At 34.4% G+C, this 64,288-nt stretch overlaps 4 protein-coding genes, 1 non-coding gene and 1 pseudogene across 7 annotated transcripts; 5 read left to right on the top strand and 1 right to left on the bottom strand.

Annotated features, from left to right (window-relative positions):
- Nucleotides 1–3,647: 3,647 nt before the first annotated feature.
- On the bottom strand, nt 3,648–7,948 carry LOC147385589 (transcription factor AS1 pseudogene; annotated as a pseudogene). Its single transcript, XR_015172079.1, has 2 exons — nt 7,390–7,948; nt 3,648–5,074 (listed from the first exon to the last, which is right to left on the bottom strand). The product of XR_015172079.1 is annotated as a transcription factor AS1 pseudogene (transcript).
- Nucleotides 7,949–16,538: 8,590 nt separating this feature from the next.
- Nucleotides 16,539–23,307, top strand: LOC147385588 (triosephosphate isomerase, cytosolic). Its single transcript, XM_086423206.1, has 9 exons — nt 16,539–16,696; nt 16,924–16,999; nt 17,092–17,215; nt 17,635–17,719; nt 17,877–18,009; nt 18,903–18,997; nt 22,172–22,250; nt 22,776–22,858; nt 22,945–23,307. Exons 1-9 carry the CDS (start codon nt 16,658–16,660, stop codon nt 22,993–22,995), a joined length of 765 nt encoding a protein of 254 aa, XP_086279332.1. The 5' UTR covers nt 16,539–16,657; the 3' UTR covers nt 22,996–23,307.
- A 7,383-nt stretch (nt 23,308–30,690) lies between these two features.
- On the top strand, nt 30,691–34,117 carry PK1B (protein kinase 1B). 2 transcript variants are annotated; one of them, XM_086422494.1, is made up of 7 exons: nt 30,691–30,915; nt 31,039–31,317; nt 31,886–32,220; nt 32,637–32,772; nt 32,870–33,012; nt 33,107–33,230; nt 33,401–34,117. In XM_086422494.1, the coding sequence occupies exons 2-7, from the start codon at nt 31,266–31,268 to the stop codon at nt 33,850–33,852; spliced, it is 1,242 nt and encodes a 413-aa protein (XP_086278620.1). In that variant the 5' UTR covers nt 30,691–30,915; nt 31,039–31,265; the 3' UTR covers nt 33,853–34,117. The 2 variants fall into 2 exon arrangements, with proteins under 2 accessions (XP_086278620.1, XP_086278619.1); XM_086422493.1 differs by having other exon boundaries at nt 30,691–31,317.
- A 14,105-nt stretch (nt 34,118–48,222) lies between these two features.
- On the top strand, nt 48,223–50,010 carry LOC147385586 (16 kDa phloem protein 1-like). Its single transcript, XM_086423762.1, has 5 exons — nt 48,223–48,671; nt 48,778–48,837; nt 48,964–49,108; nt 49,459–49,597; nt 49,845–50,010. The coding sequence occupies exons 1-5, from the start codon at nt 48,605–48,607 to the stop codon at nt 49,929–49,931; spliced, it is 498 nt and encodes a 165-aa protein (XP_086279888.1). The 5' UTR covers nt 48,223–48,604; the 3' UTR covers nt 49,932–50,010.
- Nucleotides 50,011–50,726: 716 nt separating this feature from the next.
- TRNAK-UUU (transfer RNA lysine (anticodon UUU)) lies at nt 50,727–50,797 on the top strand. Its single transcript has one exon. It is a non-coding gene; the product is annotated as a tRNA-Lys (tRNA).
- An 11,098-nt stretch (nt 50,798–61,895) lies between these two features.
- LOC147385584 (uncharacterized) lies at nt 61,896–63,738 on the top strand. Its single transcript, XM_086422036.1, has one exon. It carries the CDS (start codon nt 62,570–62,572, stop codon nt 63,476–63,478), a length of 909 nt encoding a protein of 302 aa, XP_086278162.1. The 5' UTR covers nt 61,896–62,569; the 3' UTR covers nt 63,479–63,738.
- The last annotated feature ends 550 nt before the right edge of the window (nt 63,739–64,288 follow it).

Genomic DNA, 64,288 nt, shown 5'->3' with positions numbered 1-64,288 from the left:
AGTTTTACCACACACTTTAACAAACGCGTTTTGTCTTACATGGGTTAGAAGTTTCGGAATGGGCTGATATTTGGTGAGGATGATCTCTATGGTGAGGAGATCATCCTCACCAAAAATCAGCTCATTCCAAAACTTCTAACCCCATCAAAAAGGATTTACAAAAAAATGGACGGTCCACGATTTTTCAACTTGTAAACATGGGGCTAAACATTTCGGAATGGGCTGATTTTTGGGGAGGATGATCTTCTAATCATAGAGATTTATATATGGGAAATGTTCAGCACCCTAAGTTTTACCACACACTTTAACAAACGTTTTTTGTCCTACATGGGTTAGAAGTGTTGGAATGGGCTGATTTTTGGTGAGGATGATCTCTATGATTAGAAGATCATCCTCCCCAAAAATCAGCCCATTCCGAAATGTTTAGCCCCATGTTTACACGTTGAAAAATCGTGGACCGTCCAATTTTTGTAAATCAATTTTGATGGGGTTAGAAGTTTTGGAATGAGCTGATTTTTGGTGAGGATGATCTCCTCACCATAGAGATCATCCTCACCAAAAATCAGCTCATTCCGAAACTTCTAACTCATGTAAGACAAAACGCGTTTGTTAAAGTGTGTGGTAAAACTAAGGGTGGCGAACGGGACCCTATATATATATATCTGTCTTTCATTTCGTCCTTTGCAACCATGCTAATGGATCCGAAACTGTCATTGAATGAATTGTCGAAATCTGACTCACACCTAGAAATTCTATCCAAAATATCATCGATTTTGAATCTAAAACTTGATAGTCAGGGGCGGAGCTAGTAAGAAGCTGGTGGGGGCAATTGCCCCCACAAAACTTTGAGACTCCCTCATATTTTCAACCTCCGATTTATACGAACCCCCTCCCCGCTCTTTTTTGTTGTTCACATTGGCTCTTGAGCAGGCCTTCTCATATACTAAGTAGAAATTACCTAAAACTAAAAACCTTTGAATTTCTTCTTACAACCATTCATCTTCAAATTCTTCAACTATACAACTAATCATAGTTTGCCCTCACTACAAGAAAATCTTGGCTTCGCCCCATTGATAGTTATTCTAATCAAGTGGCTAACAATCAGCAAAACAAAATAATTCATAGAGACAAAAATCCAGATTTTCTACTTCAAATTATAAATGGATAGATCTAAATTAAGAACCATACATATTCTCGAAGAGAATAAAGCTAAAGTAAGAGTAATAAAATTACTTTTCAATCACTTTGGCGGTGGCACCATGGGTCCGAACCCTACTGTCAATTCCCAACCCTTTGGTGATCCTTTTGTAATCTCCATCACAACCTCCAACTCCATTGCTCTCTTCCTCCTTTTTTGTGGTACAAACTTGGACTGTCACTCGGAATTATCTTACATCAATGCCAACCTCCTCGGCAAATGTTGGATCCCCAAATCATCAAGGGTTGTGGAGAATTCATCGCCATTTGAAGTAGGGATCAATGGTGGTGGCTCCTCCAATGCTACAGAAACTTTGTTAGGACCTTTTTGTCCATCAATAATGTTGGGCTCCAAAAATGGTATGTTAAGATTGTATGGACAATGCAACCACAGTTGAGTACCAAAACTTAAACAGAATGAATGTTAAAAATGTCAGAATAAACGTTAAATACATCATCTGCAAAGATAATCTAAATATGTATTTATTGAACTTTAATGTGTGTCCTAACAAGACCCATTTATTTAAAATCAAAAATTTTTTTTTTTTTTTCCTTGTAAGTTAGATTAATATATATTTAATCATAAATTTTTTTTAACAAACAATAATTATATAAATGATTAAAAATTAATTATTTTATAAAATAAAACACCATCAATCAACTCAAAACTCAGCTACCTGTGAGATGACCTGTAAATTTATAGGTCAAAAACATTCTTGGAAAAGACCAGGATGTCAATCAAGTGGACCCCTACAATATATTTCTAGAACAACGATTTGGGTCTTCCAACTCAACAGTTTGTTGGTAATACTATGTCAAATGTCGTTGAGCACTAGATTTTCCTTTCTCGTCCACAAGATCAGACCTAGATTTGAGGATCTCCTGCAATAATTTAACACGTACCATTTTTTTTCGATTCTTCTTAAAAAAAATAGATATTAAAATTTGTTCGGATTTGCTGTTATGTGATTAGGCTGTTAAGCTGTTAAATGAATGAGAAACAGCCACGGCATTTAAAGATATTTGTAATTACAGTTTATACTTTAACCCAAAGTAAAAATAAAAATAAAAAACCTAAACCTTGGGCTGTTAATGGGTCAGGCCCAGCATGGGTCAAGATAATTTTTATAGGCCCAGGTTGATTTTTGGCCTTGTAATACAACTCAAAATAATACTGAACTGACTTCAAAGATTGACCTCATTTCACACGTTGCTGTGGTGGAAGTGTATACGAACCATAGATGCTTTTCAATTTTCATAGAGATACATGTGAAAAGATTTGTGTTTAAGTGCACACCTCCACATCAGAAGAAGTATGAAATGAGGTCAATCTTGAGGTCACTACAGCACGACTATACCATTTAAGTTGAGTTGTACAGGGGTTAAGAAGGCCGCGTTAACACCCCTACTAAAAGTCTAAACCTAAGCCTAAATCAAGCCAAGGACTGCATAACAGATTGGGTTACATGGATTCAAGGACCACCCAAAAAAAAAATATGACACTTTTGAATCTTTTATTCTTCTTCAAATTATTTAAAAATAATAATTGATAAACGAGTATCCCTGTAGACAGCAGACCGAGCCATATATGGGCTTTGCCCATTCCATTGACCACGATCTTGTCCAAGGATTAGTCCCGGGGAATGCACATCTCAAGCACCAGGTAAGTGAGGGTGCTACAATGTTGACAACTATTATCATAAATGAGAATTTTTCTTCTCTTTTGATAGATAAGTTGGACTTGAATCGATGACCCCAAAGTTACATTCTACCATAACCAGCTGAAAAATGAATCCGATTCTTTGAAATTGCTTACTGTGTAACTGAAACATTATACAACCCATAATGGTAGCTGGGATAGAAGATCCTGATCTTGCCTGTCAGGTATTTTCCTGGCTTGATCTGAATTGGGATTGATTGCTCCTTGCCTTGTTAAGGGGGACCTATGATTGCACTCACATTGATCAAGTAAAAATTCCGACAAAATAAGGCCTTAAGATAGGGAAATGGCATAATGAACTTTTATTGCACTCCCATCTCACTTTGGTGCTGAAGTTGTGCAGGGATGGATATCTCAAGACTTGGATTCAATATGATTCAAACTTGAATTTGCTCTCTCAAATCTCAATTGAACTTACGTGCTGATATTTTCTGCTTCCAAAACAGAAAAAACCCTAATGTGCAAAGTGGAAAACCAATGTAAACGGAAGATTATAACATTGCAGTGATCTGGGTCCTCTTAAGTGATTGTATCTAATAAGATCTTTTAAGTACATGCATCAGCATTGGTTTCATAATCTCATAAACAAAAAACCAAAATCAAAATCAAAATCTCTTTTCATTCCCCCACCAACAGAACATATTCTTCCTGGAAATCCGTAGATGTAAAATCAGAGGCCCTAATTCAAGCAAAAATAATCCATTCTATAGCAGTTGGCAAGCAGATGCAGTAGCAGGAATCAGGATTGAATAATCATCCCTTCTTATATAACTGATGAGGGTAAGAAATCAGTCCATAGGGAAATAATTTACATTAGGCCTTTTAAAGGCAAATTCAGAACAATGCACCATCTCTCGAATCTGTCCACCATAGGAGAAAAATCAATACCCTAATAATAATAATAATAATAAGCTACTTCGGGAGAGAATGCACACGAGCATCAAAAGATCTGAATAAAGAAAACGAGAGAATGAGGTTCGAAAGCAATACGAGCCCAAATGATCCAAGTAAATGAACAGATGTGCTACCTTTCCAGCCATACAAGAACTGATTCTTCTCCTCACCTATTGTTGGGTTCAGTGGGCCTGGACCGGCATCCCATCTGCTCAAGAAATTTTGTGAGGCGCATGTGTTTTGTAGCCCACTGCTCTGCCAGCTTCTGCTCCTTGGCTTCGGCATCCCTCCTCAGACCTGCTATTTGTTCCCTATACTCTGCCTCAGTTCTCTCTAGCATCACCTTCTGTTCTTCCCTAAGTGCTCTAACCTTTGATTCAATCTCCTCCATTTTCTCCCTCCTTCGACATGCCTTTTCAGATTCCAGCTGTAGCTCCACCCTCCTAAGCCTCCATATCGCTTCCTTCTTATGTGCTGCCCAAGCTTGGTGCATCTCTTCCAATTCTCTGCAGCACTCCAAGAGCTCTGAAACCATTACGTTGTCTCCACCTGTAGAAACCACTCCATGCTGCGGTCCTCTTTCGGGCTGCAGCCATGAAATGGTCGGTGGTGGAGTAACTGTTGGTGAAAGAGTCAGAGCAACGGATGGAGATGAGGATGGCCTTAAAGTAGGTGTCCCATTCGAACTTGTGGACAGCCATGGGGGAAGCATAGTTGTTGGAGGAGGAATGAGTGGATCAGAATGAAGAAAACCACCATTGGACGTGGCCATGAGGAATTGGGGAGTCGGACGCTCTTTCACTAGCTTCTCTGCAAAAGTCTCAAGGATACGATCGTACTTCCCCTCTTCAATTGGGTCAGGGGCCTTGTTGTTCTCCTTCTGCTCCCTTTGCTGCTTCTCCTTGAACACTTCCCACCACTTGCCTAGTCTCTTTGCAGTGCGGCCTGGGACCTCAGCTGCAATCTTCTTCCACTTATTGCCGTGCTTGGCCTGAAGGCAGATGACAAGACGTTGTTCCTCCTCGGTGAGGGATCCTTTCTTGATGCCTGGTTTGAGGTAATTCTTCCACCTTTCTAAACAGGACTTGGCATCCCTATCAAGGGGTGTGTTCATACGCTGAGACACAAGGTTCCACTCCCTTGGACCATATTGCTTCACATAAGCACGTAAAAGGGAGTCCTCTTCAGCTCTCCAACGCTGCCTCTCCTTCATTTCCAGTAGCAGACATTAAGGTCCATTGAATTGGATTCTTCATAATGTATCTGAACAGAGGTGGAAACTAAAGTATCAATCTGCCTGATGTTGACAAGTGAATATTACTTCCTAAGAATCAATATAAACCAGCATAGTACTTTTCAAATGAAGTTTGGGCAAGGGGAAGAACTCCACACACACACACACACACACACACAAAAAAAGGAATCAAAATTTGTACTTATCTGGGCATTTCTATGAAAATGATCGAGGAATTATATACCTCCATAGAAGACCTTACACACTTCTAAGGGGAAATATGCAGAAGAAAAGAAAAGAAAAATGCAGAATAAGAAATTCAGTAGTTCATGAACAATGTCACCCCCCCCCCTCCAATACTCTTGAGTAATATACATCGCATTCGGATCATGCCCCACCCAACCAGCTAAACAATGAAGAGAATCAAATAACATAAATCAAGATAGCATCTCTCTCAAGCAAAAATAAGTTCTTTAAAATAGGACAGAAGCCAACATCAGTAAGGTACAAATGATCTGAAAAATAGCTACTCAGTTGACATATACGGGCCATGTGTTCATGCAAGTGATGTTGGTTGTCAAGTGTTTGCGTGCGACCAACTAATTTATGTGTCTGCACAGAACATATATAGTTTCTATAGACCACGCTAAGCAAATCAGTCTATAAGCTGGACTCGGTCAAATGGGCTACTAAGTGCTTATCTTTCATTTCTTTTCGAATTCTGATTGCAATGGTCGCTCCCGCTCATCGATCTCAAAAATAACTGAAGCCACTCAATCAAGAACGATGAGATGATTTAACCCAATTGCAACACTCAAAATCAGATAATAGCTTTTACACTGGAATGTAGGATTAAGCCAAGATCAATTAAACTAATTAATTCAAGTATTGTACTTGAAAATTTCACATTTTTAATAAGGGTGAGAAATACAAGGAATTGGAAATTCTCTCACTAGACAGACAGAAAAGCTTAATTTGAGCTCATAAAGTACAGGCTTAAAAGAAATAATCTAGTTGAAACCAATGCATCAAGCACTTAAAATTTACAGTTTTGAGTAAAATGCCACAGAACATATCTTCTTCTTCATCTTCGTAAAAAGGGCTTAAAAAAAAAAGTCCGTGCACATTTCAAACGATTCACAAGTGTACAGAAGCATATACTTCCATAATGAGTAACATTTCAGAATTGTTCTTTATTTTGTAGATCAAACGGAAACCCAATGAGTAAGAAATTCATCAATTTTTTTAAAGAAAAAAAGCAAGGGTATTCTTGTTACACTCATACTTAATTAAAGAAAATGCAGAACAGATGATATATATTATTAGCAACCCAACACAAGGACCCAGAACGCAATTCTTTATTTCCAGCTAAGAACGAGACAAAAAAAAAAACAAACAAACTATATTTCCTAGTAGATTTTTCATTTTCTTTACAAAAATCTATATACAATCCAATAACGAATCCACCCACAGTTCAAATAGAGAAGTGAACACTTCGAGGGACAACTATGTTTCAAGATATGACAAAATCCAACTCTAAGCATTCAACAACTTTCCACTCTTTTCTGAGATTGAGCTTCTCGTTGATTTCCAAAATTCCAAAATGGTATATATCAGTCAGAAATTGAACTCCAAGATGGTGATGGTCGACATAAATAGGATGATATACTCCATTCAGATAGAAAAAAAAAATCAATCTTTTCGTTTGACTATTTTAGAAACAGAGTATCCCAATAATCCATTTAAAAAGTGACATAATGCAGTTTCAGATAGAATTAGTCCCAAATTGATCGAAGCACATTGTTTATTTGGCAGAAGAACAATTCAGAAAGATATTTTATGCAATTTAATATCAAACACTCAGATCGTTGGCACGTTGTCGATGTATCAAGAAGCATTTCCTTATTTTTGCTAAAGTTATAGCTCATTGATCTGTAAAAGATTAGGTTTTTATTCGTTTTTGAAAAAATTCGAGTATAGTTTCGATATTTAACCCTGAAACACAAGTTTTTATCTTAAAAAATATTTTTTTAGAAGACGAACTGTTAAAGACACTTGAACGAACCTCACACTCCGCAAAAAAAAAAAAAAATTAGGAACAAATATAGAGAAGAAATTTAGTGAGCGAGCGAAATAGCGTGTAAACAGTAAACATCCTCCAATAAGCATACAAATCTGTGTCAAACCCAAATGTATCCTTCAAACACTGATTGAAACATAAACAAAACCCTAATTCCTTTATATAAAAAAAAAGAATCCGACTTCTTCAACAAATCACAAACAGTACCTAAGACTACTGGTAATACTAAAGGATCGTTTGGGAAATCGAAGAAAAAACGCTTACATGGTTCTTTAGACCGAGCTTCTCTTACGACGCATATCCAATTCATTTATACTTCAAACATCGATAGAACGAACAGAGAAGGAAACAGAATCAAAACCGTTGCGAATTGAAACCCTAGAAATAGAGAGATCCCAGGGTAAAGAGAGAGAGAGAGAGAAGAAGAAGAAGATATTATTAAAAGAAGTAAAACATGAAGAAGAGACTCAGAGAGAGAGGTTTCAAGAATTTTCAATCCTTTCTTATCTTTAAGAGAGAAAAAGATCTGACAGAGTTGAAAAAAGAGAGCACGCGAGAGGGGAAGAAAAAGGCAATCTGAGATTCAAGGTCTGTGCTTACGTATATAAGGAATTTGCTATCGTAAGCCTGGTGTGGTGTGGTGGTGCCACGAGAAAAAACTAAGCACTTAGACACGACAGAGCAAAGCAGAAAACCCCATCAATAATAATGGCGTACGATCCATTTCAGCGCTTAAAATGCGCTGCTTTCCTTCATTTCTTCCATGTTTTCGTTTTTTTATTTTATTTTTTTCTCTGTCTCAGAGTTTCGCGGGCGTAAGGGTTATTCAAATGTACGACATTTTAATTCAAGAAAGGTATAATTAACACACGGCGTAGGTTAAAGGATCTTATAAATCGTAACTTTTTTTTTTTTTTTTTTTAAATGATATATTTGATTCGCCTTTTTTCAGGTTAGACTTTCCATTGCCGTTTTTTTTTTCCTTTGTTATGAAGACGTGACAAGAGATGAAAAAGAGAAGAGGTTCCTGATTACTGAACTTCTGATGTTCTCTTTAAGAGACGAATATAAACTACTAATGTCTAGCATCTAACAATGCTGTATTTATTACATTGATGCCATTGACTTTGTTTACTTTATCCATCTTGTCCATCAAATTTCTTCCATTTTTTTCTGATTTGTCAACAATGGTGTTGTGGGTAAGTGACATTTTAAACACTGCAACATTGTGATCAAAATGGTAGATGTCTTATAAGACGGTTTAAGTCTATCTTTTGAGCTCATATCATACTTCAATTTTAGATGATTGGATTTGATATCAAGTCATGCTAATTGATCTCTTACAACTTTCATTTCCCTTGCTTAAGCCTTCTCCCTATTAAAATTTTAATCATAAACGGGCCCACATATAGATGTTTCACATTGGGTCTGATCCCATTTTCAATAATTGCAGCGATTACGATTCTAAGCATACAAACAATAAAAGTCCATTTTCCAGATAGAGCAATGGTTACGTCCTCACAATGGGGCATGGTAATAAAAATAAAATAAAAAATCAATATTTTTTTTCTTTTTGTTTTTGAGAGATTTACCCAAGGAACGTATGATGGGAAGATTGTCTTCACAAAAATAAATCAGTTCATTAAAAAACTTTTAATCCACATAAGATAATGTTTTACTACAAAACAGGATCCTCATCCCAATCTCTATAAAAGGGGCACAACAATACTAAGAAAATGTACGAAATTATTCATAATAAAACTTTATTTAAATTTAATTTGTAGATTGACTTTTGTATCTGAGGATCTGTAGTGTAGGTACACCCAAGAGAAATCACAAGAGCAAAGGTGCATCAACAAGGTGAATGCATATCTCAAGGTGGGCCCGTAAATTGCATCTACATTTTCCCTTACTATTTTAAGCTCGTATTCCCACTTGGTAACAATATGGTCATGAGCATGGACCACAATATCGACTTGAGCATCACTCATTCATGGCACTTTCTTGAGATATTCCCAAACATATTCTTAAAGGCCATTTTCACAAGTTACCCATCAACTTTTAAATTCAGAAGAACTACATAAATTAAAGACAGTCCGATTATTTCACCCCCATTACACGATGGTTGAAACTAAGAGAAATTTATAGATTTGATTTTATCCGATGATTGGTGCTATCATTATAAGTGTGAGATGATATGTGTTATATTAGTTCTTTGCATCCCTCCTATATAATTTGCGTAATTTTAAACTTGGTTAAATAAATAAAAGAGAAACATTTTCTTTATTAACTTGGTAAAGATTTTAAACTTTACTAAGAGTCGTTTTGCTCAAATAGATTATCTCATTAGTAATCCAATATCGTAATCCTCTAAATTTCATAACAAAAATTCAGATAAAGAAATTTCTTTTGAATTGAATCAAATGTTTTGAAAATGGACATCTATCGAACATGTACATGACTCCCAAACTTAAAATTGAAATTCAACGATAAAAATGTATATATTTTTTTAAATTTTGTTTAAATATATAAAATTTTATAAAATACAACATGAAACACCGGATCAATGTGTGTGGATGCCACAAGGTGAAGGTGAACCTAATGACTACCTAAGTAAGGTTAGTTGGACTATAGCCTTTACTTGGTTACGAAGAGCTTCCAAATAGTATGAGAGAGAGAGAGAGACGTACGGTAGTGGTGGGATCTCCTCCCGCCATCATTAGCAGAAGCCAGAAGGGTTTTAGGTAGGTCCCACTCATGGGGGGCACTGTAAACTGTAGTCCGCATTTATCGGCACAGGGAGACGAGTCGATGGGGACTTGACTACTGGCCTCGGTGTCAGCGATATGTTATGTCGCATTCCTGACGTGGTGATCCGCACCACCCCACCCTTTATTTCTGGGGCAAAAGTACAAAACCCCCTCCTTCACTCTCTTACCACCCCTGACAACTACTCTGTTTACCTACACACCATACATTTTTACCTCACTTAGACTTAGACCCCTCCCTCACTCCCCCCACAACTCATTGGTCGCTACTGAGGTATCATAGATTCAATACCATCCATTGAATACTATGAGACGACCATCACGTCCATTGGATTCAGTTTCATGTGGGGCCAGCCAAATTTTATGCTATTGGAAAACTCTATCAACAACAAATGTTGATTGATATGATTTAGGATTTAGGATTTAAGATTCAGATATTAATATCATTCTTCGTAATATATAAAATTCGATAACTCGATCTAAGTGCAATCTAAATGCAACGACAAAAGATCCAAGCCAACTTTTAACTCGGATTCATAAAGTGAGATAGCTTAACCTATCCAATATAACATTAAGACTCAAGCATATGCTCATTCCTTAATTTGAAGTTTATCCTGAAATTGAAGTTTGAAATATTATTTTATATAAGTGCACACATGTTAATTTTCTATTAGAAGATTACTCACTCTCGAATTTGAAATTTGCTCTGGTGAAGTTGGAAGTAATACCTCATTTGATATTTTATTAGTCAAAACACTTATTACCATCAAATTTGATGATACGATTTGCAAAAAATGATCTTAAAACTCGTTTAATTAATGTTTTACATGCATCACGTGATATACAAAGAGAGATTTACCTGACAGATCTAACTGTTGTACTTTTGTTACAAAAACTCCCTTGGAGTTTTGACAATTTGAAGGGAATCTTATTTTATGAAGTTTGTTACCTTTCAAACTTTGGAGTCGGATCCACACCATAATAGTCAAATTGATGTGTTAATTTGTTACTTAACATACCTTGGAATGGATCCTAACCGTATCAAATTTTGGTATACAAAAACATGATCTATGTCACATGATTATAAAAGAAAAAAATTCTAAGAATTTTGAATAATAATTAAAAAATTAAAATTTTCCCATTGAATTTTAGTTTTAAATTTGGTATCCATTCATTTTCAATCCCTTTGATCAAGTTCAACAAGGATTTTTTATTTTTTCTTTTGAATGTAAGTTTTTTCTTGAAATCTATAAATCTATTTTGTTGAATTGTTAATTTGATAATCCACGTAAGCCCAACAACCTTTAGTACGGTTTGAAATCTTACTAAATTAGTCATGCTAACCTGATTTTATAAAGTCGGGTATGTGCGATAACAACAAAGTAAGGCAATTTTTGTAATAAAATTTCAACAGATAGGTCTGTCCGATAAATATCTCTTATAAAAATGTACTTGATCTCAAATATAGGGGTTTCATTGCCCCTTTAAAGGGGAGCGACAAATGTATGTAACAAAGGATAATATAGTCAAGGGTGGAGTCAGGATTTTTTTGTAGTGGGGGCAAACTATGGTTAGTTTTATAGTTGAAAAACTTGAATGATGGAAAAATTATTTGTGTTGAAAAATACGATTGGATTGGAAGGAGATGAGGGTGTGGGGTCAAAAATTAGAAGGAGGTGAGGGTGTGAGGCAAATGAGGAGAGAGGTGAGAGAGTGGAGACAAATGAGACATGTAATTAATTAAAAATATAGGAGTGTCTCAAAGTTCTATCCTATGGGGCAATTGTCCCCACCAGCTCCACCCCGGAATATAGTAAATTGTCTCAAAAGCCCAAGGACATAGCGGTGGGACTTGGGACCAGAATAGAATACACTAGATATTAGGGGAGAAATTTTGCTAAATTATCTTTTTGGATGCCCAAGTCAACGTGGGACCCAATCCTCAACATCCAATCTTAAAGTTTAGGGGAAGATTAACTGGTTTAGGAAATGTACATTGATTTCTTAAAACGAAAGTAATTTAGAACTCTAAATGATAATTTAAAGTATTAATTAAAAGATTTTTAAAAATTATATAGTAAAAAATAATCTATTTTTTCTTAATTTTGAAAATTAACAACATGATTATAAGATTCCGAGATTGCAATTTTCTTGATTTTTTACCAAATTGATCCTGATTATATTAAGTTTAAAATGTAAAGGTGGGGGCATTTGTGAGATCCAATTTTTGGTGTTGAGTCACTTCTATTTCGCCTTCTCTTATTATAATAGTAAATATATAATTCTATTTGAATAATTAGGGTTGATAGACCAACTAGACTTTGCTAATCAAAGTGTATCAACCACCTGAACCTATTTTTGTGAGTGACAATCAGCATTGTGTGAGGTACAAATTACAATAATCGTTATTTTGTTAAATGATAGAAGTGATTTAAAGGTAGTAAATATCTTAAAGAATCGTGATGAATGCACGTGATAAATCATATGCGATTGACATGGTAATGATATAAAATCATAGATTTTTTTTTGTCGGGATATACAAGGAAAAAGATCTGTGATTCTGTGCCTTTGCCACATTAGTTGTGTATAAACTATGATTTACTATGTGCGTTCATCATTATTCTATATTAAACTTTGAAATTTTTTTTATCAAATCGGTATAGAAGCTTATGCTCCATTTTTGTCCAAGCTCAAGATCCCTTGGAGGTATAGACACTTCAAGTGATTTAGATTGGTCCTGCCAAGTTAACTGCCCTTTTATACCATTTTATAGTGTTTTAAAAGTCCCTAATAGATCATATAAAGCCAAAGGTGGTTTGTAAATAGCCTATTATCATTATTATTATTATTATTATTATTTTAAAAAACGTCTTTAGATCACATCAGATCAAAATGGACCTAGAGTAGGATAGCTAAACAACATTGTGGAGTACATGATCTGAATTCAACATATACTCGTGCAACTGACATTGTGAGCTGTGCTCTTCGTCCCACACGAGAGGACCACCTCCTATAATTGAAGAAGATAGATTTAGAGAGGACCACTGCCCATAAATAAGGCCATAGACTCTTCTGCCCATATGTACCAAATTTTGGTACAAAAAAAAAATATCAAATTCCACATTTCATCAAACATGTTTCCAAATTTCTACCCTCAGATTCTTTCTTAAAATAGGTAGGTAGCTTTAGTAGAAAGTGGCCAAGTATTTTTTTTAATCTAAGGGGTATTTTGGGAAGGAAAACTTTGAAAGGACATATTGTAAAATTTGGTTTGATAGCTTTTTCCCCTTCTCTCTATTATTAGTTTTGGCAGTGTTAGTCTTCTGAATCTGATGAAATCCGGTGTATCGTGGTCCCTAGATGTACTCTTTATCATTAACATTTTGTTTTTTGATTTAGATGTGATTTCGAGAATCAATCAGCCACTCCACATAGCAATATACGACTTTGGGCATGTGCAACGCCTGCACATCACACTCACTGGGTAAGTGAGGATACGGCCTCGTGGGTGGCCCTGATGAATTATTGCTCATACTTGTTATTGAACTCACGACCTACAGACTTTCATCGCTTATCACTTCAAAATTGTCATTGAGCCAACCCCTCAGGGTTTTAGACCGTTTAATTAGTTGCAGGTCATTTAATACCAATTGTTTTCCTCTACTAAAAATTCTCAATAAACCCCATAATTATAGTTGTACTCTGAAATTAGAAGAAAAAAAAAACAAGAGAGATTGCACTCACTCTTTATTACATTTTTTTTTTTTCTGATTAGTAAAAGCTTATGATCGATTATATCTCAATACTTTTTCTTCTTTTATACTATCATTGTTTTCTATTGCTGATTGCACTTCCTACGTGCTGCGCGGAAGTGTAGCAAGAGTAAAATCAAAGAAGAAAACAAGCACACAAGATTTCCGTGGTTTGACAAATTACCTAAGTCCACAGAAAAGAGGGAGAAAAATCCACTATCAACAAAAGCTTACAAAACTCGCAACTCACTCAGTCGCAAGGAACCTCACAACAAAACTTATGTTGTAAGAAAATATTCCTTTTGATATTGCCTTACCTTTTGAATTCCAAGCCCAATAAGAATACTAGACTTCTCACAACAATATTTATACTATGTTGTAAGAAAAGATGTGTACTTCTACGATATATGATAATCCCCATAGAATAGTAACAAAGAATGATAAAGTGAGTTGAAAAAATCGCAAACATTCATCCCATCAGATGTAACTGGAAAGACTAAGATAGGGATTTTAAAAAAAAAGAGGTATTTTTTCTTTATTGGGATGCAATTGGCAAATTGTGATATGCCACTTCATATACTTTGCACCCGGAACTAACGATTGAGGATCTTCAACCTATCTGGTGGAAGCCACGCTAAAAAAAGAGTTTGGTTGATGATTTCCTACAATTGGATCCATTTACATGAAAACTGCTCAAATGAAAATTAACAATTGTTAGGAGTCAGGAAACATGTCATCGCTATATGGATAGGATATGAAGGAGACCTAGTGAAGCTTTTTTCATTATCGCCATAATAATGTTGCAATTCTTGGGACAAAAATGATTTGACTCGATTGAAGTGGCATCTCATTCATTATTCCCTCTATCCTCATTGTAATTCAATTTGTGTTAGATGGATATTTCTTGTTGCAATCATAAGTTTGATTTGTTATGTGATCGTTCAATTATTGATTATCGAGATGAATCTCGAGGCATAGATGCTTCTCCAAATTTTTATCCGAACAAGTTTTCATCAAAATTTTGATCAAAATGAGATAGACGATGGCATTTGTTCTCAAGTGCATTATACGTAGGTATGCCAATGGGTATCACTAGAATAATCCAAAACTATCTGAATTTGATAGATTACACTTCTAGATAATTTAATAAACAAGGTGAAATTTAAATTCATAGGACTCCAAATCGGTCGAGAGACTTTTAAAAGTAATAAAATATCTAATTAAATGTCTATTTCTATACAAAATCAAAATTAGTAATATTTCAAATTTTGAATTAAACTTTCATACCAAAATCAAAATTTATTGGAAACAATGGACTCCAAGAAAGATTTTGATGGATAATACTTGCCTATGATTTCCCATTAGTAACATCAAACATGTTTTGACAATGAAAGCTTGCAAAGAGTGATATGGGGATAAATTTTCTCTTTTAACTCTTCTTTACACCCAATTGTCACTTATTCACAACTTGGCCTTGAATAGGAAACACATTATTATTATATGGGTCAACTGACATGTGAACCCACCCATTTGGAGTACTTGATGGGCCCATATGAATTTCTTCTCCGGTTGCAATTCTACCCAAAAAGAGAAAAATGGTGGGCCAAAATCATGGGTCACGGCCCAAAAATATGGCACATGGCTGTTCCCTCATTACGCCTAGCCATTTCTTAGTCTTGAGGTAAGGCCAAGAAAATATGGGTGATCAGGGAGGACCAAATGGACTAATGACTCCCTTTTATTTTGGACATAATAGTCAACAGAAAATGGTAAAATATAGAGATATTTACAGAAACACGACCAACTTTTGACGAATTTACGATCTCATTATTCATTTTAATTACCAAAATGTGAATGGTAACAATATTGGAGGTTTTAAAGTCACTATTTTAGTACTGGTTTGGATGGTTATGATTAATCAATCATAATAATCCTTTTAAGCCTGGGCATTTCAAGAGATGGTATTATCAGATTAACAGACCACATAATGCATTGGTGGTTCACAAGTTGCTCGTGACTCTTCGATCCAATAGTCACTTTACTCGAAGGACCATTCTTAATCAACGGCCATCCAAAACTATTGGCGCACACATTAAGAATTTGTACCAAAACATCCAAATCTGTTGGCATGTTGTAAGTAGCGCGTGCACACACACACAACCAAAAGAGATATAGGGCATTAAAGTCATCTAGAGCATGAGCTTTGTGCCTCTTGGTCAGTTTTGATTAGGGTGTATATTGGATTGGGCCAAACTGAATTGAATCAAGGTATTTTAGATTGATTTGATTCGATTCTAATTTATTATTTTGAAAAATCGATTGATTTGATTCGATTCTAAGATTTGATTTTTGGTTCAGAAAATCTTAAAATCGAATCAAATTCATTATATATACATTTATTTAACAAATAATATTAATATAACAAAAAAAAAATTTCATTGCTTATTTTTGATATTATAACAAATTTTAGTCATCAATTTGAGTGGTTCAAATGACATGGTTCTAACCATCAAATAAGTTTTAATTTTGAAAAAATCACTCATGTTATTAAGTAGATAATTGAGATTATAGAGATTTTAATATTATATTATCAATATCATTATCTTTGTTGCATTTTTTTGATTGAATCATTGATGATTATGGATTTTTTAATCATAAGATTTAATAATTGGTGTCTTGACATATATGTTTAAGAGGCCCAAAAACTGAACTAAACCAAATCAAATTGAACTAGAGTTGGTTTGGGTTGGTTCGATTCTAACGATAATTGATTTGGTTTCGCTTCTGAATTTGTATCATCGATAAACTTTGATTCGGTTCGATTCCTATACCCAACCCGAATCAAACCCCACTGTGTGCAACCCCTAGTTTTGACCTAAACCGTTGTTATCCTTGATAGTTTCACCAAACCACCAAAGCAAATAAAGTGGAGTAAAGTAAAGCTAAGCAAAGCTAACCATCTCTCTCATTATCTCACTCTGTTTTCTCTAGGATTCATCGCGTTTCTTAGAAATGGCCAGGAAGTTCTTCGTTGGGGGTAACTGGAAATGTGTAAGTTTTTTTTTTAATTATTCGTAGATCTGTCTTTTATCTACGAATCAACATTTTCTCTTATTTTTGTGGATTTTAATCGATTTTGGTGATCCATCGATTTTAATCCAGTTCTGCTTTCTGATGGATCACCATATTTTTGAGTTCTTAGATGTTGAGTTATGTTTAATTATCAAAATAATTTTTAATTTTTTTGCTTTTTATTCAACAATTATGATTTTTTGCAGAATGGGACCAGTGAAGAAATTAAGAAGATTGTTTCGATATTGAACGAAGCTGAGGTTCCCTCACAAGATGTTGTGGGTGAGTGGATGTTTCTATGCCTTACTTATATATATTTGATAAATATAGATTCCGAAGTTATTGATATGGTGCAAATGTGTTCTTCCTTGCAGAGGTTGTGGTAAGCCCTCCATTTGTGTTCCTTCCCTTGGTCAAAAGTTCACTGCGGTCTGAATTTCATGTTGCTGCACAAAATTGTTGGGTGAAGAAAGGAGGTGCTTTCACCGGTGAGATCAGGTATGTTTTAGCTTACCTATAATCATTTCTATTTATTTTTTTTCTGTCCCGTTTTGGTGTGTTGTCTTTTTCTGTGAAACTATTCTTATATGTGAATCCAATGTGGAATTGTTTGATCCCTCATCTGATGGGTATATCTTGAACTAAATCGTCCACTTTGTCAACTAAACACTTGTCACTAACTGCCATTGCGTGGGTAGTGGTGTTTGTATCTTATTCTGTAAAGAGGAGCCAGTATAGCTATCTGTATAGTCTACATCATATTCTTTGATGAAAATTGGTCCTTTCTATTATTGTATTTGTTGTATTTTATGTATGTATGCTCACCCCTCCTTATTTTTTTTCTTCTTGAATTTAATGTATTTTATTCATATTAACACAGTAAATAAATAAATAAAATTGTTATTTCTTATTGGCAGTGCAGAGATGCTTGTCAATTTGGGCATTCCTTGGGTCATTCTTGGTCATTCTGAAAGAAGGCAATTGCTAAATGAATCAAATGAGGTCTGTAATGTTGCATGAACATTAGAAATAACTCCTTATTTTATGTATATGCTATGTTATGTTTCATCAACTATTTTTCAAGATTTCCCCTCATTGGCTAAATGGATTTAATTTATACTGCATATTTAATGCATATTTTCTAAATTTGTCGTTGCAGTTTGTCGGAGACAAAGTTGCATATGCACTTTCTCAAGGATTGAAGGTGATTGCTTGTGTTGGGGAGACTCTTGAACAGCGAGAGTCAGGATCTACCATGGCTGTTGTTGCTGCACAAACAAAAGCAATTGCTGGTACTTACCTGCCCTTTCTTTGGTAGCTTCTCTACCAGTTGTCACAACATAATATATTCTCAATCCATTTGTTCATCTTTGGGTTACTGTTTTTTTTTCAGTCTTGATTTATGTCTTATTAAGTAATATGGTTTGGATGGTTTGAAATTGAGAAAATCCGACGTCTATGGTGTATGGACATGTAAGGCTGCAGAGCATAGCAGCTATCTGTTCCATCATTTAAATTTGTAGTGCAGTAGTTTTTTTTTTTTTGGATAAGTAAATGCAAGATGCATTAAAAGTGGTCGAGGTGACCCACCAATAGTAAAAGAAAGGCACGAGACTGACACCGAAAAACGTGGAAGACACTGACAATGAACTTTGTTTTGCAAAGTTCATTGCTTTTAGGAACCATCATTTTCTTTTTGATAAGTCATTATTTTTTTTTTTACAGATATTGTCTGAATCTTTGTTCTTTATGTTCAGCATGGATAATTTGTCTTGTAAGTTCTGACTATCTTTGGGATGTTGAATTTACTTATAGTACTCCCAACTTATCTGGTTATGGTTAGTGAAACATGTACCTTTTGCATACCTGTACTTCTGTCATGGCTTCTTTAAGTGTGCCTATGTGTACTTACCAGAAAATATTTCCCGTCTGCATGTGTGTTTGTTTGTGTAAATGTGGGAGTGATCTCTCTTCAGTGATGGGATCACTTGACCTTCATTGATTCACATGCTTTGGAGAAGGGGATATGAACAAGGTTGATGGGTATGTGGTTTTACTATGTAAATATAATATGATCCCACCATTGTGTATGTTCACCTTTTGTTTCTAATGTATATTTTAAGTCATGTTTTTATTGCTCTTTTATGATCTAGGTTCTAATACTTATTTATTTTATATTTGGCAGACCGAGTATCAAACTGGGCCAATATCGTTTTGGCCTATGAGCCTGTTTGGGCTATTGGAACTGGAAAGGTTGCAACTCCTGCTCAGGCTCAGGAAGTAAGTTGGGGTGTTAATCTTACTGTTAGGATTCAATGTCCCATCTCAAAGATCCTAATATATGCAAGAATGTTTTGTTATATATATATATATATAGGGTCCCGTTCAGCACCAAACATTTTGGCCAACATTTTAACCAACCATTTTTGTCCTACATGGGTTCGAAGTTTTGGATGGGCTGATTTTTGGCAAGGATGATCTCTACGGTGAGGAGATCATCCTCACCAAAAATCAGCCCATTCCAAAACTTCTAGCCCCATGTTTACAAGTTGAAAAATTGTGGACCGTCCATTTTTTGTAAACCATTTTTGATGGGGTTAGAAGTTTTGGAATGGGCTGATTTTTGGTGATGATGATCTCCTCGCCGTAGAGATCATCCTCACCAAAAATCAGCCAATTCCAAACTTCTAACCCATGTTTTGAAAAATGTTTGGTGCTGAACATTTCCCATATATATATATAGGGGACGGATCATGGGACATATGTAAAAATAATGTAATAATAATAAATTTTCAAAATATGGATTAGAAGTTTCGGATTAGGCCGATTTTTTGTGAGGATGATCTCTATGATGAGAAGATCATCCTAAAAGAATATCAGTCCAGTCTGAAACTTCTAACCCCATCAAAAGTAATTTAGAAAGTGGACTGTCTATTTTTTACCAATAATTTGTAAACCACTTTTGAGGGACTTAGAAGTTTCAGATTGAACTGATTTTTTGTGGGGACAATCTTCTCATCATAAAGACCATCCTCACAAAAAATCAGCTCAATTCAAAACCTCTAACCCATATTTTTAAAAACCATTGTTTTTTACATATGTCCCATGATCTGCACCCGTATATATATATATTTGATAAGTTGCTTTGTTTTCTTCTTTCTAAACCTGAAGTGTTGTTGCTGTATCTTTCTAAACAAAGGGGAGGGGGGCAGCCACCTTTTGTTTGAATAGATTCACATACAACGAAGTAGTAATATTGGGAAAAAAGAGAGAACAAAGGAGGCCAGGATAGGACAGATCTTCACACCTGAACATATCATAATTGTTGACAATTTGACCAAACTATCCTACAATCAACCAGCTAGTGCTTCACTACCATGGCAAATATCAGAGATAGCACACAGCTGTCAACGTGGTGAGATATACCATATTGAACCAACAAAAAATCGAATTCAAGAAAAACTTCTTGAAGTTCAATTGACCTTAAAGGATAACTTCAGTGATAACCCACTGGCCCTTTACAAAAAAGATCATCCGCAATGTAAGCTTGAGCTACTCCCAATAGAGGAACTCAGGTACAAAACTCATTGTTTACTACTGACGCAAGTGACCACACTTGGGCAGGAGCTCTTCAATTCTATCCTAGAAATGAAGACGGTACTTATGAGAAGCAACTTAGAGTTGCAAGATATACGAGTGGTTCATGGAACCAGACAGAGGTCAACTGGACTACTTTCGACAAAGAATTAAGAGCAATAGTCAATTATTTAGAAAAATTTAGGATTTTTCTAATGAGTGACAAATTCATATTGCAAATTGATTCAATTGCTGTTAGAGGATTTCTATCCAACAAAGAGATAGACACCAAGAGATCGGCAAAACAAATTAGGGATAAATTACATGTCCTAACATATCGTGACTGGATGCAAATTGAACATATCCCTGCAAGAGCACAAGTTAGTGAATCTGCAATAAAATTCTTTGCACCAGGGATATGTTCAGTTTGCATCCAGTCACGATATGTTAGGACACGTAATTTATTCGTAATTTGTTTTGCCGATCTCTTGGTGTCTATATCTTCGTTGGATAGAAATCCATTGACAGCAATTGAATCAGTTTGCAATGTGAATTTGTCACTCATTAGAAAAATCCTAAATTTTTCTAAACAATTGACTATTGCTCTTAATTCTTTGTCGAAAGTAGTCCAGTTGACCTCTGTCTGGTTCCATGAACCACTCGTATATCTTGCAACTCTAAGTTGCTTCTCATAAGTACTGTCTTCATTTCTAGGATAGAATTGAAGAGCTCCTGCCCAAGTGTGGTCACTTGAGTCAGTGGTAACAATGAGTTTTGCACCTGGTTTAGGTAGTTCCAGTGCTGGTAATTTTTCACATATCTGTTTGATATCGTGGACAGTTTGTATATCTTGAGCTGTCCATTCCCAAGGTTGTTTGCTACACAATTTCTTTTGTAGCGGGATTCTTGCCTTCGCAATTTCTGGTTGATAATTGGAGGCTGCATAGTTTATCAATCCAAGAAAGGATTGAAGTTCTTGCTTCTTTTTTATTTCCTCAGGAAATTCTTGAAGCTTAATGAGAACATGTGGCTGGAGTATTATTCCGCCATTCTCAATTTCACAACCAAGAATTTCAATAGAAGTTTTATTGAATTCGGCTTTCTTTTTGGAAACCACAATTCCTGATTCCCTAAGCTCAATTGCAATAGCTCGTAGGTGAGCTAAATGCTCATCCAGTGTTTTGCTAAACTCAATGATGTCGTCTATATAGACTGCTCTGTACTCAGTGTGAGCTTGTAAGACCTTATCCATTTTTCTCTGAAATATGGATGGTGCACCAGGGATATGTTCAATTTGCAGGGGGGGGGGGGGGCAGCCACCTTTTGTTTCAATAGATTCACATACAACGAAGTAGTAATATTGGGAAAAAAGAGAGAACAAAGGAGGCCGAGATGGGCCCCTGAGAAAAAGAACCATGTACGAAGTCTAAGTAAAACGAAAGCTAATCAAAACAAAAGTAAATCACAAGCAAAAACAAGCAGTACTAAGAACTATACAAGCAGTCCCATCTAAACACAAAATCTTCAAAGAAAACCCTGGAAAACTCCTTGTTTAACTTTTGCCCAGACTAATCTCATGGGTTAGTACTTTGAATCTAAGTAAAATTTCCTTAAAACAGCACGGTCGGTATCTCCTTTTCATCACTTTCCATTTGGTACTGTCCCCATGTAACCGCATCCCCCCCCCCCCGTGTGTAAGCAACCATGGGACTTCCCTTTGTTAGCCTGTCCTGTTGTCTATGCCATGAGTATGTTAGATACCCAGTGCCAGTTCAATTTGTCTATAACTAGTAGCACGTCGCAGATAGCATAAGGATGATTCAATTTTTCAATCATGTCATTTCTCATAACTATTTTTTTTTTTTTGGTATATAACAGGTACATTTTGAGTTAAGGAAATGGCTTCAAGAGAGTACTGGTGGTGAAGTTGCTGCTTCAACCAGGATTATTTATGGAGGTATTTGTTTCTTGTTTGCTGCATCCTTCCCCATCCTCCCCCACAAAATGTAATATCATGTCATTTCATAGTCCTGGTGAGAATACTGCCCAATTCAAGCCATCAAACCCTGAAGTAATGTCAAGATGGACCTTTTTATGATGTCATTGTTTCCTTAATCATCGCTTGTCATTGACATGGTCAGATACACTACTGGTTCTCTATAGTGACTAAATAGCTTCTTCAATTTTAATAGTCATTGATGCTCAATTACGACTTGATTAAAAAATTTGGTGGCTTGTAAACTATGATTTTATCCATGACCCCAATATTTGAATTACCTCAATTTTCCCAATTCTTGCTACTACAATATTTTGGTTTTGTTGCATACTTCTTATATCTCTTAATTTCATAAATTAAACCGCACCACACATGTCAATCACATGCTTGCTAACACGAAGAGGTCTTCTTATCACAATCCAATTCTGTATACGTTTGCTACTTTTTGTTTCCATCCATTAGACTGAATGCGCTTTCCCACTGCAGGTTCTGTAAGTGGTGCAAATTGCAAAGAGTTGGCAGGTCAGGCTGATGTTGATGGATTTCTGGTTGGCGGTGCCTCCCTAAAGGTATTTTTTTAAATTTTTTTTTTTAAATAATATTATTTATTTATTTATTTTTTCATATGATAACTTCTCTTGCTTACTTTTATCAGCCTGAATTCGTGGACATTATCAAGTCCGCCACTGTGAAGAAGAACGCTTAATCTGAAGAACCTGGAATCGGGTGTGGGTGGCGGCAGCTAGTTTTGGGAGTTTTTCTTTCAAGGAATAAGCGATAGTCTCTGCAGCTTTTGTAGTTTTATAAGAGACTTGATTAGTGCTTTTGTGTAATGGTTGTAGTTATTGCTTGGAACTGCAAGTGAGCTAGCAGGATTCCAAGCAGAAATAAATCTGGATATCCATTTTTCTTTTCTTCGTGTTCATGCATTGATGCATGTCCATCTTATTTTGAGTTTATTTTCATGTACACAAACATTTTCCTAAGTTGACATTAAGATGAATGTGGTTTAGTAAAATTGTGTGAAAGGTTTTTTTCAGCATTGGAAGTACAGGTTGAGGATATCATGAAGGACTTCTATCTTTTCGATAAAGAGTTTGGCTGGTCTTGACTTATATTAGAAGCGCTGATCCCCTTTGGTCAAGTTGCTTTGTCTGTTATCTACTGTAGGACCTCCGTCACTAGTAATCAAGTCGTGTTGTTTTGATTTTGTTGAAAAATATGGGTATGTGATTATAACATTTTCCCCTCGTGTTTTCAAACTGACGATAGACACCTCTTGACCTTGGACTTCCATGAGATTAATGGAATAAAACCTAATGTCCTTGTCTTCGACTTCTAGTAAAAGACATTTCCCAAAACCACTCTTATGGTAAAAAATTTACCCTTGTCAACAACAGTAAGTTTCTCTCTGTGTCAAACCTTAAACTTTTAAAAACAAAATAGAATTTTTGGGAAGTGGAAAACAATGCATTTGATGTACCGTCTCTCGTCCATAGATAAAAGCGAGTTGTCTCGGATGAGTCAACTTGTCTTGGATGAGATAGGCCATTTAACTCAATCTATACTTATTTAATCATATATATTTATATGAAAAAATTATAATTTTTTTTATAAGGTATGATTAGAAGATGTTTTATTATAAAATCATATTTTATTTAGATAATAAATATGTAAATTATAAAAAATTAATTATTTTTATTAAAACATACAAAATCCTGCTTGGCTCAGGTGACTTCACATTTATCTTGCAATATTATGCAAATGTGAGTCACCATGTATGGGTCTTGTTGATGGGCAATATCAAGATGACTTAGGTGAGTCTTCTCACTCTCGGACAAGATTTAAAATCATGATATGAGATTGAGAATGATGTTGAATATATTTAAAACAATTTATCCTAAAGGTTGAAGAGCTTGATGCATGGTCATAATTTTTATGATTGTATGTATACATAATTAACAAAAGCTATGAGTGTTGGGCATAGTGACCAGACCTCGTTGGCCATCCACAAAAATTTATCCTTACATGGTACATGTGTTTTGTGAGAATGGAGATTTGTTGTTTCAAATTTTTTGTGTTGAGCTGATGAACAATAGCACACAGCCAGCCACATGTAATGAAAAAACAACAGGGATTGGCGAGTAGAGAGAAAATTTCTGAGCAGTTTAATCTAAGGATTTTACTTGTTTTTATCAATACACATGACAGCACGCCATTGGTTCATCAGCTTAATATATATGGTAAAAATATATGTAAAACAATCATTTTTCAAAATATGGGTTAGATGTTTCGGATTGAGATGATTTTTTGTGAGGATGAGCTCTATGACAAGAAAATCATTATGAAACTTCTAAATCCATCAAAAGTGATTTACAAATTATTGATAAAAATCGATGATCCACATTTTAAATCACTTTTGATGGGATAGGAAGGTTTAGATTGGGCTGATTTTTTGTGAGGGTGATCTTCTTATCACATAGATCATCCTCAAAAAATCAACTTGATCTGAAACTTCTAACCCATATTTTGAAAAATGATTATTTTTACATATACTTTACTTATATCCCTTGAATGCTCCGCTCTTTCTATCCATATATATATAAAAACTTCCTTAAATCCCCTGTTATCTTTAAAAAGTAAGTAAACCGATAGTTTAGTCAAATTGTTATATTAAAAGTGATGATATAAACAAATAAAAGCAAATTTCATTCACATAGTTTAGATGTGAAATTGGATATGGGAAATGATAATATATTTCCATCACTCATGATGATGTGATTCATGCCATCGATAGTCTCTTACATAAACAAAAATTCTAGGCTCAGATGAAGTTCAATTTTTTTTTCGTTTATATCTCAGCCGTATATATTTGTTGTTTGAGATTTACATAAATTGAACAAACCCATTAATCACATGAAAAAACAGCCATAAAAGAAGAAAAAAAAAGTAAAAAAATTCTATCAAATCCCTTTTGTTGCGGATCTCATCCTAAAATACTTCTTATTACCTAGATCTCTATATTTTCTCAGATTTTAGAAGTTAGAATGCTAATGCTGTGTTTGGAATGAGAGAAATGGAAAGAAGAGAAAATAAATTTTTTTCCATTTCTCTTGTTTGGATTGTTAAGTGGGGAGATCTTAAAAAAGAAAAATAAAATAAGATAAAATAAAAATAAAAATGGAGAAAAGAGGAATTTTTTTTTTTGAATTTTCTTTATCTTCAAAAGTGGAGAGAAGAGGAGAGAAATCCTTTTGAAATATTTTATGATTCCGACTTTGATCATAAATCTCTTTTAAGATATTTTAAAATTTTAAAATTGTACTAAATTCTCTTATGTTAATTCAAATATGATGGAAAGAAATTGAATTTCTCTTCTCTTCCCTTCTCTTCTTTTCTTTCAATTCAAACGTAGTCAAGGAATCCAACAACAGCCGCAGAGAATGTGAAAAGGAAGATGGCTTGAAACTAGATATTTGAAAACCATTTTATAAATATTTTAGCTGACGAAAATACCCCTAAAAAAATATCTTATTATCAATCATATCCATACATTAAAAGCCCCAACTGCTTCGAAATGATTTGCTCGTGAGATTTTATTAACTTTTATTATCTCTACCTCGTGAAATTGCCACTTGCGTTCTATAATCGTTTCTGATAGTTGAAAAGTCCAAATAACACCTCACATGGAATCAGACAAAACCAATCAGCAGTCAACTCAGAACTTGGAACAAAAAAATCAAATAAAATAAAACAGAGCCCATGACAGTTCTCATGACCCTATCTGATTGCTTTTGACCCAAAAAAAAAACCAAAATCCTTCTTGAAATTTTATATAATTGTTATTTATTTTTAAATTTCTCATTCTCTACACCATAACTGTTAGGGCTGTCAATTTGGTTTGCTAATCCGAACTGTTAAAGCCCATTTAAAAAATAAGATTTTGAATCTTGATCTTGAGTTTTGCAAAGGTATGGTCCAATCAAAATATTTCAAATCCTTTGAACTCCTGATTGGGCTAGAATCTAACAATTTTTTAATCTAATCCATTGGTACATCGTACATATAGTTAGATGTAACATTTTGTAATAAAAATAATAATTAACATTTAATGAATTAATTAATTTACTTTGATCTCTAATTATTTTTTAATTATAACAATGGTTGGACTCCTTTTTGGATAAAGAGAGCATCAAATAACTTTTAAAGCTTAATGAATTTAATTTTTGTATAAAACTAAAAATCAACCTTAATCAAATTCAAACTTGTTCGAATTAATTTAAACTTAACCAACTTAAAACTATGAGAGACTTAGTGTATGTTTGGTAACACTCCCAAAGTTTGAATGGAAGTGATTCACCTTTAAAATTTAGATTTTAGAAATTTATTTTCATTTTTTTTTATTTTAAATTTTAAATTTTAGAATCAAAATTTAGAAGTTTTAAACAAATGACAAGGACTGTTGGGTGAAACTTTTGAAGTCTGATTTTTAATTTTCAAACTTTAATACGTGTAATACTTGATCTAATGTACGATCCCACCTCCTTAATTCTGAATTAGGACTCATCGAAATCTGATCTGGACCCACCCATCGACAGCCCAAATCACTGGCATGTGCGATTGCACGGGCCTAGGGACATATTTATTATATTATCTTCATAAGTTGCAGCACACGTGCGCTCATATTAATATATATTATAAGGAAGTAATGCAAAACGTCATAACTGGATGGATGGAATTATGTAGGGAGTTTTCAAAGGAACATAAGGCTTTGATAGTCAAAGATTACCAAACAAGATGCCTGCCAGCCTTCTATAATAATACAAAACCAATCTAATAATCATAGTTATTAGGGAACAAATGGCCTCTCTCTTACCTAACTTCACAAACAAAAGTCAACATTCATCATCCTTAACCAGATAATAAAAGTCACGTCCTCCAACATGGAAACCAACTGAAAAAGTATATCTACCTTAGTTTCTAGAAGGATGTTCTAAGGTCGAATGAATGGTCAATCGAGATGAAAAGAGAAAATTCAATTTTTTTTTTCTTTTTTAAATCTTGTACATTGTTATAAAAGGATGGAAAGAGAAAACTTTGTGGCCTTATACAACATGAATTAGGAACTTTTATTTCATTTCAAACCCATTTCAATCTTTCTAAAAAGAAGGTGAAGGTTGAATTTTTAAATAAGGGTGATATTTATTTTATTTTAAAATTCCTTAATTTCATATTATATGTAATTTTAGTGAATCCAACTTAAACATTATTGATTATTTGGTATTTATCATATTGATGTCTGAAAGATTATTAAAGTCAAATTATTTGTAGAAGAGAATTCGAATTGTATAAATTCAATTTAAATATTACTGATTTAAAATTCTAAACACAAAGAACGGAGATGGTAGATTAATGAAAAAAAATTCAAAAAAATATAGAATTAAATGGTGGAGTTTTATTTTAGGGATATGAGTTGTAATGTACGTCATGACATGTATTATATTTTAATAGTTCCATCTTATGTTTCAACGGTAGAGATTACGTATTTGTTTATGGGTTTACTTTTTTATAAGTCTTGGGATCTGACTCATAAATTTCAAAATGCTGACTTTGTAGACGAGACTCGAGAGTATCAAATAATATCTCACGAGAAATTGGGGGAGTTGGCGAGAAAGAGATGTAACGTGAGAGAAGAACGGTGTTTGGTGACCGCCAATCTCGTTCATATTCAGGGGCAGATCGCCACCCTTTTGACTCTTGTCCTTCCTAAACCTTAATTTATAACCAAACGATACTCTTAATTTTATTTATTTGTAATATTTTATTTCTGCTTCGCTCATGATATGTTTTTATAGGTTTATATAAATATCTTTCGTTCACACCCACAAAATTTTCTTTCATTAAAGTAAGAGTTTCTCTAGGGTCTACTTTCGTTGGATATCTCTAGTGTACACTACCAATTCGAATGTGACACGTGGAATTTGAGTAAGGCTAAGCTGGTGATTAGATCAGGACAAAATTGTTGCGTAGATAACCAAGTTTTTTTAAGTACACGTGGTCCATTTGTAGTGGTGCTAGTTCCATTTCTTTTGTCCACCGCGATTGGACATAATAATGAAAACTTTTACTAAAATTTTCTTTAATGAATTAGATATTAAAACGTTGGTGCTATCGACAAAAGCCTGGACGGCAAGGTTTGCAAGCAGCTTGGCGCACCGACTCGTCCCCTTCAAAGCTCCGGCTCTTTAGCCGTCTCGTCGCCCGTTAGGATCTCGTTATTCGAAACAAACGTGGCATATGTAAAATGGTGGAGGCATGTAATCGTGACACATGTCACACATGCAAAATAGATGCCACTATTGGACAATCACACATTCACACTTGACCATGAGAGATCTAACATTTTATTTTAATTAACTTGTGAATCTTTTTTAAGCAATTTCTCTTTTTGGTTAGTTAGATACAACTTCAAAACCCTCGTCTTTAAATTCAAGATTATCTCTCTTTCAATCTTTAACTTGAGATATTTTGGGGGTATCTTGTAGTCATGGGTTTTGAGGCCGCAAGCCTCCAAGGCATATAATTAATTTGATTTAGACATCCGTATGATTTTCGGAAGAATTTTTATAATTCAAATAACGTGTTTTACCCTAAAATGTCACATATATTCCAAGTTCAAGAATCTTGAAAATTTATATTGTATTTTCATAATTTTCATCAATAAAGAATTATCATTGTCGTCTATGGATATAAGTAATTTTGTCAGACCACGTAAATTTTTTTGTGTTATTTGTTTTCATTGTTTTTTAATCTTCGTAGTTTATCAATTTTGAACGATTGAAGGGGATTTTTTTTGCAACACAAACATCTATAAAATTGTACATGAAAACAAAAACAAATTGCTATGGAACTCAAGAGAAAATAATAATTTTATGCTTGAAATAGGATAATCTTGTGAAGTCTATATAGTTCAATTGCTCACATATGTACATCAACAAATTGATTGATTTGACTTAACAAATGGTTGACACCATTCTATTATAATGATTAAACTAATGAGGGGGTTAACTTACTGAATTGCATAATCTAATAATAGGACATTAGTTTATACATATGGAATGAAAAACTTAGGGAAGATGTTGATACATGTCTATTTACCCACATGTCAACATTCTTGAGAAAGACATTAATGGAAAATTTATGATGCATCTAAGTTTGCCAAACTCTACAAATAAGGACCCACTAAGGATTAACTAAAATGACAAAATTGACTGGGTTTACAGGTTGTAACTTTGAATCTCTATATACTCTTTCACAAAAAAAAAAAAAAAAAAAATTTATTTAATTACTTTACACGTGGTGAGTGAGATGATATGTGCGATTTGTCAAATAAAATAAAATAAAACACTACAAATAAAGACTCACTTGAAGAAAAAATTCACAATTTATACTTTCAAAATCATAACTCTGTCGGATTATTAGTTGATTTAATCTTTTGAACATTTTTACATGTCGTTACCAACGAGCAAAAGAGATATTAACTTAAAAAATCCTGATCGAGAAAATTACATAAGACCAAAGACAAGACTAATAGAAGCGGAGCTAGTAAGGAGACATTGGGAGCAATTGTCCCCACTCAACCTTTTGAGGTATTTTAAATACCTTTAAATTTATGCTTAAATTCGAAATACCCATATATTTTGAACTACTGATATGTCTTGTTTGACCCTATTGCCCCCACTCTCTCATCTCCCTTCAATTTTTGCCCCTGCCCCCTCCCCCTCCAATTAACTATAAGTTTGCCTTCACTAAACGAAAATCCTGACTCTACCCCTGAAGATCAAGTTTTATAAACACATTATTATAAAATTTTAAGGGAAATTACAAATAATATAAGAAAAAAATAATAATACTTTTTGGCAAAAGATTTAAGATGAATGGATACAAAAATTATCCTAATAATTAAAAGAATTTGAAGATAATGTAATTTAAGAAGAATAATAAAGAAGAAGTCTTCTTATTCGCAGATCATTTTTCATTAGCCATTCAAAAACAGAAGTCTTCGAACAAAGGTAGAACATCGTCCATTAAAAGGAGGGTGATATTTAAAAAATTCATCAAACCCTGTGGGTTGTATCTGAATAACCATATAAAATAAAGAAAAATCTTGACCACACTCCACAGTCGAATATTCATGATTATATGTGTAAATTGACATTTGACATTTGACATTTTAGGATATTATACATATAGACTCTTAGGTTGAGAATAGTTGTACGACAGAAAGGGGACCATGTGTACGTAAGCCGTACTAATACTATTCGTCATCTATGCTAGCTTTAGCTTTATTTATTTTCTTCTTAACCCATAGACCCATGTCAATCAGATAAGGCCCAAGCCAAGGGGTCAGCCATTCAGCCACGAAAGCTGCAAAACATACCAAGCTAAGCCGTTCAATAAATCGGGTTGAATTGAAGTTTGTCAAATTCATGATAAGGATCAGACGGCTTGTAAGGATCGCAGACAATCTCTCTCTCTCTCTCTCTCTGCGCTTCCTGTAAAGGGTTAAAAAGATAGAAGCGAAGCAAAGGCCAGAGTCAACTATTATTATCTCTCCTTCGCAAAGGTCTGAAAGAGTTTCTCGTTCTTTCGCTCCGCTGTTCTCTTCTGTTGTCTCTTTTAACTAAAGCAAGAATTCTAGAAAACTTTATAATTCGATCTCCTAAAAAAGAGTTTGTTTTGTTTTTAGGTTCGAACTTCGAAGTCAAAGTAATCAATTATTTACAGTGGTGTAGTTTTGTGGGTGACACCCAACTATACAGCTGAAAGCTTTGATTTCACACCAGATCTGATTGGGGTTTAGATAGTTCTCTTCTCTGTATCTGAAGGACATAAACCCTAGTTTTCGTTATCTTTAAGGAGGAGAAACTGGGGAAGGAAGGCAGAGGAGAGTTCTTTTCTAGGGTTGTTATATCCATGGGGAATTGTTGGGGTACTCAAATCAAGGCAGAGAGCCCATTTCATACAGGTATTTGTGGTTTTTATGCTACATGAACGATGTTTTGGATTAAATTCTGATTTTTTATGCGTCATTTACTTTTTAATTTGTTGATTATTTGCTCTTGGAGATGTTTTTGTGCGAAATTTGTGTCCTCTTTCAATTTTTTGTGTGTGTGTGTAGCTTTTGTGGTTATTTTTGCGTTGGATTTACTCTGTTAAGGTAGTTCAGAGTAAGATTTGCTTAAAATCTGTTAGTTTGTTTTAGTGCGAGTTTGTCTCATTTGAGGGTTCACCTTTTGATTCGCTTAAAAACAGTTGCTTTTGATGTAGTCTTGTAGATTCACCCATATTTATTGAAAATGGTAGATTTTGAAAGTAGAGTTTCCGATAATTGTAGGTTAGATCAGCCATTTTCGCATAATTTGAAAGTTTCCTACTTTCAAGAGAGGATTTTACTGAAAGTTGTTCATTTGGGTAATTTTTTCGGCAATTTACGTTTAGGTCAATATGGTTTGTGGAATTGATGCTCGTTTCTTTGCTGATCTTACCGTTTTATATGAATTTATATGAAGATATCATCACATTGGTGTATGTAGGGACGACAAATCCGAAATTTGTAAGCAAGGATGGAAGTGGTTTTAACAGTGATTCAAGTGGCAAGTTGTCATCTGTTTCGGTGCCTCCGACTCCTAGCAGGAGCGAAGGTGAAATATTGCAATCCTCCAATTTAAAGAGCTTCAGTTTCAGCGAACTCAAAACAGCTACCAGGAACTTTCGCCCCGATAGTGTGTTGGGCGAAGGCGGCTTTGGTTCGGTCTTTAAGGGGTGGATTGATGAGCAAGCATTAACAGCTACCAAGCCTGGAACGGGCATGGTTATCGCTGTAAAAAGGCTCAATCAGGAAGGATTTCAGGGTCATAAAGAATGGTTGGTGAGTACCATTTTCCTCTGTAGTTCCGAAGATATGCCCCATCATCATCATACTTGTATCATGCATGGTTTAAAATATCGGAATGTATCGGTTGATATGTATCTGTATTGGCCCATACCTATACGAAACATCGGAAATGTATTGGATTATACCGCATCGGTTTTTTCATTAACCTAAACATTCAATCAATATGATATTTTATACCTTGGTATCATGTATATCATTTGAGGTATTAGATGTCAGGATGTAGTTGCTTTGCTCATGGTTGCTGCTCATCTAGGGACTGGCATTGTTTCTCTAATTATTCGAATACACAATGGATGAATTTTTTGACAAATTTAAAGATTTCCAATTTGTTATACTTTACTGGGATTTTCAAATGCTAAGATTGCTTAATATTTGTCATATATTTGTAGGCTGAAGTTAATTATTTGGGGCAATTCTACCATCCTAATCTGGTGAAGTTGGTTGGGTACTGTTTAGAGGATGAACACCGGTTACTAGTGTATGAGTTCATGCCTCGAGGAAGCTTGGAGAATCATCTCTTCAGGAGTAAGTTCTTTACTCAATTTCCTTAACAAATATATTTATTTCTGTGATCTATAGGTTCCCTGTTGTTGGCTTTAGTTGACAAGTTGAGTTTATGCAGGGGGTTCTTACTTTCAACCACTTTCTTGGAACCTTCGTATGAAGGTTGCTCTTGGGGCTGCAAAGGGTCTTGCCTTTCTTCACAATGCTGAAACGAAAGTTATATATCGAGACTTCAAGACTTCTAATATACTTCTTGACTCGGTATGTGTCTTGTGAAGCATATTTTTATTCACACTTGTAATTATTATCTGTTTAATCTCATCTCTCACAACCTCCTCTAATTGTAAACTTGCAGAATTACAATGCTAAGCTTTCTGATTTTGGGTTGGCCAAGGATGGTCCAACAGGTGACAAGAGCCATGTTTCTACTAGGGTCATGGGGACCTATGGATATGCAGCTCCCGAGTATATGGCCACAGGTGTATTTCATTTTTTACATGTGTACCTCTAATTGGCTTCAATGAATTGCCATTCACTACTTTAGCTCACCCGAGTCCTTTTTCGCTATAATTACCCCTCAATGAATTCTTAATCTATAGAGCGAAAGATTATATGCTCCCATCTAAAGTTTCTTTCCTTGCTTGTGAAGGTCATTTAACTGCCAAGAGCGATGTATATAGCTTTGGAGTTGTTCTCCTAGAAATGTTATCTGGTCGACGAGCAGTTGACAAGAACCGGCCATCTGGAGAACACAACCTGGTTGAATGGGCCAAGCCTTACCTGGCTAACAAACGTAAAATTTTCCGTGTTCTAGACAGCCGTCTTGAGGGCCAATACTCATTGGGAGGAGCCCACAAGGCGGCTAACCTGGCTCTTCAATGCTTATCAACAGAAGGCAAGTTCAGGCCAAACATGCTTGAGGTTGTTACTGCATTGGAACTGGTTCAGGAATCCAAAGACACAAGCAACACCCCAAAGGAACCAAACCATCAGAGTCATTCGGGCAGTGGACCCAGACACCGCAGAAGAAGTGCAGGCGATGCTTACAATGGAAAGGCAGATTCTTATCCGAGGCCTTCAGCATCCGCTCTCTATACTTAACAAAACGTGAGGCAGCCATAAGTTTGTCGATCCCCCCGAAAAAACTCTAGAAAGTTGGGGAAAAAGCCAAATCTAAGGAAGCTGGGACCTTTATTGTACCTACATTTGTTCATTTTGCTGTACAGTTCTTGTTTTGGCTTATTCCGTCGGCAGGTATTATATAAGTTACACCTACAATGCCCGAAAATGGTTGGAAAACAGAAGAATTGTATTGTCCGGGAGAAATGGATGCTTTTGAAAACTGATTCTAAATTTTACTTCCTTATCTTGTTGGTTGTTGGGATATTTCTCCATTCCTAGTATTAATCACATGTGATAGTTTCTTATACACAAGGAAATGAACTTTAGGTCTTTTATGACTCTTCTCATTTGAGTTGATGCGACTTTGGTGGTTCAGGATATTTGGGTCACTACTTTGAAGCACTCATTATGTTGATTGAAACAGATGAGAAAAAACAAAAAACAAGTGGATGGGTTGCCCCAATGCCCACAGTAGCATGAAAGTTTAAAAGATGATAAGGTAGCAAGTGGGTATTTTTTCTATTATATATTTTGACTTTTATGTGTAATCAAATGGGCCACTATTAAATTTCAGTCTTTATTTGAAGCCTTTTAAGCTTATATAGTAAATAAAAGTTCCCTGGTTTTGCAAAAAGGTTCTTTCCAGCTTTCATCTTTCTTGGAAGGATTCCAACAAAAGAGAAGGTAAAATGTTGCTTACTAGGGAAAAAAAAGTGAAGATTAAAAAGTAGATATTGAAATAGATTATTGCAAATAGTTTTGTGGGCTTGCAGATATTTACTAAAAGGCTGAATCGGATCAATAATCTCAAAAAATTAATAATAATGCAAACTTTCTCTTTAAGAATAATAGCTTTAATTATATTGGAGACGCCTTGAGCTGATTCAAGAATAAGAATAAGGCTAATGTGCCCATATTTTTCATGAGTCGTGCTGCAGTGACCTCAAGATTGTACCTCGTATTACACTTACTTGATGTGGAAGTGTTTAGTAACCATTGATGCTTTTCACCAAGATTTCCTATACACTTACACATCAGGAAAGTGTGATATGAGGTACAATCTTGAGGTTACTTTGGCATTATTCATTTTTCATTCATGTATAATTTGTACATGTTAGAAGGATTTTTTTTCTTTTTTTTTTCTCATCACTTAGTTGTCATAGATTTCCTTGTAAGTATTGAGGACAATCTTGAGGGGATGAGGAAGAGCTGGGAGGTACAGAGAAGTGAGATAAAGAGAGCGAGAAGTGTGAGAGCGACAGGTCGTTGTAAAAAACGTTGTTAGTTGTAACAAATAGTTGTCAATCTATTGGGCCCACTAACCATAACATTCTCCCACTTAAATATGTCTTGTGGCACACTCAATTGGGCCCACCAGTCACTTAACATCCCGGCTTTATCTTGTTAGATTAATTTCTATAAAGAATTAATTATTAATGTGAAAATATTGGGTACCAAAAAAATTATCAAATCAATGACTTAGAATCAACTACGAGGAATCACTTAATCCAATAATTATAATTCACCAATCAAATTGAATGTTTGTGTATTGATTTGCCAAAAGGGGTTTGGGCTCAAAAAAATTATTCCAATATCTATTGTTGTTCTAGCCTTCTAGGTAATAAAGTTCCACTGAAAAATACTTCTACACTTTCTAATTTGTAATCAATGTAGAACCTTGACTTGTCGGTCATTTTCTTTTAGATGTTTCGTCCTTCTGTACTTTATTTTGATGGTGGATGAGTCTTAGTAAGGGTTTTTTTTTTTAATTTTTATTTTTCTTTTTCTTATTAAGATAATCAGAAAAGAGTTTTTATTCAAAATATAGGATTTGAACTCATGTCTTGAGTATAATCACTTAAAGACTTTATCAACTAAGCTGGTTGGCACCTTCCGAAAAGAGAGAATTATTATTCTATTTAAGGATGATTGAACAGCTTGATTGTTTGTAGATTAGAAGGCCACTGTAGCCCAATAGAACAGTTAACGAGGAAAGAAGTCCAACAATTAAGATTGTTGTAGGGAGAAAGAGAGCTTGTTATTATGATGTCGGGAGTAGATCCTCTGTAGAGATCTTTTCCTGTAGCTCCTTGTAGCACTTTATTTACTGTGAAGAGAGTATCACATTAAGAAAAAATAAATCACAATCCTCTAATTTTGAAGTTCTAGATCTGATTTAACAAAAAAACTAAATATATATATTTTTTTTACATGATCCAACTCTTGAAAAATGGACGGGCACTAAACTTCCAATGTGAATTTTTTTTTTCAACGGTGTGCTTTTTGTATCTAGTTAACATGGCACACTCATAACTGTTAAAAAGCGCTACAAGGTGCAATAGGAAAAAGTTGCTACAAAGGATCCACTCCCTATGACGTGTGGCTTTGTTTCTCACTAATGAACGACATTCCCCTGATGAAGTGGAGCATCTTGGCTTCCTTGGTCTTTAGAACACGATATATAACAGCTAGTCATACCAAATAAAATGGCATTATTTTAATCGAGAAGGAATCAAGGAGGCCTAAAATGGTATTTTCATGCTTATGGAATCGTTAGAACTTAGAAAAGCCTTTTGATTGATTTGTTGATGACCAAACTTGTGTCCCCTACGGGAAATGTGGGTGCCTCTTGGGGTCCAATCCATATTTTTGGATTACTTAAATGTTTAACGAGAGCATATACTCCCACCAAAATGGGAGGCATTTAAGACATTTTTGTTGGGCTCTGACCACAGTCAAAGGTGTTATGTCATCAGTTTGAAAACAGAGGGCATTCAATTATTTATCAAAATCTGAAGGGATATTTCTAAATCACTCACTCCATGCAAGAGTATTTTTAAAAAAATTCAAGGGATTGGAGCTCATGTTCAGGAAGCCAAACATTATTAAAAAAAAAAAAAAAAAAATCAATTGGACAAAGAGGAACAACAATTACGACCAGTGGGCCCAACATAGTGTGCCTATCCCCCAAATATAGACTTAAATATTGGTCAGCATGTCTACCGAAGATGGGCAAAACATTAATGACCAGTGAATCTAAGTATTTATTTATTATTTTTGATCCTTGGTTTGTTGGATAGGCACACATGTTGCATAGGTCTTGTTGCATGTTACCTAAGATTTCCATGAGTGAGATTGTAACTTGTTGTGGTTGCGTTATTCGCTTCTATTCTCGGGTGTCATGTGCTCATGTATTGTGTTTCAATTCGACCTATGACCCTCTTATATTCATAGTTGCATTTTTTCCATTAGACCGGTCTTTTGAGATGAACGATTTGTCAACATGATATCAGAGTGCTGGTTCGTATAGTTCATCGGTTCAAATCTTTTCATCCTTATGGGTGAGGGGGAGTGTTGAGTGTATATTTTCCTCCACTCTTGAGTGAGTCGTGCTTCAATTAAGTTCCGTAACCCTCTTATATTCATAGTTCTCCCCTTCTCCAACAAATCGGTCTTTTGGAGTAGTTGATTGTTAACACAACTATAATTAACATTGGAGATCAAGGCAGTCTAGAGAGATTACTAATCATGTTATATCATGTACAAGGAATCGTTTGTACAATACTAAGGTCACCAAGAAGAACACTTTCAACCATTGCTGCCTTCGTTGTTTAATGGCAACTAGGGAAGAAAGGAGGGAGCGATGTCGGGCCAGGCTTTAAACGGGCCGAAGTTTTCAATCCTAACTGATCCAGACCAAACCCAACCCCCTTACAGATTGGGCCCTTCAGGATTGGACTTTTATGAAAATTTAAAGTAATCTATAAAAATTACTTTTGGTAGGAGTCATGAGTCATGACTATTGCTTTATTTGAACGGTTCCAAATCACGACAGGCCCATTTGAAGAACCCATACTCAATCTGTAAGTGCCTTGAGATGGGTCCTGCCCATTGATAATCCTTTACATCTCTGAACTACAAAATATCTCCAAAGTTCTTAAATTAATATTTGTGTAACGATTTTCTGACACGCCCCTTACTCTCTCATCACAGAACTATAGATCAGTTGTCTCGGGATACAGATAATCAAAAATATTTTTCTTGTGTATCCCAAGGTAACTGATATACGGTTCTGTGATGAGAGCGTAGGGGCGGTTATATTATCACGATTGTTAATATTTTCTTATCACATTAAGACAAATCAATGGCATGTGATTTTACAAAGATAAATAAGCATCTATGATTGTACTAAGAAAATGGGTTCCCCCCCCCCCCCCCCCAAAAAAAATGTGATTTTCTTTCTTATTTACAGTTTAACATTTTTTCAATAGAATTCAATTTCTTATCCAAAATTATTTTCTACTTAAGAGAGGTAAAACATTTTCCAATCCCACAACCTAGGAAAGATGGTCTTCCCACCTAATGCTCACGACTACCCTGCCCTCAAAACTTAAAAACCCGTTGTGAGATGTCTAGTTTTTTTATTGGGCTTGGATTTCAAGAGGTAAGGCAGTATCAAAAGGGACCTTTCCCAATGCGGAGTGGGCTTGGGTATATATGTTGTATTTTCGAGTAGGATTTTCTTAACGTTTTTTTCTTGTGAAATTCCTTCCCGGGTGTGGATAGAGGGTTTGTAGTCTTTATAGTTGATAGTGAATTTTTTTCTCCTATTCTTCTGTGGATGTAGGCAATTTGTCAAATCACATAAATCTTGTATATTCAGTTTTTTTTTTTAAATATATTTACTCTTGTTCTGCTTCGTCACAACAAAACCAAATCTCTTTCAATACTTTCCTAGGTGCAAGAATTCAATTTTCCAAGCAACTTATTTTTTTTAAGAGAATTCATTTTTCCTTGAATCCTCTAGAGCCTTTGTGAAGGTGCAGCGGGTTCATATTCAAAAATGGACTTGATGGGTACCTCATCACATATCATCCTCTCTTGTTTGAACGTCTGCAATTCAAAGAAATGAATCCATGTGATGTCAGTCCTATTAGTAAATTGTCATTGAACAACTCACATTTCACATGTAGGATGTTGTGTGTCTTCTAAACCACAAAATTAAAATCGTACGAAGAGGATGCAATGGATCGATAGGCTTTGTCAGAGGACCATATATTGAACGGCTTTCCTGTCTCGCTTTCAAAATTGAGTGATTGGTCGATACTGCGCACCCGTATTGATAGTGCCATTTCTCATGTCAAGTAATATGATGAGCTTAAAGATATGATTTGTTCTTGGCCTAGGAAACCAGATTTGAAATACAAGTCACCATCCACAGTGGGTACAGTATTGCCCTTTGAAAAAATGGGATGCAGTTTCTGTTTTGATACCATTGTAGTCATATACAGATAGATCTATTTAGATCTGTATCCATATGGGACCTATGTGTTGGGATTTCGATTGAACTTTAACTGCTCAGACAATCTGTGATTGATTTCACTGAAATAAATTGTTACTTAGGATTCTTCATAATTGACGTGATTGTTAGGATTCTTCTCTTAGTTTAGATGTGTTAATTTGAAATCCCTCATTGTGATTGTTTCTTTTAGATTATACAAAAATGTATTTGGCACTAGGAAGCCCAAGCAATTTTTTGAAATATAGCACTTTCTAAGTAGGCCAACTCCCCCCTATTAAGTGAATATACCCATTTGATCCCGGGACCTATCATGAATTGAACTATATTTAATGATCAATTTATAATAATTCCTAAGTTTAATCTCTTCAACCAATTCAATCATGTAGTGATCAATCCAAGTTAAAAGGTTTTTCTTCAATCAAATTGCAACCTTCACAGAGGCATATGTACACACCTACACAAACACATACCCCACCACCACCACCACTACCACCACCACCACCACCACCACAACAACAAGTAGACACCAAGCAAAGGAGTTGGATGCTAAGTTGACACTAGTCATCACCATCATAAAATCCTTATCCCAACTGTTTGAGGTCAGCTAACCAACTTGGATCTAGTGTGTGAAACAAGAGTTCAACATTATTTGTAGAGAACAAAACTTTGTTAGTGATAGAAGGCATTGACTTTATTTGGGTCGAAATGCGATATGACTGATGTTCCCTTGGAATAATGAGTCCATAAAGTGGAGGAAAGAAGGGGTTGGAGAGGTGACTCGATCCGATCTCATTTGGGTTTATCCGTCTTTCTTTACACCTTACTTTAGTCAAAATTCTTTCTTCCCTTTAAGCAAGGCTAAAACTTTTTCCTTGCTCAGTATTGTGTGTGTGTGTGTGTGAGTGTTTTGTGGGGAGGGGAGTCAGGAGGACAGACATGAAGATAGAGGAGAAAGATGGTACACATAATGAAATGAATCGTTTTCCAATAGCTTTTGATAGCATTAAGAGGTCACATGAACTGATTCAATGCAAGTTGCCTGACCAATGTTTTATGTGGACAATAACAGAGAGTAGCTCTCATGACTCTTTACTTTTTTCTCCATAAAAAATTCTTTTTCATCATCAACCCTTTACGAAATTTCAAGAGGCAGAAGACTTTGGTACATATGATGGTCCCTGCGTATCACAGGAATATATTCCTTGTGGGCACCTACTGAAGATTGAAAGTCAGTGAAGAGTGATCAAAGAAAAGGTATGGTTGAGTAAATTGATGCGGGGAACCATTAATGTGCTAATTCGAATCTAATCTCCGCATCCTACTTTCCCTATAAATAGAGGCTCGCGAACTTAGCATAGGCATCACAATGGCAACATGTGTTGAGAAGGAAGAGAGGTCTTACATGAAGATAAGAGTCTTGTTTGGTAGCCAAGGATGACTTGCCTATATCCTCCCAAGGGTCTCAAAAGGAAAAATGTGCCTAACATGTCTAGAAACCTTAAATGGTTCATAGGCAGTCACCTTGGCTAACTTGATTGGCTCTTATCTTTCATGCTAGACCTACTTCGCTCCCCTAACGAAGCTCGACGTTATATGTTGGATGGCCTCAGAATGTGACATATGAGAAAGGTATGTGTATTTGCTTGCATGAATGCACAGAGGATATATATAAATAAAATAGTAACTTGACATTGTCAACAGCATCATATATTGTGTGTGTTTGCATGCATGAACATATGGAATAGTTAATATATATGTATGCATTAAAACATGTCTGAATGAATTGATTTTCCATCTAATGGATGCATTATGTGAATGAATGTAAGGGGTGTTTATTTGAATTTTCTAAGAACCCGATAATTTTCTAATACTTTAATGAAGGCAAATAAATCTTAAGGTCTGTATGATTTTGCAGGGAATATGACTTCCTTGACAAACAGGTCACAGAAAAATGAGTTCCACTGTTCCAGTACTGTTTGATTGCACCAAGGAAAAAAATGAAGAGAGTCGGTTGTAGCATAGTTTTAAAACTTGCTAGTCGACTCCAAAACGATCTGTACGTCAACTCGACTAGAAACCTGATTGAGTCAACTTGATTGATTTTTGAGGTGGCTCAACCCCAAAACTCGATGATGCTAACATGTTGAGTCAAGTTGAAAAATCATCCAGCCAATATATCTTTCAACTTGACTCCATGTATCTAGAGTCGTGGTGGAGTGACATTAAAATTCACATTATTTCTGACATTGCTGACATGGAGGTTTCCACATAATCATAGATTCTTTTTACACGTATCTCAGTGAAAGGCGTCTATGGTTCTGTACACACATCCGCATCAACAATGTGTGAAACGATGTGAATTTTAATGTCACTCCTGCATTTTCCATATCAATTAGTCGAGTGGTGTTCCATAGTTTTAATTGATTAGCAATCCTCTCTACATTTTGGCGCATTTGAGATAACTTCGTGTTTTCAAACGAATGGCATGCCCCCTCATGCCTTTCCCCCTTAACTATTTTAGTGATTTAGAATCCTTCTATATTTTGGTGGATATTTGAGATACTCCCACGTTTTCATATTGATGACATATCCCATTTAACGTTGTTGCCCCATCCCTTAATACACCCCTTATATTGTGGTAAATATTTGAGATACACCTATGTTTTTTCACTTATGATATGTCTTCTTTTCTAAACTAACCAAAAAAAAAAAAAAAAAAGATGATTTAAATACTCTCATTTTCAATTTGTAATAAAAATTCTTAATTTTTCTTCCTAAAAAATCATCTTCAAGATCCTCAACCTATACAATAAATTAATTTAAACCTATTTAATCTCTTTAATCCATCGTTTTTAACCTTGTCTTTATCTCTTTTAGAAAATCCTAGATTTTTTATTTATAAAAAATCCCATCATTTTTCACTTCAAAAGTACTATCTTATTTTTTAAGTAGGGTTGGAGGTTAAAGTAGATTAATCTTAAGGTTGAGGACTAAGCTAAGAGATTCTATTCGAGAGATTGACAATGATTGGTTTTGAGAAGGGAAATCCAAGGTTTTTTTTATATTATTATTTCAAATTAAAGAAGAGTATTAAGGTCATTTGCTTTAATCTATTAGAGAGGACCAAGATCAAAGAGGCATTAATTAGGGGTTTTTGGTGAATCTTTGAGCAACCCTATTTAAACTGATGACATTAACCCTTTGATTTAGGTCTTCTCTCATAGAGTAACAACAAATGACCTAAATACCCTTTCTCTAACCAAAAACCCTTGAATTTTCCTTCTCAAAACTAGTCATCTTCAAGTCTTCAACCTTAATTACAGTTTGCCACTCTTGACTCCACCCCTGCTTAGGGGATGGGTGGGATAAACATTATCGAAACATTGTAAAATAAAAAGTATAAAATGCTTTCAAAACATTTATTTTTCTAAATGTCCTAAATATATAGCTTGTTGACAAATTTAAGATCAAATGCAAATGTTGACTTGTCTCCGTTATGGTTTGGTTGGATTTATAGAAAAAAGAGTTGAATGTGGACCAATTTAGTCTGATATTCTTTGCCTACCAACAATATTATAATAGTGACTTTTCTGGTGCTAAATGAATGATAGAGAGATGCTAAGATTAATACAGGTGTACTATAGACAATCTCTTCCCCTCCAAGGTTGAATTTTCTATAATAATAATAATAACAATACATGTGATGAAATAAGAATATAATATGATATAATATTACAATATGGTACATATTCATTCTATCATTGTTAATTGAGGTTCAAGGATGTGAAGTCACATAGAGGAGAAAACCTTCATGGGAACCTTCCTGTACAATGCTTATACATGTAGATATGGAACAAAGCTCGTTGAAGAAGGCAACCTACAAAAATTTAGACCACCATAATTACATTTCTTCATACTCCATGAAAGTTTTGCAATTAATACTAGAAAATGAGGGCATAATTGCCATTTGCACTATAGATGGGTTGACAACCATAGTTTTAAATCTTGTTCGAGACCGAGATGACTTGTTCGATACATCACGGTATTGTCCACCAACGAAACGGATAGACAAATCAAACGTATTGGACAAGATTTAAAATCACATTTCATTTTTCTCATTGTTGAACGAGATTACTCAAATGTATCAGAAAACTTGATTGAGATGACTCGGTCTCATTCATGGACGAGACGGGACATCAAAACGAGTTTTAAAACCATTTTGGAACAATAATTGTTTTCAATTAGACAGGCAAACACGAGTCCTATAAATAAAGGGTCATTAAGTGCGGGGGGGAAAAGCAAAAAGAGAGAGAGAGAGAGTCCATAGGACCAGAGATTCTACTTACCACCATAAACAGAGGCCACCATTTTGTACTCGATGGAAGTTATTCTCTAAGAATCTAAATGCTTCCACTAGTTTCATAATTTTTTCTTCTTTGTCCTTCTCATGTTCTTTGCCAATATGATCATATTTTCTTTCAATTGTAATGTCATTTGAACAACCATTGATTTAATTTAAATGAAAGATTAGAATACCTTACGTCAATTAATACTCTACTAGCTTAGTAGACTACACACTTTAGATCCGATGTTAGCCAAAGATGTATCCACACCTCCTTTCATACCTAGTAGCACCCATATATCCCATAAACAAATTCTTATTTATATTCATCTTTCATAAGGAGTAATAAAACTGTATTTTTCATGTTTGTATCCAAAATTCCCATATTGATCATTATCCTTTGGAAAATAGTGGTTTGTTCCATTATATGCACTTTCATCAATAAATTAATCCTCCAAACTATAAACTATAAAGCTCAAATTCAAGTAGTAAATTCAGTCAGTTATGATAAGTTTGCTCTTTGTAACATAGTGGCCGGCCTTAATTCATAAATTGGCATTACGGCCCAAACTATTCCCATTAATTATTATTATAACAATGTTACAATTTACACGGCAGTTAGACAAGGTATCTTATCTATACATAATATTAGCCGAGAGTCTTATACACATTTATAAAAATAAAAATGAAAAAATTACTGTAAGATACTATTTTGAATCATGTTTAAGAATTTCAAAAATTATTTTTAGCTAATTAATTCCATCTTGGCATAAAATGATAAAATTTAGAATGAGTAGTTATATTTGTTCAACCTGTTTTCCTGTTAATATTTTTTACGCTCAAGTCAAAAACAAATATATAAAATTTGAAGGAAAAGCTTAGTACTCTAATTAAGTCTTCTATGATTCTTTAAATGCCCTTTAGTTATAGTTTTTATCTCTTATTTATAGATATCGTGAATAAAAACCTTTACGAAATGTTACAACTAATTTTTGGACAATCCTTGATATAATCAATTTCACTTTCGTAATTATTTATTTCAAACTATAACCCGTGAAGCTCATCGATAATATCTCCCCAGTTCAAAAAATCAGTCCAAAGCACAGGTATGGGTTCCCATGCCATCAATTAGTGGGCCTGTCAATGGATCAGTATTGCATCGTGGTCGTGTCCAAGAAGAAAATGATCTGGATCCAAAATTGATTTGATGAGAATTGGATTGAACTCTTTAAGATTGGGTTTTGGTTGGATCTCATCAATATTAAGCGTCAATGCTGATAACAGTTGGATTGGATCTAGGTCAAATTAAACCTAATTTGATATACAAAATATTAATAGACTTCATATATTTAAATAAAATATAAATATAATTTTGCATATTTTCTCAATTTTATGAAAATCAGAGACATGGGTGATCGAATAGATTATTGTGGAGGATATTTCTCCCTAGGTACCAAGGGGCGACACATGACACCTAGGGATTCGAGTTTGGCATGGAGATACGAGGGTAAGCTCAACAGTTCGGTCACAAATCAATCATGGATTCAGGTCTCGGTTGGTCGAGAAAATATTGGGTCAAGGAAGCATGGTAAAACCATTCAATCAATCTAAATCCGTAAAAAACAATGATCAAATAAAAAAAGGTTAAAATCTTGGTGAGTAAAAGTCTCAACGAGAAATGAATGTATGAGGACGGGATATTGATTAGATACGTTACAAAATCTCCTTTTAAATTGGATAAGGGTAAAATCGATAATATGATAAAAAAGGGATCCTAGGATTTCTTCTTTATAAATAGATGAATAGAAATACTAAAATGTATGAGTTCTCCCATCTCTAAATTTTACACTATCTTTGTATTAAATATCTGATTTAGACGTCGGAGTGGCATTGTTACAAGCACACTCAGAAAAACGAGGAGAGGAGACCGCGATGCATCGTCGCAGATCTCAAAGTAGTACAAGTTTTTGCATCTACAATTATCAAATTGAATATTTAAAGGAAGACGAATCAAGTTTTCAAATTTGGAATGGAATGAATTTGGGGTCTAATTGGTCCCATTGACAGCTCTATATCAATAAATATCACATTGATTTACTACCGTTTCTGCAAAACCCTAAATTCAATGGCGGAGAAGGCCAATTTATGCAGAAGCGGTGAAATTTGTTTTAACTTTTTTTTTTACTTATAAAAAAAAAAAATATCACATTGATAAATTTGCACGTAAATTTAATATATTTTCTCATTAAAATTTGTTTTTCAGTCTAGTCATTGGGAGTCATATCTAATAATAAAATTCCCAAGTTTTACACATCAGATTGGATCAATTTCACCACCACTTATTGTATTCCATCCGATTGTTTCCACATGGGAATGAATTTGGGGTCTGATTGGATCCATTGAGTGGTCTATAAATTACAATCAAACTATCAAATTTGAACCTAAATTTAATATATATTAAATTTGACACAGTTTTTGGCCCTTGAACACTCCCCGGCATTTTCTCATTCAATTAGTTTTTTTTAGTCTAGTCTTTGGGAGTCACATCTACCATCTAGTAATAAAATTGCCAAGTTGTATATATCAGACTGGATCAATTTCACTACTACTTGTTGTATTCAATCTCAGTGCTTCCAATTTTTATTCCTAACTACTGAATTGGAATATTCAAAAGAAGTATAAAAATAAAATTAAAAAAATTGAAGCTTTAAAATATATCCTCAATATATCAAGCATGTGGGCTTAAATTAAAATAGAATAGACTCCATAAGACAGAACTGCCCTTCACATGGTGCAATGCAATATGGTCAATCTTGTTAGCTGGGAGCCATCAACATTAAAAAATTAAAATCGAATAAGAAAAGCATTAATTAAATTTATATTAACTATCATCCATGTGTTTGGTAAGCGAACAATTATAAAATCATCCATGTTACGTATATCCTACAAGATACACGTCAGCAACTTAACAACCACTCCATGGGTTTGGTTTGGGCTAAATGTTTATCGAGAATTCAAGACTCATTCTAGAACACGTTGACCTTCTAATTAAATCCATCCCATTTACCACTTTTAATTCTTATAAGGACTCTTCCGAAAAATTAGAGTAAAGCTGGGGTGACACAATAGTTCTATTGTGATTCTCACAATTCTTACGTGGCTTAATATCAACATCATCCACTTAATGAGTCAGCAGTCAATTCATCTTTTATTATTAAAAATAAAAAATAAAAAGGAAAAATTATTAAAAAAATCCAAAAAATAAATAATTCATAAAAAAAATCAGATTTAAAAAAATTACAAGTACAAAACTTTTTCGGCTCTTTAAGGGTCGAAAATGTATAGGAAGAGAGTGAAATTTTGGCCTTTAAATGATCAAAAATTTCTCTCTCCTATTTTCTCTCTCTTTCTTCATTTTCTCTCTCCTACTTTCACTTTTTTTTTTTCTCTCTCTCTCTCTGTCTCTCGGTTTCATTATTCTTTCTGTCTCTTTTTTCGTTTTTTCTCTCATACTTTCACCTATTTTCTATAATATATTGATCTTGATCTTTATCAACGTGATCATAATCATGATCAAGATTATAATCATAATCATGATCGTGATTGTGATCCGCATCATAGGACAATCATGATCACATTGATTAAGATCAAGATAGTGATCGTGATCAAGATTTCTATCATATTTCTCTCTTTTCGATTTATTTGCTGATTAATTATAATAACACGATCATGATCGTGAGATGTTGATCTTGATCTTAGTCAACGTGATCATAATTGTCCTATGATACGGATCACGATCTTAATCTACGTGATCATGATTGACCTACGATGCGGATCACAATCACGATCTTCATCACAATTATGATTATGATATTGATTATGATCAAGATCTCAATATATAAGAGAAAATAGATGAAAGTAGGAGAGAGAGAAGAATGAAATCGAGAGAGGGAAAATAGGAGAGAGAAAATGAAGAAAGAGATAAGGTTCGAAAATTTCTTTCTCCTCCTATACATTTTAGGTCTTTAAAGGGTTGAAAAGATTCGTATTTATAATTTTTTTTAAATTTGATTTTTTTTACGAATTATTATTATTATTATTATTATTATTATTTGATTTTTTTAAATAATTCCCCCCACCCCCCCTCCCAAAAAAAAAAAAAGAAAGAAACTTGGTGAAGAAGCTAACATCTTCTTTCCTTGTTTCTTAATTAAAGTCATCTCCTATCTTCTCCTTTTCTCTCCTTGTTTTTTAGATTGAAGTTAACAAGCTCAATACTCAAGGATTTATGGTTCATCAGGTATTTGTTTGTCTTTTTTTTTGGCCTTTTGGATTTTACCATTGAAAACTCCATTAATGACGTTGAACAATGAAAGTTCCACTCTCTCTCTCTCTTGTCTTGTCCTCTCTTTGAATCTCGAAAGCTCTATTGATGTTTGAAGTATTTATTGCGAAAATGAACCATATTCTTCACTAAACCGTAGCAACGATTAATTCGAGTTTCTATTTTTTTAGCTTCTTCACCAAGCTTCTTCTCTTAGCAAAGAGAGAAGAGGAGAAGATGTTAGCTTCTTCACCAAATTTCTATTTTTTTAGCTTCTTCACCAAGTTTCTATTTTTTTTTAACAATAAAAGATTTCGTGGCTGCTGACTTATCAAGTAGATGAGGTGGATATTTTTCACATATAGGCGTCTACCACTCTTCGGAGAAAGCTCTCCATTATATATTAAGTCAATGAGTTGACTCAGTCAAAGGGGAAGATGAAATTAAACAAAGAGACAAGAAAACCCAGTTGTTGAATTAATTAACATATTTCAATTTGTGAATTATTAGGGTATTACGACCTTTTCCTTTTAGCGTACACGGCTTTTGCAATTTGAACATATAAATTGGAAGACCCACTTGACTCTACAATAAAATAAGAACAACTCCATATCATTTCTTCAAGTCTTCATTTAAAACCATAATTCATAGACATCTTCCCATATACTCATTGGATCAATAAGTTTTTCAACACCTTTGCATTTCTTCTTAATTAGAGAGAGAGAGAGAGAGAGAGAGGAGAGAGAGAGAGAGAGAGAGAGAGATGGCCTGTGGAGTATTGGAGGTGCAGCTAGTTGATGCAAAAAAATTGAGAGACACAAAACTCTTTTGTAATTTCTCTTAACTTCTGAAGAAAAATTATATTTTTTTCTTTCTCTATCTCTCTATTCTTCTTCTTCTTTTTCGTCATTAATAAGATCAGTATATATTTGGCAGGTAAGATGAATCCTTACGTTTTGATTCGCTACGGGGATCATGTGCAAAAGAGCTGCAAAGGTTAGTTGATTTGTCGATACACATGAAAGCCTAAATCAGGATTTCCCGAATTCTTAGAGATCGAAAGATAATATATATAAGTTCATTGTTTTAGTCTTAATAACTAATAATTTGAAATTAATGCAGGAAAAGGGAAGAATCCAGTATGGAGCGACAAATTGAGTTTCAGGACAGAATATGAAGAGGGCTCTAAAAACCAACACAAAATCTTATTCAGAATCATGGATAATGACTCCTTCTCTTATTATGACCGATTAATTGGCGAATCAGCGTAAGTTAATTTTCATCAGTTGAGACTTGAGAGAGATCTATCCTTGCTGTTGGATTGGTAGACCTTTTCTTTGACATTGACCATGACTTTTTGACCATTCACAAATATAGTCATTGAAGTTTATATGGTTAATTAATTGTATCAAATTATTTATGTGAGTCTAGATCACATCTGATTTGTGTGTGGATTCCATGGAAACTTTGGGCCCAACCACTTTGATCAATTAATGAATGGGTAGCGTCCAATCTGTAGAAATGATATCTTTTTAATAACAAATTTAAGGAACATTGTTTTACCTTAGTCACCATCATCGATCTATCCATGGTTTTAACGTGGAGATTGAAATGCAGGATCTATGTTAAGGATGTTCTTTCATTAGGCGTGGAGGATGGAAATGCAAAATTATCACCTAGGAAATATAGAGTAGTCCTTACTAACAAGAACTACCATGGAGAGATTCGAGTTGGCGTCACCTTTACTCGAGATCAGGTATGATTCAGAGAAACTTAATCAATGGTGAAAGAACGAGGCAGCACTGTTGTATATATGACACACACACACACACACACACACACACACACATTAGTTTCCTATTGTGTCTCTTAGGTATAATGCAAGTGTTCCTCAATGAAAATCAACACAAACCCTTATTGATATGGACTTCAGTTACTATATATGCACCTTAATTAGTAATACAATGGTAAACCTAATCTTGGCTTTTGTTTGGGATCAACAGGTAGAAGACAAAGAGAGTGAAGATAAAGGGATTGAAGATAAAGGGGTTGAAGATTTTGGAGGATGGAAAGAAAGCTGCAAGCGTTGAAGATTCTTTAATTTAATTTCATGTGTACGTGAAGATTGTATTTCTTCGGTTCTGTATATGTGAAACATACTTCATTTTTTTTTTTGTTCTCCTCGAATTTTGGGCAATGTTACTCTCATTTGTTAATTTTTTAAATGAATCTTTATTTATTTATTATTATTATTTTTTTAAATTTTAGAGTGATTTATAGTATAGATTTCAACAAGATAAATAAATAAAAATGTAGATAGTAGGAAATAAAATAATCCCTATGTGATAATTCTAGTCATTCATATAAGTGTATTCCTCGTGGTGGTGAGATCCAAAACTAGGTCAATAGGTTGGATGCTTAGGATATTCAGTTTTTTTTATATTTAAATTTTAAGAGATTCTATTGGCACCCCAGCCTTTCCTTCTTGTACTTCAATTAAAAATTAAGAAAATAAGTAAAAGTTGGGGTGCCAATGAAAACTCTCTCATTTTTTAATTTTTTGATTGTTAGATTTTTATTTTTTGAGTTCAAGATTTTATATGAGCCTAACCATAATCATAAACAACTGTTGGAATTGTTTGAATGAGTGTTATAATATTAAGATAATAATTTAAAACAAACCTTTAAATGTTTAAATAGTATATTTTAATCTTTAATTGGGGTGTGATAAATAATTTAAGAAATTGGGGTGCCAATAGCACTCTCTTAATATAAATTTTTTTGGGCGGGTAAGCCGGATTTAACCCACGACCTCGGAGTTGTCTTATACTCTATCTAACAATTATTTAATTTTTATTACATTTAAAGACCGTTTTGCAAGTAAAGCCGTCTAGCTCAGTGGTAGAGCGCGTGGCTTTTAACCACGTGGTCGTGGGTTCGATCCCCACAGACGGCGTCGATTACTTGCCAAAATAGGTTTTACAAATAGTCAGACCTAATTAACCCAATCACGACTTTTTGAGTCTTAAAATAAAAGTGTTGCCATTACACCCCAATCGTTTTTTATTACATTCCAATTAAAAATGAGTAACTGATTGAGATTTGAGAATGACTCTTAAAATAAAAGAGTTGCTATTTGACACCCCAACGTTTTCTTATTACACTCCAGTTAAAAATAAGTAAATGCTTTAGATTTGAGAATAAATAAAACATGGGGCGCCAACATAAGCTCTCTCTCTCTCTCCTAGATTTTTTTTTTTTTTTTTTTGAATTTAAGATTTTGTATTAGTCTAATCATAATTGTAAACAATTATTGAAATTGTTTGAACGAGTGTTATACTGTCTAAATAATAATTTGAGCCAAAGTAGCGTAATAAGTAAAAAATAACACCTCTCTCTCTCTCTCTCTCTCTCTCTCTCTCTAACAAATAGAGCTTGTAGTGGCTAAAGAGGAAAGAAATGTTACTTTCTATTGTATTGGGTAGGGTTGCAACTTGGGCAGGCAAAACCTGAACCCACTGGGTTGAACTCAACTTTAGGTTAGGTTTGGGCATAGTTAGCTTGGGTTCGGGTAATAAAAAAAAATGCTCGACTCAACTTGGGTTGAGTGTCGACATAAGGTATCGGCCAACCTAATTTGCTTGAACCTGAACTTAATATGATTATGATTTAAAAATATTTCTTATCTTAGTTTCTTTCGCACTCATAATTCATATTTCAATATGTATGTTTTTGTTTGTCGATGTATCAAAAATTAACGTATGATAATTTTCATTAGATAAATAATTGTTTTGTTATTAAAGCTTTGTTTTAAGTGTAATTCTATATTTTCATACAATGATTATATTTAAATTTTAAATAGTTTATTTTCTTGAAAATTACGATTATTAATAAAAAAATAATAATTATTTTTTTGTTAATCTTATTATTTTTCTTCTCTCTTTAAATTTATTTATAATTTTATGTATATAAGCTTTAGAAACACATTTTTAGAAGAAATAATTATACATTTTTTATTATTTTACAGATCACTTATCTATATATAAATTCATACCAATACTAAATTATCTAGTATTAATTAGGAATGTTGTGACTCGACCAACTCGACTTGGTTAGGGTTCAGGTTGAACATTTCATGTCCGAGGTCGGGTTGGGCAAGGGTGCGGGTTGATCCCCAACCCACCTGAGTTGCAACCCTAGTATTGGGTCTGGTTGCCCAAATTCCCTGCTTAAATCCAAATCCAAATCTTATTTATCTTTCGAATTCTTACTTTTAGGGACCCCACATGAATATATGTTGAACGATCCAAGCTTATGGTTCAATGTTGGAATTGGTTAAGTTTCGGTAATATTGATCTTCTTGGTGAAAGATGATTTATGTACAACATGATATTGGAGAGGATCTTGCAATCTGGATTCTAGAGTACATATATGGACCAATTCAATAAAGATTGTTTCTGTTAGGATGACTAGATGTAAGCACAAATTTTTTTTTTTTTTTTGGGCACCACTTGTTTATGTATTAGGTGTTGTGATAATATGATGCCTCCTATTCCCCATCACAGAATCGTTGATTAGTTGCCTCGGGATGCATAAGAAAAGATTTATGATTATGCCTATCCCAATGCAACTGATTCACAATTTTGTGATAGGGCCGTAAGGGGGTATGTGTCAGAGGGGGACGAAAGAAAATCATTGCACATGCATTAATGGTACAAATATTCCAGACACTCAAAAGTATTTGAGAGAGGCCTTCCAAGCAAGTCCTTTAGGGTGTGTTTGATTGTATTAAAATTCATTTTTTATGAAGTTTGAAATCCATGAAAAAATAATAGTGAAAAAACAAATAACGCGACGGATGATAGGTGTGGTGGGGAAGGGAAATAAAAAAAGGAAGAAGAAGAAAATGAGCTTAGATTAATTTAGATGTGAATAGAAAAATGAAATCCAACGTTGATGGAATTTATAGATAAGGGTGGAAATTCATTTGGAAAAAACAATCAAATACATGAAAACTCTGATTTTCTATGAAAAATGGAATTCCCACCCAATTCATGTGCAATCAAATACACCCTTAGAAAAGAAAATTGCAGTCAACTAATTCACTTTCATGTGAAGTTCTTTGTTTAGATTCTAAGGATTTATTTAATTGTATTTGAAAAATACGATTGCACATTTTCCTGTCCGAAGTGATTTTTCCCTTTGCCCCAAATATTTTGCACCCTTCGGATGAAAACAAATGTTTTTCTCACAATTACTTACCGCCAATGCTAAAAACTAAGCTGTTTTTGACATTTTCCAAACTAGCCAAATTTTTTAAATTTTTTTTTCTTTTTCTAAAATCATTCATATCTTAAGAGAGGATGTGTCCTTCAATATATATATTTTTTAGGAAAATTATAGTATCCACTGGTTTCTCTTATGCAAACCTTAAAAGAAATAGTAGATCAAATAAAGAAAGACAGGGACCTGTTATCTAGGCTCTCAAGTTTCTTGCATGCACATGGCACAAATTTATTAGTCATTAGATGATTTTGTGGCTTTAATTATTTGGACTCAATAATAACGCGTAGGAATAGAAAAAAAAAAGGGGGGGGGGATAATTATATAAGCTTTTGATTTTCTGATTAAATTTTTTTTGCTAGATTTGTACTTGGCTGATGTGGCAAGGGCACAGAACTATTGATTTTTTCCTTGTGTATCTCGAAAAAAAAGATCTATGATTCTGTGCCCTTACTACATCTGTGACGTACAGACCAAGTGAAAATTTTCAAGTCAGAAAATCATGACTCAAGTATATATTGCTCAAACTTCAAAGGTATCAAACACTGGTAGGATTGCCAGGCGATGTATATTTTGCATGCCTCATGGCACATACATTTAGGCACATTGGGCCAAAAACATTTGGATCTCACACTGGTCAAACGCAGAAAAACTTAATCCTTTATGGGCTTGAAACCCATGGACTGCTAAAAACTTAATCCTTTATGGGCTTAAAACCCATGGACTGGTAAACTCTATTTTTTAAAGAGATATTTATGAAAATGCGACAAACTTTTGATTCTGGTTCACTGTTCATTTTAATTACCAAAACATGAACGAAAACGATAATGGAGGTTTTAAACTGATAATTTCACAGGTTTCAAGTGACTATCTCCCAGATTTTGCTACTTTTAACGAGATTGTCACTTGGGGGGCACCGAGTTTTTCAATTTAAATTTGTTATCTCGTCACTTGAAAGCCCAGTGATTTCACACTTTCATGTTTTGATAATTAAAATGAACAATTAGCCAGAATCATAAATTCGTCAAAACTTGGTCACAAAATGGTAAATTACGTATTTTACTCTAATTTATGAAATTTAGCAATCAAATTATTATTTCAAAATAATATCCACCATTGAAGCAATGACTGAATCCAGTCAAACCCTTTGATAGATGTTAATTCATATCTTCCTTGTTTTTATAAGGCATATTTACATGGTGTTCAACATTTTTTGTGTCCAACATTACTAAACAGTATAATTATCCCAACTCGGAAATGAACATGTAATTCAATATTTTGTAAAACAAGACAATTCAATCTTTTGTAGATAAATAACATAATATGGCCTCTCAATAAAATCGATCAGTGTGGAGAGTTTTACGAAATTTAAGAAAGAATTGTGTCTTGTTGTTTGTTGAGTTTAGTCTCATACTGGACACTTGTTGCCTTGTCTCTCTCTTTATAAGCTCTTGGGCTTCTCCACTTATTGCCAACTGGTTTTGAGTTGGACCTCCAAATCTTTTATGGTATTAGAACATGCATTTCTCTCCTCCACGTCACCAAGTTCATATGTGCACGTGCTTTGACCTAGTGTGGTCCCATGTGCGGGAGCGTGTTGAGTTTAGTCCCACGTCGGACACTCATTGCCTAGTCTCTCTCCTTATAAGCTTTGGCTTAGTCCGGACCTCATGTGTGACAGTGTGTTGAGTTTAGTCCTATGTTGAACACTCATTGCCTTGTCTCTCTCCTTATGAGTTCCTGGGCCTCTCCACTCATTGTCAATTGATTTTGAGTTGGACTCCCAAATTTTTTATCGTCAACCTGTAGATTATAAATCTCCTTCAACTCTCAAAGTTTAAGATAGAGACTCTAGGGGAGCAGCAAGATGTTGGGATTTTGTAAGAAAATCTAGGATTCCTAGCAAAGTGGTTGGATAGATGTTGAAGATAAATATATTTTTGGAGGAAATAAACAGGAAAAAAAATAAAAATTGGAAAGAGAATGAAGAAAAGAGGCATTTCCATCATTCATGTTAAGTCTTTCATGAATGACCCTAGCCAAAAGGTATGTCATCAGCTTGAAAATCTGGAGATACCTGTAATCTTCATCGAAAATTCCTTTTATGTCCAAGGATTCGATTAGATAGAGTAATCAATGTAATAATAAATACTAAAATATAAGGTATTTTTTTATGTTTAGTTCCGGGAGTAGGCCTTGAAGAGGGTAATAGAGGTCTTTTTATAAAGCAATCACTAGGTTAGTGTCTATTTCTATTTTTATGATAAACAAGCTGGTTAGTGATTGATAATTAGTTGGTGAAGAAGGCTTTTGATTAGAATTTTGTTGTATCAACACTGACAAACCTTACCAACTTTTCCAAGCTATAACGTTGAATTTAGTACCCATTTCAAATAAATAAATATTGAGTGTATATTGTCCTTCACTCTTGGGTGTGTCACATTCCAATTAAGCCGTGTGACCCTCTTATATTTATAATTCTCCCCTGTCTCCAATAGATCGGTCTTTTGGGATAGTTAATTGGTTAATATGAAATCAGAGCGGGCCTTTCTCTTTTCCACATCATTTAGTTCATATCTTCATGTGCTTTGGCCCAGTCCAACCCACATGTGTGGGGCGTTTTGAGTTTAGTTCACATTAGACACTCATTGTCTTGTGTCTCTCCTTACAAGTTCTTGGGGCTCTCCACTCATTCTCAATTGGTTTTGAGTTGGACTCCCAAATTTATCAATAAATGATGGATGGAGCTCAAATATTTTCTAGGCAAGCAAGGTGTACTCAACTCGAAAGTGGGTTCAACAGGTTTTGACCTATGTTGTGAGGTAAATACGATGCACGCACCTTATATAAAGATACGAAGAGAGAGAGAGAGAGAGAGAGAGAGAGAGAGAGAGAGAGAGAGATCTTCAATTTAAACCATTTTGATCTGTAGTACTTCTTAATTTAATGAAACCTACCCATATCCCAGCCATGTGCCCCTACCAACTTCAGCAGTGCTAGTTATTCAATCAATGGGCCACCTCTCTTTAAGTGTCCGGAGCCTCATTTTATCACCCAACAACCATTATAGTCTGGTCATGTTACTTGTGGATAATGCTTGTCATGGCCTACCTATTAAACGATCTAGCCCCAGTAATAGTATTAAACAGTTTCCCTTCCTAAAGAAGAATCACCATCATCTTTCTCCAAAAATCATCTACGATAGCTGATTAAAATTTTAATCGAAAAAATATCAAAGGTTTGCTAGAGGATCTTATATTCAAAAGGATTTGATCTTACAAGGTTTGATATAAGGGTTTGTATGATTGCACATGGAAAATGGATGGTAAAATGTTTTTCCTTAAAAAAAATGTGATTGTTCTTCTAGAAGCATATTAAGTATGATCATGTGACTGAAAAAATAATAATAATAAAAAACTCCCTTGAAGAAATGTTGGATAAAAGAAAAAAAGGGGTTTGTGAGAGCAGATCCCCTGTAGCGCTCAGTAGCTCTTATCAATGTTTGTATATGTGCCATGTCATCAAAATGGTTGCGTCCAATCATTTAAATTTGAGAGTACAATGACCGTCCATTTTCAACACTTGATTAAAAAAAAAAAAAAACAAACAAACAGTTGTTTTTATTTTATTTTCAATCTGATCGAAATCATGAATGCAAGAGGACTGTGTTGTTATTTTCCTTCAATGTGATGTTCTATGTTCCGTAGAACAAGGGCTACAAAGAGCTAGAAGAGAAGTGTGCTACAAAGGATCTACTCCCTTGTGAGACATGGACATAAGGGATTTCTACAAGTACATAAGAAGATAGAATTACTTTATTGAAAGAAAGTAGTGAAATACTAGTGAAGGAAAAAAAATTTAGGTCCAATGACAATGGTGACACAATGCAAGAGAGCGGCATACCAAGATCATGCTCTTAGTAGAGCTTAATTAACCTTTAATGCCATGTATATATAAGAAGCTTTATTTAAATTCTTGGATGATGATTACATTATCTTACTTGGTTTATATAAATATCCAAAATTTCACCAATATGAAAAGATAATCAATCAATCCAATTTAATCTAATTTATTAATCCTAAGTGATGCAAATCTAAATCTTCAAGCTATGTGATACAATGTAAACCTAATGCATGGTGCATCATAATATACTTTCCTTCGAATTTAATAAGGATCAATACAATGCATTTTAATCTAATACATTAATATAATGGACCGTCGTTGGAATTTAATTTTCCAGATACTCTAGTATATGGTTGCAACGAGTCTTGGAGCTAAGTCACATCAAAACCATAGTTTTAAAACTATGCTAAAAGTAAACTCTCGATTTTATATTTTCTCAGTGCAATCAAGCAGTGGAAGTCAATTTCTAAAAGAATTTTATTCCCTTGAAAATGGATTCCCCGTGGTCATGCGAGATGCAACCCTAAAATTTTTTTGTAATTTAGGTACACCCCATGAGCTTTGGAGAATATTATAGGTACCACCACATCTTTAAACTGATGACGATACCCATGATCATGGCCTTCTAAGAGAGACTAAAGAAAAGAACTAAAAGACCCTCATCTTCAACCTCTTACTAGAACCCATTGTCTTAACCTATTTGATTTTAAAGAAGAAAATTTCAACTATTAGGTGACTTTCAAATTTTTTCCCTAAATTATTAAATTATTTTTTTAATCCAAAAAGTCCATTAGCTTCAACTCTTGATTTATTTGGCAAGTGATCATAAAAAAGTTTATTTATTAGTGAAAAATAAAGAATATTTTAAGTTGGGGAGGGCAGTATTTTTTGTCATACCTCTCATAGAAACCGAGGTCAAGGGATATGAAATCAATTTGAAAATGCAGGAGTGTATCTCAAATATTAATTTCCCGAAACTAAAACACTTTTATTATATATACTAGAAGGTGGCATGTGCAAACACAAGTATCAAAAGGACTCATTTGTAATTTAAAATATTGATTATTTTTATTTCGACAATTACATAGTAAAAAAGACATTTTTTTTTATAATTTTGAAAACTTACCCTCGTGATTCGAGAGTCTTGGGCTGCAATTTTCTTGATTTTTGATCAAAATGATGTTGATTACATTAAATTTAAATGTAAAGGTAGAGCTATTTGCAGGATCTAAAATTTGGTGTCGAACCACTTCTACTCCACCTTCTCTTATTGTAATATGCTAAGAAGTAGCCATGAAAGTTCTTGTAATGGTGGGGGGATTTAAAGGGTGACTTTCTTCAATTAAGTTGTGTTAATTAAATGGACTGTAAGAAGCAACAGAATTCTAAATTCCTTTATAAAATATAAACGTGACTTCACATTAAACAGATCCCATTGGCCACTTGTATTATTTTATATCCTTTTCTATTTACTCTATAAAAAAATGAATGAGCTCTTCTCATTTCCATTCAAATAAAATATAATTCGGAAAACTAAGTTTGATCTCACATGCATTCAGTACATGAGACGTCTAATCCTTTTGAACTTGTTTAAATGCTAGTATCTATGGATCACTTTTTTTTGTTCTTCTCATTTATATATAGGCAAACGAGGAGTGATTTTTTTGCTCACAGCCCAAGATCGGTTTGACATGCCACGCAAATGACATAAGCAACAAGAAAGAAAATTTCTCTCTCCTGCCCAGAGAGGAAAAAAGAAAATTTCATGATGGGATCACCTTGTGGCATTCAAAATCCGATGCCGGGTTGTAGAGGACAGAAGTCTATGAACTTAAAAAAAAAAAATTAAAAAGAGTTATTTTTCACTCTTGAATTTTAATTTTAAATTTAAGTGTTCGGTAACCGTCCATTTTCAAAACCTTGGAACAAGCTTGGAAAGATTTTTTTTTATTTTTAATATGATTTTTTTTTTCAAGAAATATGGAGGACTTTGGTGTTAGATTGCCAATGTGACAAACCATGTGGCCCAACGGCCCCTTTTAAGTTTTGAAATCTTAAAATTAAAATTCGTGGACAGAGGACTTGTGACAAGAGAGACATTTTCTCTCTATTGGTTACATCACTTGCACCACATGTCAAACAACTATTGAGCTGTGAGCAAAAAACCACTTGGCAAACGGGTGAAGAGGGAGTTTCGATCTTAGATATGTGCTATTCTCATTAGAGTCAGGATCTAAAATGGTATTCCGTACCTATAGCATAAGAACAGTGTCTACGTGGCAAGTTTTAATTGGTGTTTAAAACAAATCGGACTCTTATACAAGCTGTGCATGCAGCTCAATGTGTTTTAAATCCAATCAAAACGTGTCATGTAGACACCGTTCCTACCTATACAAACAAGATAGCGTTCTGGATTGCAACTCTTCTCGTCAATAAGGTTTTACCAACTTATCAAAGATGAAATATTCAGCCCATGAGTCCTTGTAACTTAGAACAACTATTGATACAATAGCCCCCAAGAGTTGGTGAGATGGCCAATACCTTGCCCCAAAAAGTGGAGGTCTTGAGTTCGAATCCCCGCTTAGAACCAACCCTCAGGGATTTATCCCAGAAATAACGGGGACTACATGTGTTCTAAGTATTAGTCAGGTGTTAGAGATCCAGATAAAGAGAGAGCAGCACTAAGGATATAATATATTTTTAGTTTCAAAATTTAAATTGTTCATCTAATACAATTTATTGAAACTTGGGAAAAACATATCAAAACATTCATGTAAGAGGTCAAAATTACTGGCCAAGCCATGTTTTTAAAATATTTATTAGAGATGCAAAAATACAAGTCTAGAGAAAATGTTACTTATAATGATGGTTACAATTAAATCATCCAATGAAACTGATTTTTGGTCAAGGGTGTCTCTCACATTGGTCCACTAATCGAATGGTTAGGATTATCAAACTTAGGAATCAAGACTTACAGAGACAGCTTAATGTTTCTCCTAAACATTATACAAGAAACATTGCCTTAAAAGAAAAGAATAAAATAAAACACCGAACATGTAGGCAAGAAAGGAGTTCCAATGACTCAAGGGTTGGTAGGAAATTTTTAGGTGTATAAAGCCCAGAGGAGAAGAATTTTCTTTTTCTTGAGTGGGATTCCATCACTTTTGATTGTTGCACTCAATGTATAAAGGTACTTAGGTGATCGAGGACACCTTTTAAATGTTCAGGTCATGCCTTTAAAGGCTGTACATGTACCTTGAACTAACAACAAAATGACTGCTCTTTCCAACACTAGTTATTTAATGGTAGGTCTGACCCATTGTTTGATTTTACTACTTTTTCAGTTTATACTTAGTATATAAACCAAATTACAGCACCATCAACAACAGATACTAATAATTAAAAAATCCGTCCAATTTCATGGATTTATTCTTGATTAGATCTAACTAATCTTGGAAAATTCTCACTGAATTAGAAAATTGTTGAAAGTGGTGTCTTCTTTTTCGTAGGTTGGTTAATCCCAATGCATCTATATTACATTTATGTTGCCTAGTGGCAAGTCGAGACTTGATAAGCTCCTCAAGAAGGGTAGGTCAAATGTTCAAAACTCCATGAAACTATGAATTTCTTGGGGCCACTCTTCAGGTCCGATTGACCCTCAACACCCAACCAATTGCATGTACAACTTTTTGAGGGGCGATGTGTGTGACTGTGAGATTAGTCTCACCAAGAAATATACATAATATGAACCTTTTTTCTACATCACTAGCATATTACTTGGTGTATTGTATGTTGACACACTAGGTCATTATATTAATGATTAGGATTAGATCAACTAGTCAAGGTAGTTTTCTACCTAATATAGTCTTAAATACTATGTATTGTAATAAGGAGGTTAGGGATTTAAATAAACTCATGATAATTGTTGATCCTCATAATTTGAGGGTAATAGAGCATTAGTTAGGTAATTATGCAAATGATTGTAACTACTTTTTTTTCCCGCAATTTAATATAACATTAGGAGAGACCATATTATCCATATTATTCATATTAATAATAATATAAAAAAAACAATGTCAATTTGAGAGGTGGATGTTAAGGGGGGATGGAGGGAGATACAGAGGTCCATGACCTTAAAATTTACCAAGTTCATGGGGAGGGGGTGTTGAGTTTTTTTTTTTTGGGTGTGTGTGTGGGTGGGGGCAGATTGAAGGAGAGGATAAGGGAGGATGGAGAGGGACCCATGAACTTAAAACTTATAAAGCTTGTGGCATTGTATCGAATTTAATGTTCCTTCTCTCCCCAACTGCAATTATATGATGGTTTGTATTTAAGGATGTAAGAAAACCATTGATGGTTTGTATTGAAGGATCTTATTAAGAAGTTGAGGTAATTTTGAATTCTCACAATAAAAAATAGAATAACGCTTCATGTCTCGATGAAAAGCAAATGGTTCCTACATTCTTTCATGTTTGGATGTGTGATATGAGGTACAATCTTGAGGTAACTCAAACACGGCTCTCAATAATATACACTTAAGAGGGGTGGGGGTGTTAAAATGGGGGTGTGAAAGGAAACTTTCTACGCCACATTATTCCTCTACTTTTAGTCATGGCTCATAGGTGTGTTGGATTGGATTTGATGGGTCTACTGATTCGTTTTAATTTGTGGGCCCAACTCTCACTATCATCAACAACCCAAGCCCATATCACCTCCAAGGGAATCAAAGGCATTGCCTCCACACATCTTTCTGTTTGGCCCCTCATTTATGATTACAATAAGCCCATTTAACTAATACTTCTACATTCCACTTGAATAAATTAAGAAACCCATTGAACAATTCTCTCTCTAATTATTCTTTATTGTCTGTATCTTTTACTTTAGAGTTTAGACGTTTAGACACTTGGCTCTATATTTCAATATGGGTAGAATTAGACCGGGTCCTCTACTTCCTTCACTTTCAATTTTTTTGTTTATTTACAATATATATTTCTAATATTCCAAATGAACTGGCAAGAGAAAGTTAAGAAAGGAACAAAGAAGGCTTTGTTTCAATCTTCACTCCTCTTTCCATTTTCGTAACCAAAAGAAACTCCAATTTTTTAGCTGAGAGAATAATATTTAATACATATGAGCCTGTCAGTAACCTTGATTTCCTTCTCTTCTCTCATTAAACTTTCCTTCTTGTTTTCTCTTTAGAAAATTGTGAATGAGATGGGAAAGACAGATCAGAGCGGGGAAAAACAGGAGAACCCATGTCATCTTACCTTCAAATCTCTCTATTGTTTAGGAATTTAGGGAAATAGAGGAAGACCCATATCTCCAATCTTCATTTTTGAGTCCCATCTATCATTATCAGAAGAACCCATCTTCAATTTCCATTTTCTTCATTTGGGTTCTTCTCCACAATGAAAGATATAAGGAATTTAAGGAAATAGAGGAAGAACCATATCTTCAAATCTTCATTTCTTGAGTCTCATCTATCATCATCAGAAGAACCCATCTTCAATTTCTCTTTTCTTCATTTGGGTTCTTCTCCACGATGAGAGATATAGCTTCTTGTTTCAGTGAACATGCCATCAATGTATCTGATTCTTCTTGTTTAAACGCTTCGAACCAAGCTTGTCGTCCTCCAAAACTTATCCCTTCAATCCAAAATGCAGTAATTTGTCAATACAAAACCAAGCTTTCTACCCAAAAACAGCTCCTAATCACAGTAACTTGGTCCAAGAACCTCATGGACCAAGGTCTCAGCATCGCTATTGGCGACGACCCGTCTCCCTCCTTCAAAATCAACACTAATTCTCGATTCTTCAAGAAGAAGAAAGGCAACCGAATGTTCGAATCCAATAATTCGACAATCGAAGTCTTATGGGATCTCTCGATGGCTAAGTATGAAGAAGGACCAGAACCAATCGAAGCCTTTTATGTAGCGGTCGTGGTGGACTCTGAGCTAGGACTACTTCTTGGAGACATGGACAAAGAGTCAGCCATCAAGAAATTCAAGATTACTGATGTTCAATTTTCTCAGTTCAATCCAATTTCTCGAAGAGAACATTTCTCGGGCAACACCCATTATTCGACCAAGGCTCAATTCTGCGACACGGGGACGGTTCACGACATTTTGATTAGGTGTAATGGAGAAGATGAAGGCTTAAAGTATGGGACCCTATTGGTATGTATTGATAAAAAGAAGGTGATACATGTAAAGAGGTTACAATGGAATTTCAGGGGAAATCAGACAATATTTGTGGATGGTTTGATGGTAGACATGATGTGGGATGTTCATGATTGGTTCTTTAATCCAAGTTCTGGGTGTGCTGTGTTTCTGTTTAAGACAAGAAGTGTGTTGGATAGTAGGTTGTGGTTGGAGGAAAAAATGGTGGAGAAGGAACAAGATACTGTTGGGTTTTCATTGGTGATCCATGCTTATGCTTGTAAGAGCCCATAAAGAAATTCATTTTCTGTTTTTGGTTTCCTCTCCCTCTCTTTAGTTGTTTTTTTTTTTTTTTTTCTTTTTGTGAAAAAGGATTAGATAGTTATTCTTTTGGCTATTAGGAAAAATAATTTGGAGAGGAGAATGTAATGTGGATTGCAGAAATGTGAATTGTAAATGAGACTTGAATTTCTTCCCATTTCCTCTCAATATCTCTCTCTGATTCTCTCCTTTGGATCAATATTTCAATGGCAGATTTTAATTGAATTAGAGGATATTTTCTTTAACAGTGTGAGTAAATTATGTTGGGAATGAAGGTTGTTATTAGGAATTAAACACCAAATAAAGAAAAAGAAAAGATACCTAACCCAATTAGCTTTGGGGATCTTATAAGATCTTGATTGAAGAAGCATTTCTAAACAAGGAAATTCCAACAATTTTAATGAATTTGCATTACACCTAGTAGCAGAAAACCTGTTTATTTATTTATTTATTTTTCATTAATGAAGTTGGAGACAGAAATTGAACATATTTTAGTAAAGTCAACTGAATACTCAGCAATTTAAATACTTAGGGCATTTTACCAAATTGGTAGCGAAATATTTGTAACCAACTTAGGGCGTTTGAATTGGTCCATGAAACTATTGCTTGAGCCATAGAAAGGGATTAGGATGCCTTATTTGATGACATAATTTATGTCCTTTTCTTCTTTCGTTTGGTAGGAAAGGATTTTCTTTGTCACTTGGAGTCAGTAGAGGCTTCTGTTTATGTCTTAATTAACTGCCTAATCATTTAAATATCATATAAACTTTGATAGGATTGTCA

This window comes from Akebia trifoliata, chromosome 14, assembly GCF_017979445.1.
Source record: "Akebia trifoliata isolate Shusen 1 chromosome 14, ASM1797944v1, whole genome shotgun sequence".
Lineage (NCBI taxonomy): Eukaryota > Viridiplantae > Streptophyta > Magnoliopsida > Ranunculales > Lardizabalaceae > Akebia > Akebia trifoliata.
Note: the sequence above shows the minus strand (reverse complement) of the source record. Positions and strands in the feature narration are given on the sequence as shown.

What these genes read in the sequence shown, in the direction of transcription:
- LOC147385588 (XM_086423206.1), top strand. Translation starts at nt 16,658, where the DNA reads ATGGCCAGGAAGTTCTTCGTTGGGGGTAACTGGAAATGT. An exon ending in TCCCTCACAAGATGTTGTGG is followed by an intron (nt 17,000 to 17,091) that starts GTGAGTGGATGT and finishes TCTTCCTTGCAG; the next exon opens with AGGTTGTGGTAAGCCCTCCA. An exon ending in GCTTTCACCGGTGAGATCAG is followed by an intron (nt 17,216 to 17,634) that starts GTATGTTTTAGC and finishes TCTTATTGGCAG; the next exon opens with TGCAGAGATGCTTGTCAATT.
- PK1B (XM_086422494.1), top strand. Translation starts at nt 31,266, where the DNA reads ATGGGGAATTGTTGGGGTACTCAAATCAAGGCAGAGAGCCCATTTCAT. An exon ending in AGAGAGCCCATTTCATACAG is followed by an intron (nt 31,318 to 31,885) that starts GTATTTGTGGTT and finishes TGGTGTATGTAG; the next exon opens with GGACGACAAATCCGAAATTT. An exon ending in AGGGTCATAAAGAATGGTTG is followed by an intron (nt 32,221 to 32,636) that starts GTGAGTACCATT and finishes ATATATTTGTAG; the next exon opens with GCTGAAGTTAATTATTTGGG.
- LOC147385586 (XM_086423762.1), top strand. Translation starts at nt 48,605, where the DNA reads ATGGCCTGTGGAGTATTGGAGGTGCAGCTAGTTGATGCAAAAAAATTG. An exon ending in GAGAGACACAAAACTCTTTT is followed by an intron (nt 48,672 to 48,777) that starts GTAATTTCTCTT and finishes TATATTTGGCAG; the next exon opens with GTAAGATGAATCCTTACGTT. An exon ending in CGATTAATTGGCGAATCAGC is followed by an intron (nt 49,109 to 49,458) that starts GTAAGTTAATTT and finishes ATTGAAATGCAG; the next exon opens with GATCTATGTTAAGGATGTTC.
- LOC147385584 (XM_086422036.1), top strand. Translation starts at nt 62,570, where the DNA reads ATGAGAGATATAGCTTCTTGTTTCAGTGAACATGCCATCAATGTATCT.